The sequence below is a fragment of the Diaphorina citri genome, unplaced genomic scaffold (genome assembly GCF_000475195.1).
Source record: "Diaphorina citri unplaced genomic scaffold, Diaci psyllid genome assembly version 1.1 scaffold34, whole genome shotgun sequence".
NCBI classification, from domain to species: Eukaryota; Metazoa; Arthropoda; class Insecta; order Hemiptera; family Psyllidae; genus Diaphorina; species Diaphorina citri.
In genome coordinates this window covers 202,629-258,893 of record NW_007377471.1, presented here as the reverse complement: position 1 = coordinate 258,893, position 56,265 = coordinate 202,629, and the positions used below count along the sequence as shown (strand labels likewise).

The 56,265-nt window shown below is 37.8% G+C and overlaps 6 protein-coding genes and 3 long non-coding RNA genes across 13 annotated transcripts in view; 2 read left to right on the top strand and 7 right to left on the bottom strand.

Moving 5' to 3' along the window:
- Positions 1 to 5,045, top strand: part of LOC103511780 (60S ribosomal protein L6) — a gene marked incomplete at its 5' end in the record, with an annotated part of 11,021 nt that extends 5,976 nt beyond the window's left edge. The window contains 3 exons of the mRNA XM_026825338.1: positions 1,191 to 1,368; positions 2,257 to 2,352; positions 4,586 to 5,045. Coding sequence (XP_026681139.1) covers positions 1,191 to 1,368; positions 2,257 to 2,352; positions 4,586 to 4,651 — 340 coding nt within the window. The remainder of the gene's footprint in view (positions 1 to 1,190; positions 1,369 to 2,256; positions 2,353 to 4,585) is intronic.
- A 1,930-nt stretch (positions 5,046 to 6,975) lies between these two features.
- Positions 6,976 to 7,712, bottom strand: LOC113468429 (uncharacterized protein C1orf43 homolog). Its single transcript, XM_026825332.1, has 2 exons — positions 7,485 to 7,712; positions 6,976 to 7,161 (listed from the first exon to the last, which is right to left on the bottom strand). Exons 1-2 carry the CDS (start codon positions 7,647 to 7,649, stop codon positions 6,976 to 6,978), a joined length of 351 nt encoding a protein of 116 aa, XP_026681133.1. The 5' UTR covers positions 7,650 to 7,712.
- A 3,266-nt stretch (positions 7,713 to 10,978) lies between these two features.
- LOC103511761 lies at positions 10,979 to 11,952 on the bottom strand. The gene is made up of 2 exons (XM_026825270.1): positions 11,732 to 11,952; positions 10,979 to 11,198 (listed from the first exon to the last, which is right to left on the bottom strand). Exons 1-2 carry the CDS (start codon positions 11,839 to 11,841, stop codon positions 11,009 to 11,011), a joined length of 300 nt encoding a protein of 99 aa, XP_026681071.1. The 5' UTR covers positions 11,842 to 11,952; the 3' UTR covers positions 10,979 to 11,008.
- A 2,660-nt stretch (positions 11,953 to 14,612) lies between these two features.
- LOC113468500 lies at positions 14,613 to 15,582 on the bottom strand. The gene is made up of 2 exons (XR_003392236.1): positions 15,049 to 15,582; positions 14,613 to 14,837 (listed from the first exon to the last, which is right to left on the bottom strand). It is a non-coding gene; the product is annotated as an uncharacterized LOC113468500 (long non-coding RNA).
- A 5,150-nt stretch (positions 15,583 to 20,732) lies between these two features.
- LOC103511750 (endophilin-A-like) lies at positions 20,733 to 23,441 on the bottom strand. Its single transcript, XM_026825328.1, has 5 exons — positions 23,336 to 23,441; positions 22,751 to 22,886; positions 22,244 to 22,412; positions 21,312 to 21,464; positions 20,733 to 20,967 (listed from the first exon to the last, which is right to left on the bottom strand). The coding sequence occupies exons 1-5, from the start codon at positions 23,439 to 23,441 to the stop codon at positions 20,848 to 20,850; spliced, it is 684 nt and encodes a 227-aa protein (XP_026681129.1). The 3' UTR covers positions 20,733 to 20,847.
- LOC103511739 (collagen type IV alpha-3-binding protein) lies at positions 23,432 to 44,084 on the bottom strand. Its single transcript, XM_026825324.1, has 17 exons — positions 43,710 to 44,084; positions 43,042 to 43,158; positions 42,684 to 42,788; positions 41,084 to 41,200; positions 40,708 to 40,834; positions 40,211 to 40,272; positions 39,720 to 39,800; positions 36,863 to 36,916; positions 31,701 to 31,784; positions 31,470 to 31,602; positions 30,582 to 30,784; positions 30,086 to 30,214; positions 27,526 to 27,652; positions 27,287 to 27,457; positions 25,760 to 25,962; positions 25,263 to 25,395; positions 23,432 to 23,699 (listed from the first exon to the last, which is right to left on the bottom strand). The coding sequence occupies exons 1-17, from the start codon at positions 43,983 to 43,985 to the stop codon at positions 23,572 to 23,574; spliced, it is 2,250 nt and encodes a 749-aa protein (XP_026681125.1). The 5' UTR covers positions 43,986 to 44,084; the 3' UTR covers positions 23,432 to 23,571.
- LOC113468495 lies at positions 36,862 to 39,962 on the bottom strand. The gene is made up of 2 exons (XR_003392232.1): positions 38,998 to 39,962; positions 36,862 to 36,916 (listed from the first exon to the last, which is right to left on the bottom strand). It is a non-coding gene; the product is annotated as an uncharacterized LOC113468495 (long non-coding RNA).
- On the bottom strand, positions 40,613 to 42,088 carry LOC113468484. 5 transcript variants are annotated; one of them, XM_026825440.1, is made up of 3 exons: positions 42,055 to 42,088; positions 41,084 to 41,200; positions 40,613 to 40,834 (listed from the first exon to the last, which is right to left on the bottom strand). In XM_026825440.1, exons 1-3 carry the CDS (start codon positions 42,061 to 42,063, stop codon positions 40,628 to 40,630), a joined length of 333 nt encoding a protein of 110 aa, XP_026681241.1. In that variant the 5' UTR covers positions 42,064 to 42,088; the 3' UTR covers positions 40,613 to 40,627. The 5 variants fall into 5 exon arrangements, 1 of the variants encoding a protein (XP_026681241.1); XR_003392221.1 differs by lacking the exon at positions 42,055 to 42,088 and adding an exon at positions 41,960 to 42,039 and having other exon boundaries at positions 40,709 to 40,834; XR_003392226.1 differs by lacking the exon at positions 42,055 to 42,088 and adding an exon at positions 41,709 to 41,723 and having other exon boundaries at positions 40,709 to 40,834; positions 41,084 to 41,226.
- A 28-nt stretch (positions 44,085 to 44,112) lies between the features above and the next one.
- On the top strand, positions 44,113 to 44,712 carry LOC103511600. The gene is made up of 3 exons (XR_541480.2): positions 44,113 to 44,152; positions 44,342 to 44,449; positions 44,686 to 44,712. It is a non-coding gene; the product is annotated as an uncharacterized LOC103511600 (long non-coding RNA).
- Positions 44,713 to 56,265: the final 11,553 nt, after the last annotated feature.

Below are 56,265 nucleotides of genomic sequence, written 5' to 3'. Positions count from 1 at the left end.
CCCTTCCTTCCTCTTCTTTTTTTATGTCAAGCAGCTCATTTTAGAATACCTCATTAAATTGCAAAACCTGTTGGAATTATAATGAATCCAAGATAAATGCTAAAACATTTTCATTTCATTTGCATCTTGAAGGTTTTTTTCTGTGCGAGCTTAAAAGATAGGGTCATTGTTTGTTGTATGAAGGATCTAATGTGACAACACAAAAGATCTAATCAGGTGCTGAGACACCTGGCTTAAAAATAGCTGGTGGCCCTACAAAACCTAACTTGTCAGGCAAATATTTTTCTTATTTAGGCAGCTGGGTGCTTTTGAAACTCCTCTAAAGCAATGACTTGTCACTTATTGTGAAGTTGTTGTATCAAATGTTTCAAACAGTAACTTGACTTTAATCTATGACTGAACTGAACACACTTTGTTGGTTGAGTCACATTTAAAGTTACAACTATGTCTGATTTTGCAATGAATTAGTGGAAACTGGTGGATTAAATGGACCACTGAAGTAAGCAAATTTTTGTGCATTTGGTAATAATTGTAGGCATCAGGGATGTTAGGAGCTTCTTGGCTATTAGTTTGATATACACTGATCTAGCAAAACAAACCCTGATAAGCCTAGGTGGAAAATATATAAATAAAAAACAACAGAAAAAGTTAATTTTAACTTGCTCATTCAGCCCATTAACCCTCAATAAAGTAGTGCTTTATGTAGACTGTAAGCTTAGAACAAGTTGTCCCATCATGCTTTCAGTCTAATAGAGCAACTCTCTTCTAATGTAAATTTGTTCAACTACCAGTATAAAGTGAGTGAGTGCCCTTTGAACTTTCCTTATCCTGAGAGAAAGAGGGAACTGTAACTGTTAAGGTCTTATTGTCCCAAAAGCAAAGAGAGAAGGAAGACAGGATAGGAGAAAGCCAGCCGTTCTGAGAACAAACCCTACCTGTTTAGGGTGAAATCTGCCCCAGCGGGAAGCAAACTCATGTGCTTACAAGGTCTGCGACCTAGCGTGGTAGGGAATTGGTATAGCAAATAAAAAATATAAATACTTACGTACCATCCAAGCTAACTAGGCTGGCATAATCAGATTTATTGCATTATTGCTATACAAATACAAGATAATTAGAAAGTATTTCAATGAGTTTTTTTTTTTAATGAACAAGCCACAATACCTAATCTATCATGTTCTTGGTTCCAGCATGCCTCTGCGTCGTGTCCACCAGAACTATGTGATTGCCACCTCCACACAGCTTGACATTAGCGGCGTCAAAGTACCCGAGGCCGCCAATGATCATTTCTTCCGACGAATCAAGAAGCACAACAAGCAGCCACGCAAGGGAGACAAGCGCAGTCTGTTTGCCAAGAGGAAGAAGCGAGTAAGTGTCCCCTCTTTTGATTTGAAAAATAAATAAATAAATAGTTGGGTAATTTCAAGAAGAAGAGAAATGGAATAGGTATGATGAAAAGAATTGGGATGGGATTAAATTTGAATTGCTCCAAACCAAAATATTGCACCTACAGTGAGAGGATTTTTCAAAGAGTTTTGATAAAGGGAACTGTAACAACTGAGGTCTTATTGTCCCGAAATCGATGATATAAATCTAGTCATTCCGAGAACGTACTTCATCCGTTTAGAAAAAAAAAGTCTGCCCCGGGCGGAAATGAACCCGTGATCTAGCCCTTACAAGGTAGCACTACCCTCTAATTGAACTAGGCTGAATAGTAGTAGCGTTTGCTGCTGGTTCAAAGGAAAGGGACTTATTTTATTAGTCACACTTAGTACCTTCATACCAGTAAATAAGCTCTTTTTCCCCCTCTGGGTCACGAGTTTAGGCTCGCTAGATTTTTGAAACTCCTCTAAAGCAATGACTTGTCACTTATTGTGAAGTTGTTGTATCAAATGTTTCAAACAGTAACTTGACTTTAATCTATGACTGAGCAGAACATTCCTTGTTGGTTGAGTCACATTTAAAGTTAAATTACTTTTACGAATTGAATCCGATATGAATGACAGGATAGAAAAAAGCAGTCGTTCCGAGAACGAACCTTATCTGTTAAGGATTAAGTTCGCCTCGGGTGGGAATCGAACCCACGACCTAGCGCGCTGTCAAGGAAGACGCGCTACCCACCAAGCTGACTAAAGTTAGAAGATTGGCGGTATGACGGTTTATGTGGACGAAATTCGTAATACCCCCATCCTAACACCTGCTTTGCAAAAAAAAAAACCCCTTCTAACAACTGCTCCTTCTGTTCTATGTTTGCAGGCATACAAAGTGTCCAAGGCTAGGAAAGTAATGCAGAAGGACATGGACGAGCAACTGCTCAAAGTAATCAAGGTGCACCCCGAGAAGAAGATCCTGCTGTCCTATCCACCCTGGGGGTGGATAAATACCCGGGTAAATACCCAATTTTTATTTACCCACCCAGTGGGTATTTACCCACGACCCATCACTAGTTACAACTATGTCTGATTTTGCAATGAATTAGTGGAAACTGGTGGATTAAATGGACCACTGAAGTAAGCAAATTTTTGTGCATTTGGTAATAATTGTAGGCATCAGGGATGTTAGGAGCTTCTTGGCTATTAGTTTGATATACACTGATCTAGCAAAATAAACCCTGATAAGCCTAGGTGGAAAATATATAAATAAAAAACAACAGAAAAAGTTAATTTTAACTTGCTCATTCAGCCCATTAACCCTCGATAAAGTAGTGCTTTATGTAGACTGTAAGCTTAGAACAAGTTGTCCCATTATGCTGAACCCTGATAAGCCTAGGTGGAAAATATATAAATAAAAAACAACAGAAAAAGTTAATTTTAACTTGCTCATTCAGCCCATTAACCCTCAATAAAGTAGTGCTTTATGTAGACTGTAAGCTTAGAACAAGTTGTCCCATCATGCTTCATAATGGTTTCCCATTCTATTGTTCCCATAATATTGTAGGTAATTTCGTTCAGGAAAGCCACATCACTATCTCACTTGACGTGATAGTAGTGTAGCTCTCATGAACGAAATTACCTACAATATTATGGGAAAATCTTTAAATTATATCTTTCTGACTTCCCCATGAGGTCAACTGACGTGATAGTAGTGTGTTTCTTCCTTGAGTTCCTTGAGCCAACTGCTACATTAGACTCCTGTGGTCTGTGTCGTAGCATACCCATCCCTCATCAGATGGGCGATGAGAGACACGATACTTTCCCATTTAGGTGCTGGGTCAACACAAGAACTCCAGAAAGTAAGAAATATTTGAAAGTTTGGTCTGAATGTTTTTACTAATTCTCTCCCCTTTTCATTTCTCCCTCGTCAGGATTTCAATCAGAAGAAACTTTCCGTCTCTCCGCTGGACACATCGGCTAACGGCAAAATCTCGCCCGCCTCCTCCCTTCCCCCATCTCTCATGTCACGTGGCGGTAAACTCTGCTCTCCCGACGCCAAGCAGGGCCCCGGGGGGCCCCCCGGTATGATGTCCATTAACGAGCAGATCGAGTCGATGATCTCGCGAAGTACGCCGAACATGTACGAGCAACAGGCGTGGAAACTGAGACGCGCCCTGCAGCAGAAGGAAGAGGAGGCACACCGCAAGCAAAGCTCCCCGGGCGCTGGGGGCAGGTACTATGGGGACCCTGTACCCATCTCCCCGCTAGACTACGTGAAGAACCGCATCGCTGAAGTGATGAGAACCAGCGAGGAGGATAAAGGCTCCGAGGGCCGTGAGGACCCCACGCCCCCGCCCCCGAGACATATGTACTCCCCTGCCTCGGCCCATAGCCCTTACATGATGACTAGTAGCCCCCGGCCCCCTAGCAGGCCCGTGCACCATGGCGGGGCCCATCATGACCCCGCTAAAAAATCTACATGTTTAAAAATTAATAAACGAAACTCTTCTCTTTATTCTCGATTTCAGCGGCGATAGCACTTTAATGGTCCTACCAGATTGGATTAGGTACCTACTGAAGTTAAATAACATTGCCTGTGGTTGGTATTCAGATTTCTCGTCTCCACTCAGGCTGGGCGAGGGTAATGTGAGTTGTGAGGAGTGAGGAGACAGGTAGTTAAACTCTCTTTCAAAAAGAAAAGAAAAAAAAACAACAAGCTGAGCCGAAAAACTGTACTCCTGCACCGACAACTTTTTTTTGAACGTTCAAAAAACTTCAACATCTTGCGTTTTTCTTTTGTTTACAAACGGGTTTGTTTACATTTCGTATAGGAAATATCTCTTTGGCAGTTTGGCCATTTGTTCCCAAGTTGGAAGGAAAGTTTCCGAATTTTACAAGGTACGTTATAGACAAGTTTTTATCCTATTTTATCTCAATAATCCCCTTTTTTTAGTGGAATAAAACTCAAAACCATCTCAATTTAGGTCTCTAGTTTTTCGCCAGTGTGTTACTTTATCCATAGAACCAGAGGATTATCCAAAATCTTCCTACCCGGAGGTGAACTTCATGTCCCAAATTTTGAGGTCTTCAGGGGTTTTTCAAAGTAATAATTCGCTTTCCACCAATAATTGGCTCTTAAATGGTTCTTATAAGTCCGATTTCTTTACTCTTTCTGTGTTTGGGGTGCCTAAAAATTGGTCCTGATTTTGCTACTGTCCTATCTGTCATCAGCTTTCGGTATCCGAAGTTCTCAATACCCTCACCGAATGAAATTCTAAGTGGATATCACATTGGGAACAGAATGGCTTCAAGTCCACTATTCACGCCCAGACAAACCCGGTCAGTGTAACTTCAAATCCCGTCCTGTAGTAACTTTTTTGACAGAATTTTAACCATGAAACACAAGTCGTGAAGTATCTCCATCAGGGGGTTTCTAACATCTTGATGGATGCCTTGGTAACTTTGTGAAGGTCCAAATTGATTCCTTGTAAGATCATCTCTTTTTTTGGTGAAAGCTTGATTATTGGTAGATTTGTCTGTGCGGGTGTAGTGGACTTGAAGTGAGATACCCCTCCTAATTCTTAAACATTATGTTGTCTTGTATTTTTTACCTGTCTGGATTCTATTAAACCCTGACGACCATGATCATTTATACTTGTGTAATTCTGTTAATTTTTAAGAGTTTTCCTTTGTTTCTTTTCTTTTTTTAAGTTCAGATAAAAGAAGAAAAACAGTAAAATAGAAGTTCGTTTTAAATTGAATTTATTTGTAGTAAATTGAACACAGTTCAACAAAATGGACTAGTAAAATAGACAACTAAATAGGTAGGTATCAGAAGACTGAGTAAAAAAAATAACTTGAAAAATAAATCTTAAAAAAATTAACGAAATATGAAGGAGAAAAAAAAAATAAAAAAATAAATAATTTCAAAAAAAAATCGCCTGAATTTTTTTTTAGCTACCCGAACCGTCGAGAAGCATAGTCCCCACCCGAATGCCCACCCCAAGTCGATGACTTTGTCAGTATACTGAAAAGTTCCGAAAGGGGAGGAGCTTAAGTTCGAATCAAGAGTGGGGGAAATTTCTCTTGCGCATGTGTCAGAACTTTCGAGCTGTGTATACGATGCACAAACTTTGAGCTTTGTAGACGATGCTACTTATCAAGTTCAAAGGCAAAGTGCTTTTCACACGATGCTACTTGTTTAGTTCCAAAGGAGAATAGGAAAATTTCCCCCTTAGCATTAGCGTATTTTCCTTTCTTAATGCTAATGTGCATTAGCTTATTCTATTTTTTTTTTTTTTTTTAGTGAGATTATTATTATTTTGTTAGACTTAAACGTGTTTTGTTTTAAAGTTAAGTCTATTCGTTTTGTTTTAAAATAAGGCACTCAAGTCCCTTTGTTTTGATTGGAAGATACTTAAAATTTTCCTCTTAAATAGTACTTTCTTTTCGTTTCCAGCTGCCTTCAACCTGAACCTATGCACTTCCCAGAGCCAGACCCCTGCACCTGCTGTAAACGGGACCACACCTGCTGTAAACGGGACCACACCTGCGGTAAATGGGACGACACCTGCTGCAAACGGGACAACACCCGCGGGAAATGGAATCACATCTAGTGAGTACTGCTAATAAGCGAAATCTCACTCGTATATACGAGGGTCGTTTGATCATTTGCCCGCACCTCGGAATTATACATTACTAGCTGTTGTGCCCGTGCTTCGCCACGGTTTAAAAAAATTTAGTAAGAAAAAAATTCTCCGTCAGTAGGAAGCGGTCGCGCTGCGCGCTCCCGGGGCTTCGCGGTTTGTGCATGAGGTCGCGCTTTGCGCTCCCTTGGCTTCGCCCCTGAAAACAAATATCGTCCCTGAGTCTTGTCTCGAAGAAATGAAAACTCAAAACTGAAAGCGAGAGAAAATATTAAACGTAGGCAAAGTTTTGCTGGCCTCAAAGTGTGTTCCCCAGGTATTTCTTATGGGGGGACTAAAAAACGTCAATATCTCGGGAACGGTTGGGAATTTTAAAGGTATTATAATTTTTTTTGGGTAGATACGACAATTTTACTGGGGGTCTTCGTTTACACTTTTTTGATATCTATTATAGTTTTCTCTAAACAATTCGGACAGACATACATACATAACCCGTCCATATTTCTCTTTTATATAAATATAGATATAAAGAGCCTGTCAAACTCCAAAAAAAAAAGTTATATGTAGGTACTCAATACTACTCAAATTGAGTCAAATCCCTTCAGACCAGCAGCAAACTCTACAAGCCTAGTTAGCTTGAAAGTTAGTGCTAGGTTGCAGCTTTGATTACTGCCCAAGGCGAGGCCCATCTTCTCGTCTGTCCAAATGCAGGTGCTACCTGCAATGAACAAGACCTGCTGCTTGTAAATGATGCGGCGATCCAAGTAGCAGAATATTGGAAGAGGAGTATCTGACATGGTCATTGGTCAAAGCGGACACGGAAAGTAAAGTAAAGTCCCCCTATCTTGTCCTAATCTTTTGGAATTTGGGACTTACTCCATTGTCACTGTTCTCTACATCAAACTTTTTTTTTAAAACACTACAAACTAACACTAGCTCAAGATTTTACCCAGTCTCTACAACATAATACTATACTCACCCAATATTTTTACATCATCCACTGTCTTCATCCGGTAGTAGTATGGAGGCAGATTGGACCCGGGTGGTAAAATATACTTGCTGTCTGTTTCTGGTAACAGTCGGGGTTCACAGAGAATTCTTGGAATGCACTCTATCCTCCGCTCTATTTCTCTACGGTAAGACTGAAAATAATAATTTAGCATAAAGTTGAAACTCTGCTGGGAATTGAACCTGGGACCTGTGGTGTGCAAGTATAGTGTGATACCTAATGGACTAGGGTAATGGCTCTTTTTTTTTTTTCAAGGTTTATAAAGGGAATCATAATAACACAGGTCTCATTGTTCCTAGGAGAAAGCTTGCTGTTCTGAGAACAACTTTTATCTATTAGAGAAAGTCTGCTCTGGATGGAAATCAAACTTGCAACCTAGCAGGAGTGCTAACCTCCAATCTAATCATTGGTATAACTGAAGTGTAGGTGTAGGTGACAGTGTGTGTGTTGCATTACCTTTTTAGCATCATGTCCAATGGGTACATGTGGACCCCTCCGTGACCTCAATGCAAATCTCATAATCTGATTCTTTGCAAAGATGAACAGAATAATGAAAGTGAGTACTCCACCAGCAATGAATATAACCACTGTTGCTCCCGATAACTTTTCTTTCTCTGGCATCTTGAGCAAGTATATGTCTTTGTTTGATTTGGATCTAAGTACAGCTTGATTATTGTAGAGTGATCACTATTATTTTTATGACCAGATCAAAGATTAACCAGAATCATCATGTAGGTATTAATTTAAAAATAAAATCCTTCCTTTCCTCCTTTTTTTTCTTTTCTTTTTTAACAAGACTGAAAGCAATTTGTTCCTTACGTCTTTCAGATCCCCCTAAAGCCCTAAATCCCTTGAAGCTAGATGAATATGGTGCTGACGGTAATGAGGATCCTGAAGAAGATGATGATGGTGGATATGGAAATTATTATTAAAATGTTTCTTGTTTACAAATCCAAAGGAATTAGCTATTAGGCCATTTTCATAGATTTTTAATATAAAAATTACCTTTTATTACCTAATATGTAATGCCATAATGTATAAATAATTATTATAAATTTGTGTTTTCCATTTTAATCGTCCATGAATGTACCATTAAAAAATGTACGTAAGTATTTATTTAAATTTTATAGACAGACTAATTTTTCCACGTTACATTAAGTATTAATTTAGGTTCCATAAAGTCTTTAAAATTCTTCAAAGCCCCAAATCCCTTGGAGAAGGATGAATATGGTGATGATGTTCGTATTTTTGCTTTCTATTTTTAAAATAAAAATTACCTACCTTATAAATGTATAATGCTATAATGTATAAATAATTATAAATCTGTGTTTTTAATTTTAATTGCATTCATTATTGCCTATTTATTTAGCAGCTGTCTAAACTGATTTTTTTTTCTTTCAAATTTTTGTTTTAATCCCTTTTGCACGAAAAATCTGTAAAATATTGTCGGAATCAAGGAGACCTTGTGGTAATATTGGCATTTTTCCCCCCACTACACTATTAAATAGCCAATTTATTCGAGAAAAACTCATCCCTTTCCTTTCCTTTTTTTTATTTTAATAATTAAACAAGGTCTTTTGCAAACATTATGTATTGTATTATGTCGGTAATCCCATAAAATACCTACACGAGACCTTCTTTAGACTGCTGAGGTAAAGGGACTTTTCAGTCTCATTCGAGCAGTATAAACAAGGTATATTCTATTCTGTTCTATCCCTTTCTTTCAGGTGAGAAACCAAAGGGTAAATTCGAGTACACCAACCTGACCAAGGCTGCTATCTGTATTCCAAATAACAACGAGTCTATCAGCTACTGTGAGACTAAATTGAAGGCTCAAGTGGAGACCCACTTCCATCCTGAACTCAAGCTGGCCAATCTTACCGAAGGGAAATGTGTCTATTTATCTGATGGACCCGAAGGTATGTAAAATTAACATAAATGTAGTAATTTACGAGTGTAGCCAGCCTGGTTAGCTTGGTTGGTAGCGCGTCTTCCTTGTAAGCACCAGGCCGCGGGTTCGATTCCCGCCCGGGGCGGACTTCATCCTGAACGGATGTTCGTTCTCGGAACGGCTGGTTTTCTTCTATCCTGTCTTCCTTCTCTCTTAAATTTCGGGACGATAAGACCTTACAAATCTCTCTATCAAACCTTTGCTCTATCTTGTGGCAGCCTCTTGATTGCCTCGTATGTTGGTCCATTCCTTAATGTCATCCATCCATGTCCTTCTCTGCCTTCCACGATCTCGTTTCCCTTCTATTCTTCCTTCGATGATTTTGGGTAGGAGTGTTCCATTTGATCCTCGGGGTATGTGACCAGCAAATTAACTCACTCATATAAATGTCTCATAGATGTAATCAAATGTGTTCTCCTACAAATGTCTCATAGATGTAAAGCGAATTATCTCATTCATACAAATTTTATTTTCACATATCCAGTAACTGGCTCAACTCCAGCAGGTAACGGAACCACCCCACCCGGCAACGGAACCACCCCAGCCGGCAACGGAACTACCCCAGCCGGTACCACTCCAGCAGGCACCACCCCTGCAGGCAACGGTACCACCCCAGCCCCTGGAGGGGCTCCTACAGGACCACTCCGTTGTACCATAACTGGACTGTACACCACCCCGGGGGGAGTTCAAGAGAGAGTGCGTCTCAACTTCTTCAACAATGTCAATGACCCAAAAGGCAAGGACAATGTGATCATGGTGATGGGTTACTATGGTAACGCCAGTCAGTCCAACAACCTGGTTGAGACACCTTTGAAATAGACGAGGTTAAGTGGCAGAGACTGCCTTGGGGCAGGACTTCACTTCGGTTATAAAAGTTTCCCTTTTTGCTTTATCCTTCTTTATTTATTTTTTGGAATAGTAAACTAAGGCGTATCAACTCATACAAAAAAATTGCAGTAATTCTCAATTTCAGCATTTATAAAGAACAATTTGATAAAAGAGACTAAATTTCCAATTTCGACAGTCTAAAAATTAAGCACTGTAAAAACTCCAACTAAAAATATACCCACTTTAAAGTCTTTAAACTGAACATAGACATTTTTGTATTTTTTCTTGTTTGTACTCCAATAAAGTAAACTTATTACCATACCATACAATTTTGCAGTCTATGGTAGTCTAAAAATTAAGCACTGTAAAAACTCCAACTAAAAATATACCCACTTTAAAGTCTTTAAACTGAACATAGACATTTTTGTATTTTCTTTTCTTGTTTGTACTCCAATAAAGTAAACTTATTACCATACCATACAATTTTGCAGTCTATGGCAAAATCATACTTTAACTTTAAGGTAGGGTAGAACATTCAGTACATTATAGTTCACGTAACACTCAGGCAAGTAGAACATTTCTCTTGATATAATTGACGAGGATTGACACGATCGACTTATGCTTTAACACATAGTTAAAACGCCTGATAGAAGTAGAACATTTCTCTTGATATAATTGACGAGGATTGACACGATCGACTTATGCTTTAACACATAGTTAAAACGCCTGATAGAAAAAAGACACCAACTTTATTGGTCTCAAATGACATACTACTGAATGTAGAAACACGTACTACCATCACGTGACGTAACGTGATGGTAGTGTAGCTGTCCTGAACAAAACAATATCTACAATATTATGGGAAAACTTTGAACTGCATTTTTCTGACTCCTCATGACTTCACGTGACGTGATGGTAGTGTGTTTCTACATTTATGGACCACAGAAGAAGTGTAGCTGTCCTGAACAAAACAATATCTACAATATTATGGGAAAACTTTGAACTGCATTTTTCTGACTCCTCATGACTTCACGTGATGGTAGTGTGTTTCTACATTTATGGACCACAGAAGCATGTAATTTGAGACCATTAAACTTGGTAATCTTGGTATCTCAAAATTACCTCAACCCACCCAAAATAATTCAAATGAAACTTACTTTTGATTATGCTATCCATCCCTGAGTGTCCTAGCATTGCTATATTAAACAGGCGTGGTCTCGGTGTTGTCCCTGCTCCCCGATATCACATTGTACACATCCTCGTCCCCCGTAGATTTCCGATCCCTCTTCACATCCAGATGGGTTCGACTCCGGTCGAGGGTTTGTTTTTTGATCGGGGTACGACTCGGACTCGACTTGCGACTAGTAGCGTACGGTTTCAGCAGTTTGGCTCTGGAGGGGGAAAAGATAATGACTATTATTGTTCTTCTTAGTTTTTTTTTTTTAATTAGCTTTGATAGTAACTGTAAAAGTTGTGTCCAAGCGTAGTTGACCGGCTGTTGATCGACATTGATTGATGACTGAACCATCCACACGGCCTCGACAACGTAGATCCACCTCGTCGGTCGATGGCTGGTTGACTATGTGTGGATATACCTTAACAAGGGAAGTTTCATTGTCCCGAAATCGAAGATGGAAGGAGGACAAGATGACAGCCGTTCCGAGAACGAACCTTATGGTAAGGATAAAGTTTGCTCTGGGCAGGAATCAAACCCCCAACCTAGCACTTGAAAACAGATGCACTGCCTTCCATAGTAACTACCTAATATAACAGTTGTTTCATTGCTACGCTACGAAATAATAATGGCTATGAAACACTCATCTTGAAAAAAAAAAAAAGATGGGTTATAAAAAAAAATAACTTTTTCAAAGTACTATGTACGTAAGTAGGTATATTACAATAAGTATAAGTTGGATTTACTTACGCATCCATCAGTTTCAACAGCAGCTTGGAATACATCTGATATTCCTCATCACCAAAGTCATTCGGGTCATATCTAGCATGCTCGTAGAGATCACAGAACTGATGCACCATCCGTTGACCTACACCGTTGACTGGGGTAGCCAGGGTGTTGATGAGGAATGATCGGACAGACACCGATGGGTGACGAATCAGGAGGGGGTCATGACGAGCAATCTCCTTCTCTGAAAAAAAAAAAAAAAAGTTATATGTAGGTACTCAATACTACTCAAATTGAGTCAAATCCCTTCAGACCAGCAGCAAACTCTACAAGCCTAGTTATCTTGAAAGTTAGTGCTAGGTTGCAGCTTTGATTACTGCCCAAGACAAGGCCCATCTTCTCGTCTGCCCAAACGCAGGTGCTACCTGCAATGAACAAGACCTGCTGCTTGTAAATGATGAAGTAGCAGAATATTGGAAGAGGAGTATCTGACACGGTCATTGGTCAAAGCGGACATGGAAAGTAAAGTAAAGTACCCTTATCTTGTCCTAATCTTAGAATACTGTTAAAAAAAAAAAAAAAAAAAAAAAAAAAAAAAAAAAAACAGGCCCTTTACTTAGATAGTAGGCTATTACTGCTAGTGTGGTCAAATTCTCAAAGAATGTTGAGAATAGAACTCTATACCTATTTCAACCTGATTTGAACTCATGCCCTTCTGATTACCAGGCAAGTGTCTTGACCATTATAACACTGTAGTTACAAAAATCAGACTGTCAGGTGGTGAATACAAAAACTTTTGAGTGACCTAGGTACCTAGGAAGAGTGTTTAGAATAGGTTGAGGAGAAATCCTTTTTGAGATTTACATTTTTTGAGGATCGGGAATTATGTACTTTCAAGACAAGACGAGTTGAGCAGTGCTTTTTTTTGCACCTACTTTGAGACTGCCAAACAAAGATATTATCAATCCTATTATCTCAATAAGATAAGCATAACACTGACACATGCAACAATAACTACAGTATTTATGTATTTATGTTCAAGATATTAAAGCATGAACATTTCGAGTTATTTTCATTAATATTTGCTCTGTTATTTAAAACTGACACATGCATCCACAACACCATTTTATTAAGTAAGTAAAGATTCAATCAATCAGTTTAATAAAAATTTAAAATTATCATATTATTTTATTTCTAAACAATTTGATCAATTCTCTAGTTAGTTGAATCAGTTATCATTTAATTTCTAAATAATATTGATCAATAATTTATATTTTGACAGCAGTCACGAGCAGCGAGGGCAGAGGCAGATATACACTTGCTTTGGTAAACCCCGACATTATAGAGGGCGATTAAGGGGGAAAAATGAACAAATCGTTCTTGGAACAAATCGTTCTTTTAAAAGCAGCTTATGAGCTTAAACATAAAACATTAAATCTGACTAGAACATCAGAAGAAACGAAGAGAGGCAAAGAAGGTAAAATTAAAATAATAAAAGATAATGGGCATATTAAAAAAAAAAATAAATAAAAGAATAGCTTACCCCTAAAGGGGATTTAGCTAAAAAGAACCGGACATACGAAATTTTGAAAACATTCTAATCAGAAGATCTCCATGTCAGTAAAAGTCGCATGTTAAATCTGACTAGAACATCAGAAGAAACGAAGAGAGGCAAAGAAGGTAAAATTAAAATAATAAAAGATAATGGGCATATTAAAAAAATAAATAAAAGAATAGCTTACCCCTAAAGGAGATTTAGCTAAAAAGAACCGGACATACGAAATTTTGAAAACATACTAATCAGAAGATCTCCATGCCAGTAAAAGTCACATAACTGCGTGACAGATCTTACATGTAGAATCCACTATCAAGCGTGCCGGAAGGCGCACGAACGTCAAGAGTTCGAAACGACTTCTATTTTTTGTAGACGTCAAAGTAAAAAGATAAACAAGAGTGGAAACTTGGAAAGTAAAATAAACACAAGTAGAAAGTGATGTATAAACACGGGAAATAAAACTTATGGGGGGGAATGAAACGTCATGTAACACTTAAATATAATGAAAGTAAAACTACATATGTAAGGTAACATACTAGATTTCCAAATTTTAAAATGTAAAACCGAAAGTATATTAGAAAAATACAAGCTTTTAAAAAGGAAAAGAAAGATCCACACTCGGGGTAAAAGAAAGAGAAAAGTTTTTTTTTTTATGTTGAATAATAATTATAACACAAATTATTGTCATTGATTTTTAAAATAATTCAAATAAATTTTTATAATCAAATGTGGGAGGGAAAAAATAGATATTTCAAAAGACATGATTATACATATTGTAGAAAACTTGGAGCGAAATTGACAAGCGTACCTACCTACTAACAGATATAGATAGGCGTTCAAGTCTTGTATAAGCTATGTATACAAGACTACGATTTACCAAAAGAAAAACTAGTTGCGCGTCCATCAATTTGTCTCCTAACTATAACAGACATGATTATACATATTGTAGAAAACTTGGAGCGAAATTGACAAGCGTACCTACCTACTAACAGATATAGATAGGCGTTCAAGTCTCGTATAAGCTATGTATACAAGACTACGATTTACCAAAAGAAAAACCAGTTGCGCGTCCATCAATTTGTCTCCTAATTAAAACGCTAAATAGTCCATAAAATATATCTTGGTAAAAGTTCAATGAATTTTATAAAAAGTTTTTTTTTTAAGTTTTAAAAAAGTACTTATTACTTCCGGGCCATACTTTGAGATTGAACTTTATCTGATTGAATTCAACAATCTCAAGTGTAATCTCAAAGTGTGTTCCCGGCCATTACAATCAAGGTAATTCCAACTACTTTTTTTGTAAACCTTTCTTTAACTAAGATACGGAACCTAAATTGAGGAAGTTCAATGTTTTTTTTTTTTTTTTTTTTTTTGAAGTTTTAAAAAAGTACTTATTACTTCCGGGCCATACTTTGAGATTGAACTTTTTCTAATTGAATTCAGCAATCTCAAGTGTAATCTCAAAGTGTGTTCCCGGCCATTACAATCAAGGTAATTCCAACTACTTTATTTGGTAAACCTTTCTTTAACTAAGATACGGAACCTAAATTGAGTTAATCCCAATTAATACAGAACCTGATTACCTAAGTTCCCAATTACTACAGAAAATAAAATGAGTTAATCCCAATTCCTACAAAACCTGATTAAGTTAATCCCAATTCCTACAGAACCCGATTAAGTTAATCCCAAGTCCTACAGAGCCTGATCAAGTTAATCCCGATTCCTACAGATCCTGGTTAAGTTAATCCCAATTCCTAAATTGAGGTAATCCCAATTAATACAGAACCTGATTACCTAAGTTCCCAATTCCTACAGAAAATAAAATGAGTTAATCCCAATTCCTACAGAACCTGATTAAGTTAATCCCAAGTCCTACAGAACCTGATTAAGTTAATCCCGATTCCTACAGATCCTGATTAAGTTAATCCCAATCCCAATTCTTGGATTAATCTCAATCTTGTGTAAATTCAAAAAGGAAAGCCCAGGTTTAAATACACGTATAAAACTAATATGGCCAACATACGAACACAAAAAACACACAAGGAGGGGTATTTTTCTCACACATCGTTTCAAGAGATTTTGTTAACGCGATTTCGATTTATCTCGAAAACTCACTCTTGAAACTGAAAAAATCAAATGTCATTTAACTTGCACAATGTTTTCTCTTCTACTATTATTTTTAATCCTAAAAATTATATATTTCTTGAAGTTAAATGTTTGTACAGACTATAAATACATAAAAATATAAGAAGTTAGTATACCAGATATGGAATCCATCGACCCAAAGTCTTGTTAAGTGGAGTTCATAACGTACCCTTGTCTTGAAACTGAAAAAATCAAATGTCATTTAACTTGCACAATGTTTTCTCTTCTACTATTATTTTTAATCCTAAAAATTATATATTTCGTGAAGGTAAATGTTTGTACAGACTATAAATACATAAAAATATAAGAAGTTAGTATACCAGATATGGAATCCATCGACTCAAAGTCTTGTTAAGTGGAGTTCATAACGTACCCTTAACATAAACGAGTACGTAAAACATAAATTTGATTTAGTTTTAACATCAAGACCTATAAAAACGGAAAACTAAAGATATCATTCGGCGAGTTTCAAAGGGTTTCAAACCCTTGCCAATTCCATAAAATACACAGACAACCTGCCTATTTTACGGATTTTTTTTTTTTTTTAAAGAAGAAAGGAAGGGGCGAACATTCCACCAATGGTATACTCAGAATTATAAATATAAGTAACAATAATAATTAGATATACATGTTTAATATAGAGAAATAATGTAAGATTTGAGGATAACCAAAATTAATCTATTTACGGTTAGGACCACAGTTAAACTTTTTAGCCAATCAGAATGCTTAATTCAAGAGTTAAACTCAGACTGTGGTCCTGGCTATTATAGCTATCGGCGAAAGAATACTTTGAAGATGATGATTTGAGGAGAAATCCTTTTTGAGATTTACATTTTTTGAGGATCGGGAATTATGTACTTTCAAGACAAGACGAGTTGAGCAGTGCTTTTTTTGCACCTACTTTGAGACTGCCAAACAAAAATATTATCAATCCTATTATCACAATAAGATAAGCATAACACTGACACATGCAACAATAACTACAGTATTAATGTATTTATGTTCAAGATATTAAAGCATGAACATTTCCATTAAACAAGGTCTTTTGCAAACATTATGTATTGTATTATGTCGGTAATCCCATAAAATACCTACACGAGACCTTCTTTAGACTGCTGGGGTAAAGGGACTTTTTAGTCTCATTCGAGCAGGAGAATAGGTTGACACAATAACATGGGGTTTACACTTCAACCTGTATCTATTAGGTAGAGGTTACATTTTACCAATGAAATCAATGCCTTTCAAGCAGATAATTATGTAAATAGGTAATGAGTATGTTGGTAGTAATAAAACTCACCTGTACTAACCTATTGACATTCATTGATATTTCCTTCACAAATATCTAAGCAGGTTGATTATTTGTATTTCCCCATGAATTCTCAGCCTCACACATCTGATATCTGATAGGAAGTTGATCACATTTTGTTACAATGCTGGTTGATCCTGGTTAAAATTTCTTGATAATGAATACTTCTGAGGTTACTGATAAGTGATAACTGAGACCCCTGTTTCATCAAGAACATCACTTTTCACAACTTTTGCCTGAAGACTCTCTCCCAGTCCTTGTATGAACTTGTGAAGCCAAAAACGAAGATAGCAAAGCAAAATTCAGAGGAACTTTATTCACACGTTGTTATCACGGTTAAATGAGATAGAAATTATAGTAAATCAATTTATGATAAAGAGAATTTAAATATTTTTCTTTGGATTTTTTTTTTTTGTTGAGCGCAGTGTTGCCACTGTTGCCAAATGAGCTCACAAAAAATCCCACTTAAAATCTTGAAAAAATCCCGTTTTCCAGAAAAACTCCCTCTCGTTCTTCTACCATTTTTACGATAGTAAGTATTTAAAACTGACACATGCATCCACAACACCATTTTATTAAGTAAGTAAAGATTCAATCAATCAGTTTAATAAAAATTTAAAATTATTATATTATATTATTTCTAAACAATTCGATCAATTCTCTAGTCAGTTGAATCAGTTATCATTTAATTTCTAAATAATATTGATTAATAATTTATATTTTGACAGCAGTCACAAGCAGCGAGGGCAGAGGCAGATATACACTTGCTTTGGTAAACCCCGACATTATAGAGGGCGATTAAGGGGGGAAAAATGAACAAATCGTTCTTGGAATTATCATGACGATCGAAAGATAAAGGTAGCGTATGAGCTTAAACATAAAATGATGACGGAAACATTAAACTTATTAACTGATTGACATTAGCAGGGTTTCTACCAATGCAATGACGAGGAAATCTGTCTAATTTTGGGATTTTGTGTTTCTAATTCTGGAATTTTGTGTTTCTAATTTTAGGATATTGTGTTTCTAATTCTCGGATTTTTAGTTTCTAATTTCAGGATTTTGTGTTTTAATTTTGGGATTTTGTTTTTATTTTTTGTAGATAACCAAACAATGCTCCCTACTAACATCTATTTGAACAATAAAATAATCGAATTGAATCTATTTGATAGGTTCTACTGGGCTCATTAGATTCTGGAATAATTTGTACATACAATTGTGTAGGCCTTTAGAGCGGAAACTACGAATACAAATGAAAATTAAAAAGTGTTGGAATTGGTGGGGTTGGATTTTGAGTATTATTAGATAAATGCATTGGATTATTGTTAAATATAAAATGTATATTAATTAATAATATTATTTTTTACGTGTTCAAATATTCATTTAACACATGATCTTGCTGCTTTTCATCTAAATAAATAAATAAATAAAACAAATAGGTAGATATTTATATATTTAGAACCTTTGGTGTTATCATGGTATTGATTCAATGTACACAAATACAAGAAATTAAAAAGGGCGAAAATATTGATAAAGGCAATCTCTACCATTCAACCCAAAAATAATAATAATAATAATAATTATGTTCTTTAAACTTTGGATTGAATGTGTGTGAACCCGGACATGTGTTGGTTTATACAATGTTGTCTGTGTCAGAGTTTGCCCATTCTCCTTGTTGCCGTAGTATGTCCTTAAAGCTATGTATAGTTGTATACATGTGTTACATTCCCGTAGTATCTCCCTTCCGTATGTTAAACATAGCTTGGATGTAAAGATTGTAAAGACGTATTAGACTCAAAGACTGTTCCCACTAGTTCGAAAAAAAATCGTGTCGTGTGTAATGGGAACACTCTCATTAAAATGACATTGCCTACAGGATATTCGGGGAAAATCGTGTGAAACTCACAAGTGGGAACGGGTCTTTAGCTGTATTTTTCTTCCTCAATGCTAAACTGCGTTGGATTTCCTCTGGAATTCCGGCCTTGACAAGGTTTCAATGACCAATGACAGAAGGCGAAAAAAAGATAGCTAGGAATTATTTTGTAGATAACCAAACAATGCTCCCTACTAACATCTATTCGAACAATAAAATAATCGAATTAAATCTATTTGATAGGTTCTACTGGGCTGATTAGAGTCTGGAATAATTTGTACATACAATTGTGTAGGCCTTTAGAGCGGAAACTACGAATACAAATGAAAATTAAAAGGTGTTGGAATTAGTGGGGTTGGATTTTGAGTATTATTAAATAAATGCATTGGATTATTGTTAAATATAAAATGTATATTAATTAATAATAATATTTTTTACGTGTCCAAATATTCATTTAACACATGATCTTGCTGCTTTTCATCTAAAAAAATAATTAAAACAAATAGGTAGATATTTATATATTTAGAACTTTTGGTGGTATCATGGTATTGATTCAATGTACACAAATACAAGAAATTAAAAAGGGCGAAAATATTGATTAAGGCAATCTCTACCATTCAACCCAAAAATAATAATAATAAATATAATCAAATGAAAATTTTGTATTATGTTCTTTAAACTTTGGATTGAATGTGTGTGAACCCGGACACCGGACATGTGTTGGTTTATACAATGTTGTCTGTGTCAGAGTATGCCCATTCTCCTTGTTGCCGTAGTATGTCCTTAAAGCTACGTATACATGTGTTACATTCCCGTAGTATCTCCGTTCCGTATATTAGACATAGCTTAGATGTAAAGACGTATTAGACTCAAAGACCGTTCCCACTAGTTCGAAAAAAAAATCGTGTCGTGTAAAGGGAACACTCTCAATAAAATGACATTGCCTACAGGATATTCGGGGAAAACTCACAAGTGGGAACGGGTCTTTAGCTGTATTTTTTTTCCTCAATGCTAAACTGCGTTGGATTTCCTCTGGAATTCCGGCCTTGACAAGGTTCCAATGACCAATGACAGAAGGCGAAAAAAAGATAGCAAAAATTATATTTAGGATAAAATTCCATACCTCGGCTGGGATTGAACCCACGCCCTCCTGTTTACCAGGCGAGCGCCTTGACCACTTCACCACCGAGGTAGGTAAACTTACTGTACATTGCCTTGACAACATAGATTCACCTCGTCGATCGACGGTGTCAACTATGTGTGAACATAGCCCAAATGTTTTCAGGTAGGGTTATGAGTAGTATGAAAGCTATTTGATTAGTTGAAGAGAAACTATAATTATTATGTGTTAGTAAGAATAGGGATTGGTTAGTTGGTTAGAGTATGCAGGAATTGGTTAGAGATAAAGGAGATTAGAGGGTAGGTAGGCATCATAACCGAAAATGTATTTCACCACAAGAGGAGATCTCGACAAACAGTTCACAGACAAAACATCACATACTGATTTATGAGTACTCCTATAGTTCGATTTTTAGCTAAATACTTTTTAGAGTTCTTTTTTTTTTACTTTTAGGTAGGTAAAAAAATACCATTACCACCTTTAAATTCCAAGAGCCAAAGACGTTTCTCTTTCAAGTGTGGATTTTACCAACATTTTTTCAGTCTTCAGAAGGCCTGTTAAGGTTAAGCTAACAGCCTGTAAGCTCCGTACAATCTAATGCCAGACACTCACGGTCAGACCGCGGTCTGCCAGACAGCGGGGAAAGCTTCAGACGTTCAATTCAATATAATCTTCATTTTGACTCATTTTTGACTTCAGGAATCTTAAATTTGATAATCTTAATTTTCAATACATACAATCTTCATTTTGACTTCAGTAAACTTCAATTAAAAATTCTTCATTTTCAATATGTATAATGTGTTTCGACTGCCATCTTAAGAATTTCGGTGCACTGTTGATGATACTCAAGGAGTCCTTCTGAAAATACGACCAACTGGGAGATCTGTTCAACCTGGGAACATAGATAGAACCGAATAGAATATGGTACTCGTTCAGAAGTCACGTCAAAAGAACATTGCTACAAAAAGGAGCTGTCACAAATGAGTAAATTCTTCATGTATAATCTTCAATTTAATATTCTTCATATTTTCACTATATCTAATGGCCGCTCTTGGAGAGCTCGCAATCACTGTGCCTTGGGCAAATGCTCGAGCAGAATCTGCACATAGTTGTAGTATATGTTGATACTGGGTGACCCAATCTATGGCAGAGGCACCACCACCTGGACGTAGGTCACCGGGAAGTAGCCGGTTCGCCCGTTCAGACTGCCCTCGTACCAATTCTCGTCCACCCTGTTCATCAGAGTGATCGTGTCCCCTTCCTGTAAAACCAAATCCATGGTATTGAGCGACTTTGTTGACCGTACAAAGTGAGGTTTTTTTCAAGAGGTTTGATAGAGGGAACCATAACTGCTAAGGTCTTATCGTCCCAAAAGCAAAGAGGGAAATTAAGCCATCTTGCATCTAAAAGATAAAGTTCTAAAGATAAAGTTAAAGCATCTACAAGATAAATTTCAGGGGTTACGTTATTTTAAATAATATTATTGTTTTTAAGAGGTTTGATAGAGGGAACTGTAACTGCTAAGGTCTTATCGTCCCGAGAGAGAAGGGAAACAGGATAGGAGAAAGCCAGCCGTTCCAAGAACGAACCTTATCTGGTGGTTACCTTAAAGCCTAGTTCTCCGGGGTTCTCGGGTTCGAAGTCATACAGAGCAGTACAGCACGGAGCCTTATTCACCACAGGGGTACGTCCTTGTCGCACAGGAGATGGTAGAGGTGAGGCTGAAAGTCGAATCATTGGAAACAGAGTGAGTATAATTCATTTTTTCACTATTATTATTTTACTAGAGACAATAAGGTTTTTTCCCCTCAAGATACCTACCATACATGGTATCTTAAGGCTAAAAGAAGTTGAGATATCACATTGATCTCAGGTACCTAAAATCAGCTTTGTACAAAACAATAAAGTTATTTTATTACTCTTATTTTGTTTTTCTAATCACTTTATTTAAGGTAATAATAATAAAAAAATACAAAAGTGAAAATTGAACAAATACTCTACCAGAGTACGCTAGATATCCATATTACAACAAAAGAGTTGCTCTTCACATGCACAAAAAAGCATAGGTACGAAACTGAGTTGAGAGTTTTTATGAACATGCAAAAAATCATGAAAGAAAAAGAATAGGGTTAGGTTAAACACAAAAAGGAGATTTCACAATTTGAGCAGTGACCAGTGTTATTATAGGGTTAGGTTTAACACAAAAAAGGAGCTTTCAGAATTTCAGCAGTGACCAGTGTTATTATAGGGTCAGGTTAAACACAAAAAGGAGCTTTCTTTTTTATTGCAGGCTTCTGAATAATTAACTTTTTTGCTTTTCCAACTAAATTTTTCGGAATTTTTTGAAATCGACCAATTTTCTTCTTTTTCTTCCTCTTCGCCTTTTCCCATGTTCAGATGGGGTCGGCGTTTGTCGTGGGCCTCTCAATCAGCTTTAGAGTGCCTTTGAGGCCAACTGGTTTTCACTAGGGTTTAGAGTTCCCTCCAGCGAACATATAATAACGAAAATAATAATAATAAATTCAAGCAATACTTACGTCGTTTTCCAGTAGGTTGAACATGCCCATCTGGGCCAAGTGTAGGGACTCTGCGAACTTCTCTTCCGCCGCCTTCAGCTCATCATCTGTAATTTGAGAACCTGAAGGGGATGGTATCCCCCCCAATACCCCCCCGGGTGGGGGAGGAGGAGTGGGAGGGGACAAATAGGTTAGTCAACGACTGGACGAGAGGGCAGAAGAAGGTGGAGAAATCATAAGATAGAAAAAATAGATAATAAAATATAAAATAATTGAAATGAATAAAATAGAATTACCTATAAAATTCTCGAAGAAAACATACGTGAAAGAATCAATAAATAAATTAAAAGATAATGTCTATTTCTTTATAGAGGTTCTAGGAAGTTCTGTTTTGTATTATCGTCCAAGGAGTACTTGACGTCCGCCATCTGCTTGAGTGACTCTCCCATCTCCAATAGAGCTTGCCCTGGTGAGAATCATAGCGAGAAAAAAAATTAGGCCTCCATTGAAATAAAAGTACATACTAACCTCAGTGGTGCAGTGGTTAGCAAGGTGGACTTCGGACCTCGAGGTTCTAGGAAGTTCTGTTTTGTATTATCGTCCAAGGAGTACTTGACGTCCGCCATCTGCTTGAGTGACTCTCCCATCTCCAATAGTGCTTGCCCTGGTCAGAATCATAGCGAGAAAAAAATTAGGCCTCCATTGAAATAGAAGTACATACTAACCTCAGTGGTGCAGTGGTTAGCAAGGTGGACTTCGGACCTGGAGGTTGGTGGTTCGAGTCCAAGTCAAGTCATAAAATTCAGCGTAGTGCATTAAGCAGGGAACGACACTTGTGACAAGCATTTGTGCTTAACACAATTAAAATTCCTTTAAAAGAAGTACATGGAAATAAATCGCGCAACACTCGATCAATTTAGGCCAAAAAAGTTCTGTTCTGACCCAAAGTCCAAAAGTGTACCAACTTTGATTGAAAATTTTTTCACCATTCGGATAAGGGACATCGAGTGACGTAGGTAAAATTCGCATATCCCATTTGCACACAAAATAATTCTCCTTCTTCTTCCTAACCTTTTTGTTTTCGTCATCAGTACATGATTGGCTCGTTTTTACACTGTTCTACCACATAGGGAGTGACCTTCTGCACTGGACTATGTGATTTTTTGTATATTTCAAGGTACAGGTTTTCATCAGTACTTATTGCATCAGTTTTCGTCATCAGTACATGATTGGCTTGTTTTTACACTGTTCTATCACATAGGAAGTGACTTTCTGCACTGGACTATGTGATTTTATGTATATTTCAAGGTACAGTGTTTCATCAGTACATATTGCATCAGTTTTCGTCATCAGTACATGATGGGTTTGTTTTTACACTGTTCTATCACATAGGAAGTGAAGCGCTTCAGAAACTTGGGATATTCCCGTTTGTAGATCGTGCGAAGTAGAGAGGAAGGGGTCCAGCCTCCTGGATTAACTGGAAAATAAAAACAGGAAGGTTTTCATTAGATACACAGTTTAATTAACGAGCATTAGCTTGATAAAGAATTTTTTAAATGGGTTTGGGTCAGCTCCCATGGCGTAGTGGTCACTGCACTCGCCTTGCACGCGGGAGACCCGGGTTCGATTCCCGGCGGGGTCAAGAAATTTGTATCATGCAAATGATTGATCCCGTGACTGGCTGTTGCGGGGCCCACTCAGCCTCGTGAGGAAAATGAGTAATCATGCAAATGATTGCTCCCGTGACTGGCTGTTGCGGGGCCCACTCAGCCTCGTGAGGAAAATGAGTAGCTATGACATGTAAGCAAATGATTGATTCCGTGACTGGCTGTTGCGGGGCCCACTCAGCCTCGTGAGGAAAATGAGTAGCTATGACATGTAAATGTTGATTGATCCCGTGACTGGCTGTTGCGGGGCCCACTCAGCCTCGTGAGGAAAATGAGTAGCTATGACATGTAAATGCGCTGATCCCGTGACTGGCTGTTGCGGGGCCCACTCAGCCTCGTGAGGAAAATGAGTAGCTATGACATGTAAATGCGCATAGCAAGCATGATAGGTAAACATTGTTTGTTTAGGATTGAGATATGTATTGGGAAAAATCCTACAATGCTGCAGTGAGCACCAAAGTTGTGACATAATAACACAAAGAAATTGCATTTACATTTACATTTACATAAATGGGTTTGGATAGAGGGAACTGTAACTCCCAAGGTCTTATCGTCTCGAAAGCGAAGAGAGAAGGAAGACAGGAGAAAGCCAGCCGTTCCAAGAACAAACTTTATCTGTCCAGGATAAAATCCGTCCCGGGCGGTAATCGAACCCGCGGCCTAGCTATCTTCCAAGCTAGGCTGGTATAAAGGAATTTTAATTATGCTAATAAGAACACTTAAACAGTCGCGCATCGGACAGACCTAGGTGTGACAGACAGTCGGAAGGTGTGAGAGACGGAAAAAGCTTCCTACTAGTGATGTTCGATCTCGAGTAAAAGATCGATATTTTGAATCGATTCGAATCGGAAGGCTAAAAATCGATCCATCAGATCGATCTCACCTAAAGAATCGATCTCAAGAAAATCGATCTTCGATCTTTCACGCGCTTGTGTTTTGTGACTTTTGTGTGATTCGCTCTCTCCCAATGCTCATATTAAAAAAATGCATCTATCTTCAGATGGCAACGGTGGGAAATTCGCTTTTTTGGGGGGGGATTTTTTTTTTTTTCTTGGTTTTTTCAAAAAAAAAAAATCGAAGTCTCGATCTCTCTTCAAATTTCGATTAATCGATTTCGATTCAAGGGCAAAAGATCGATTCAAAAACCGATCGATTTTTTGCAAAAAAAAATCGATCTTCGATTAAATCGGAGATCGATCCCCATCTCTACTCCCTACTTCCGTCTTCAGACCATCTGAGAGAGATTAGATGTCGGAAGCTTTTTCCGCCAAACATGTTCCTATAGTCTGACGGGACCTAGGTTTCGACAGTTTGAGCGCGAATGGCCTACCTTGTTTGAAAAGTATATGTATTTCAGCATAGTTTCGACTTACCTACAGAGCAGTAGGTGATCTTACAGGCAATGTCTTGCCTCGTGATGGTTGTGCCTTGTTTTGGAGGCGTCACTAAAGTTTGGCATAGCATACATACGGTCAGGAAGAGACGAAGGTATTTGCCCTGGTTCGGCTAGAATAGATCAGAACAAAATATGGTTAATATTGTGTTAAACATGAACGCTTGTCCCAAATTTCTTTCTATGCTTCATTAACTACGACAAATTTTATTACTTGACTTGGACTTGAACCACCAACCTCCAGATTCAAAATCCACCGTGCTAACCACTACACGAATACAGAGATCGAAATCATTTCACTTCACTTTCGTCGTCCTTATTCTTGATTGTTCTGGGAATCGAATCAGGAACCTTCAGACTTTACAAACAAAGTTCACTGGGCCTCTATTAACCTTATGCTCGCCACTTAAGCTGAGAACGTCTGACAGAGGTCTATGAGACCTGTCAGACGGTCTGAGTGACTCGCCTTCTACTTACCGGATAAGCATCCAGGTCTGTGGAATTATTGACGACAATCCAAATGTTCTGTGCATCCCTGTCACTCGGATCGGGGACTTGGGTCATATGCGACCAGAACACAGCATCCCGCTGAGTCACCGGCCATATGCTCTTGTGTATCTGCCAGAATATGATTGTATCCTCAGATATGGTTTCCGCCACGGTCATTTTTTCTAGCGTAGCTGTTGGGAAAGAGAAGAAAATTCAAAATCAATTTAAATCATGAATCTTTGTGGTAAAGCTGACAGCTTTTTCACAACTTTGGTGGGTATCACAGCATTACTCAGTGCCTAATTTACTATTAATTTTCACTTGACAAATATATATTTGTCAAGTGAAAACATAGTACATACCTATCATTCTTTATCATGTTACTTGACATAGTAACCCGTTTCCAGACGATTATTAATTTTCATCTACTCACTTCTCCTCACAACGCTGTCTGTGTGCATCCGGAACTCCAAGCACAGAAAACTTCGACCCTGGGACTCAGTGTGATACCTACTCGGCCACCGAGGTCACCACATGACGAGCTTTGAACAGATCCATAGCCATGCCCTTGATTCTATCAAGTTCTATTAGCCCTTAATTTCAATAAGTTCTATTAGCCCTTAATTTCAATAAGTTCTATTAGCAATTAATTTCAATAAGTTCCATTAGTCCTTGATTTCAACACGTTCTATTAGCCCTTGATTTTAATAAATTCCATTAGCCCTTAATTTCAATAAGTTCTATTAGCCCTTAATTTTAATAAGTTCTATTAGCAATTAATTTCAATAAGTTCCATTAGTCCTTGATTTCAACACGTTCTATTAGCCCTTGATTTTAATGAATTCCATTATTAGGGGCAGGGTTGGTCCAGTGGTAACGCGCTTGCTTGCCATGCAGAAGGTCCCGGATTCGAATCCCACCATCGACAAAAATTTGTAGTCGTTTTTCAATTGCAAATATTTCTACGGGTTACTTTCCGGTGTTCTCGTGTTGACCCAGCACCTAATTGTGTCTCTTCTCGCCCATCCGATGAGAGGCATGCTACGGGATGGGCATGCTACAACACAGACCACATGCGTCCAATGTAGCAGTTGTTTCATTGCTACGAAATAAAAACGGCGGTGACATCTTTTTTTTTTCCGGAACTCCAAGCACAGAAAACTTCGACCCCAGGACTCAGTGTGATACCTACTCGGCCACCGAGGTCACCACATGGCAAGCTTTGAGCAGATCCATAACCATGCCCTTGATTCTATCAAGTTCTATTAGCCCTTAATTTCAACAAGTTCTATTAGCCCTTAATTTTAATAAGTTCTATTAGCAATTAATTTTAATAAGTTCCATTAGCCCTTGATTTTAACACGTTCTATTAGCCCTTAATTTTAACAAGTTCTATTAGCAATTGATTTCAATAAGTTCCATTAGTCCTTGATTTCAACACGTTCTATTAGCCCTTGATTTTAATAAATTCCATTAGGCCCTTAATTTCAAAAAGTAAAAGTCATTGGAACTTACTCTCCCAATCATTTCTATACTCGGGTCGGAAGAAATAATGACACATCTCATGTCCCGTCACTCCCTTCACCACATGGCAAGCTTTGAGCGGATCCATTACCATGCCCTTGATTTCTTCTTCGCGGCGATACATCTTCATTTCGCCCTCGTCGGCAAACAGTTGCCACTGACCTTTGCCCAGCCTTCTTCGCGGCGATACATCTTCATTTCGCCCTCCTCGGCAAACAGTTGCCACTGACCTTTGCCCAGGCCCATTCGGGCGTAGCGGATCTGATCCGACACCACCTTCTGAATCTGTTGGGACAAGGGGAAAAGAGATTTAGGACGGATTTCGTCGCCAAGATACGGGTTCGATTTTCGCCCGGGCGGATTTTAAGAAAGAGTAGAATAGAAAATATCTTGTTTATACTACCAGCATAGGACTGAAAAGTCCCTTTACTCTCGCAAGAAAGACATCAAGAAGAGGAATTCGGTTGTTTTTAGCATAATGCTCGTTACAAATACACCTAGATAAATTTTATGACGACTTGGACTCGAACCAACAACCTCCAGATCTAAGATCCAACATCCAACGCATTAACCACTACACCACCGAGGTTGGTCCGGGGCGGATTTTATCCTAAACAGATAAGGTTTCTCGTAACGCCTGGCTTTCTTCTCTCTTTGCTTTTGGGACAATAAGGCCTTAGCAGTTACATCACGTATGAATGAAAGACCCTCATTGGTACTAGTTATTTATAATTTTACATTAAATCGTTCATTTCAGACCGAGAAATTCAGGATATGTGGAGGACATCGGCGCGATTACAGAAAGAAAGATAATAAGGGACAGAGGGGAAAGTGAAGGAGATAGAAAGACGGAAGAATGGAAATGTTGGATCCTCAGGTATCCACCACTGGGCCACCCTAAATATTTCACTCTTAATGATTACTGAATTATCACACTGAGATGCAGTCGATCATATGTATGTAGTTTCAGTTCATATAGGGTTGAATACTAGAGATCATCTGAGATTGAGTAGCGAAAGCGCGGCGGGCAAAGAAGGGAGTAGGTAGTTTTATTTTGAACACAAATGAAAGCCCTAAATGAACTCTTAATTAAATGGGGGATTTTTTTGTCTTCTTTTTTTTTCATTAAGTTTTAATTTCAAAGATTTTTTTTTTTTTTTTTTTGTGACAAACAACAACAACAAAGACAATACTTTTTAGTAGATACTCGTAAGTACTGTACCTAGTAAAAGTAATGAAGCAAAGTTGCATTTTTATAGACATTAGATTTCAACATAAAATACCTAAATAGGTAACAGAACCATCAATCGCTAATGAAGGGGGAAAAAAACCATCGGAAAATTTAATCATTGCATTGAGAACATTGCCATTCTCACAATCAAAACAGGAAAGTTAAAAAGTTAGGTAGAATTTATATAAATTTTATATAGATACGATTTATTTAAAATGTAAATATATATCAACAACACAAAACGAAAACAATAAAGAGTATACATGCACAATATTCTTTTAATAAATTATTAGCTCGCGACGTGGAATATCAATTAAAAATATCGATTTTTTTTTAAATTAATTATGATTAGGTAATTATTTAAATAAAATATCAATTTTTGAATTAATTATGATCAAACGATTTAAATAAAATATCTTTTTTTTTTTCAAGAATTACTAAAGTACACGTCCTATTTTGGACTAAAAAATATAATAATAAAATAAAATATCAATGTTTTGAATTAATTATGATGAAATGATTTAAATAAAATGTATGCTTAGCGTATTGTAGGACACGGGATGTCCACACTGAGGCAATATTGTACAACAGTATGGACACACCCTAAGTTGAAGTAATCAGCAAATATGTATACAATTTTATTTGAAACAATGGTTGGTCTTACAAGGATTTGGCTGCATATGGTATGAAGCCCAGTCGGTACACACGAAAAGATTTGTCTGTAGACAATTCTTCTTCTTTTTTTTTCCTTTTAGGCGCTTTAATTGTGTGTTACAACATGTTGTTCGCGCCGAGACTATTCTTTAAACTTGATGTTACAAGCTTGTCTGAAACTTGCCACACATAAGTACGATCTAATGCCAGACACTCACGGTCAGACTTTCAAATCACCCAAGTGCCAGCCTCCTCAGAAATGAAAATTCATGTAAGTTTCTGTTCAAGTTTTGAACTAAATACCTGGTTCTATTAACTTCAAATACCAAATGCCTTCTTGGTTTTTGAGGGAAATTTTTTACATGGTTCAAGACAGATAGGTTGATTCCTTGTTGGGTACTTCTGAACTTCCTTGTTTTTCCTTTGGCCTTTTTACACGCTTAAAAGTTTATCCTTGGCTAGGTACCATTACCTATCAATTTTTACTCTCTATTACTACAAGTTAGTAGTTTCTTTCATTATTTTGCCTAGTGTGCGCTGTAATAGATCTGTACATTCTAGGAGGGACCTACCGAAGGACCTAGGAGTGTTGTACTATTTGTTTTCCCAAGTTGTAGGTAAGTACTTCAAGGAGTTCTAGGAGATCGGAGTCTTGGGTGGATACTGGATACCTATACCTGCCTCGGTGGCGTAGTGGTCAAGACGCTCGCCTGGTAAAAGTAATGCTTAATAATAAAATAATAAAAGTATGTAGGTAGTAGATAATATACTTAAAGTACATTGATTCAATTTTTAAATAGTTCATGCAGCTTGTCCTTGATTTGTTTTTCTGACATAAAAAATACGTCAATGGTTGAATCTTTGTCAATTGTATATGTATTTCAGCATAGTTTCGACTTACCTACAGAGCAGTAGGTGATCTTACAGGCAATGTCTTGCCTCGTGATTGTTGTGCCTTGTTTTGGAGGCGTCACTAGAGTTTGGCATAGCATACATACGGTCAGGAAGAGACGAAGGTATTTGCCCTGGTTCGGCTGGAATAGATCAGAACAAAATATGGTTGATATTGTGTTAAACATGAACGCTTGTCCCAAATTTCTTTCCATGCTTCATTAATTACGACAAATTTTATTACTTGACTTGGACTTGAACCACCAACCTCCAGATTAAAAATCCACCGTGCTAACCACTACACCAATACCGAGATCGAAATCATTTCACTTCACTTTCTTCGTCCTTGTTCTTCTTAATTCTTCTGGGAATCGAATTAGGAACCTTCAGACTTTACAAACAAAGTTCACTGGGCCTCTATTAACCTTATGATCGCCACTTAAGCTGAGAACGTCTGACAGAGCTCTATGAGACCTGTCAGATGGTCTGAGTGACTCGCCTTCTACTTACCGGATAAGCATCCAGGTCTGTGGAATTATTGACGACAATCCAAATGTTCTGTGCATCCCTGTCACTGGGATCCGGGACTTGGGTCATATGCGACCAGAACACCGCATCACGCTGGGTCACCGGCCATATGCTCTTGTGTATCTGCCAGAATATGATTGTATCCTCGGATATGGTTTCCGCCACGGTCATTTTTTCTAGCGTAGCTGTTGGGAAAGAGAAGAAAATTCAAAATCAAGCTGACAGCTTTTTCACAACTTAGGTGGGTATCACAGCATTACTCAGTGCCTAATTTACTATTAATTTTCATCTACTCACTTGTCCTCACAACGCTGTCTGTGTGCACCCGGAACTCCAAGCACAGAAAACTTCGACCCTGGGACTCAGTGTGATACCTACTCGGCCACGGAGGTCACCACATGACGAGCTTTGAGCAGATCCATAACCATGCCCTTGATTCTATCAAGTTCTATTAGCCCTTAATTTCAATAAGTTCTATTAGCTCTTAATTTCAACAAGTTCTATTAGCTCAAGCACAGAAAACTTCGACCCTGGGACTCAGTGTGATACCTACTCGGCCACGGAGGTCACCACATGACGAGCTTTGAGCAGATCCATAGCCATGCCCTTGATTCTATCAAGTTCTATTAGCCCTTAATTTCAATAAGTTCTATTAGCTCTTAATTTCAATAAGTTCTATTAGCAGTTAATTTCAATGAGTTCCATTGGTCCTTGATTTTAACACGTTCTATTAGCCCTTGATTTTAATAAATTCTATTAGCCCTTAATTTCAATAAGTTCTATTAGCAATTAATTTCAATAATTCCATTAGTCCTTGATTTTAACACGTTCTATTAGCCCTTGATTTTAATAAATTGAGTTTCGACTTACCTACAGAGCAGTAGGTGATCTTACAGGCAATGTCTTGCCTCGTGATGGTTGTGCCTTGTTTTGGAGGCGTCACTAGAGTTTGGCATAGCATACATACGGTTAGGAAGAGACGAAGGTATTTGCCCTGATTCGGCTGGAATAGATCAGAACAAAATACGGTTAATTTATAACCAATCGTAAACGCGATAACTATTCAAATCAGTAGAAAACTAATGTGAGCATTGAAATCACACTAGTGACTAGTGTGAGGTTGTTATCAGCACATGCGGGTCTCCGGAGTTTGTTGTTGATATTGGGATACAAACACCGTGCGAGCTACGGAACAGAATGTGTAGAATCAAGCTAGTGTGAGCCTCTGAGAGGTGACGTGTTCAATAGAAAACCTGTGAAGCTGTATCACAAATACTGACGAGAATCTGTACGTAGATGTGGCCTTTAGGTGTGTCCAAACATAGTCGACCGGCCGTCGATCGATATATCGACGAGGTTAAACTATGTTGTCGAGGCAGTGTGAACGGCTCAGTCGACATCGATCGACGGACGGTCGACTATGTGTGGACACAGCTTAAAGCCCGTCGCAAGTTGGAAACGCAGTCGCGCGACTTTCAGTAGCGCATAGTCGCCTAAAAAACCTGTGAAAATGCCAGGCCAGGAAAAATGCCAATGCCAGACATTTTCATAGATTTGCTTTTTCAGGCGACTACGCTTCCAATGAGCGACAGACCTTACAGTTTCCGATAAATCAAAAGCGACAATAATAATGTTCAACTTTTGGTTTCTAGACTCTGGTCCTGCGCAGAAGCACAAAATGGGATTAAAAAAAAAGAGTGTCACTGCTCATGAACTAACCACTAAGATAAAAGAACAGTAGGATACTATACTCGTACTTGAGAAATATCTTGAAATAACCACAAGAACATGAACTAAATCTCGACTATGACTAACATATGATCACATGATACTCGAGAACACAAATAGTAAGCAAATAATATCACAAGGAATATGATATCATTATGAAGGGTAACCCGGATGACTCACAAGTTATAGTCTGTGTCCCAAGAAGATAGAATTCCATCATAATATTAAATAATAACATAATATACATAGATAGAAGATTATAACATCACCTATGAATGAGAGACCCTCATTGGTACTAGTTTCTATTTACATATAATTTTACATTAAATCATGCATTTCAGATCGAGAATTTCAGGATATGTGGAGGACATCGGCGCGATTACAGAAAGAAAGATAAGGGACAGAGGGGAAAGTGAAGGAGATAGAAAGACGGAAGAAAGGAAATGTTGGATCCTCAGGTATCCACCACTGGGCCACCCTAAATATTTCACTCTTAATGATAACTGAATTATCACACTAAGATGCAGTCGATCATATGTATGTAGTTTCAGTTCATATAGGGTTGAATACATTATATCCAGAGATCATCTGAGATTGAGTAGCGAAAGCGCGGCGGGCAAAGAAGAGAGTAGGTAGTTTTATTTTGACATGAACGCTTGTCCCAAATTTCTTTCCATGCTTCATTAACTATGATAAATTTTATTGCTTGACTTGGACTTGAACCACCAACCTCCAGATTAAAAATCCACCATGCTAACCACTGCACCAATACAGAGATCGAAATCATTTCACTTCACTTTTGTCGTCCTTATTCTTTTTTATAACCAATCGTAAACGCGATAACTATTCAAATCAGTAGAAAACTAATGTGAGCATTGAAATCACACTAGTGACTAGTGTGAGGTTCTTATCAGCACATGCGGGTCCCCGGAGTTTGTTGATATTGGGATACAAACACCGTGCGAGCTACGGAACAGAATGTGTAGAATCAAGCTAGTGAGCCTCTGATAGATGACGTGTTCAATAGAAAACCTGTGAAGCTGTATCAAAAATACTGACGAGAATCTGTACGTAGATGTGGCCTTTAGGTGTGTCCAAACATAGTCGACCGGCCGTCGATCGATATATCGACGAGGTTAAACTATGTTGTCGAGGCAGTGTGAACGGCTCAGTCGACATCGATCGACGGACGGTCGACTATGTGTGGACACAGCTTAAAGCCTGTCGCAAGTTGGAAACGCAGTCGCGCGACTTTCAGTAACGCATAGTCGCCTAAAAAACCTGTGAAAATGCCAGGCCAGGAAAAATGCCAATGCCAGACATTTTCATATAGATTTGCTTTTTCAGGCGACTACGCTTCCAATGAGCTTTAGCTGTGTTCAAACATAGTCGACCGGCCGTCGATCGATATATTGACGAGGTTAAACTATGTTGTCGAGGCAGTGTGAACGGCTCAGTCGACATCGATCGACGGATGACGGTCGACTATGTGTGGACACAGCTTAAAGCCCGTCGCAAGTTGGAAACGCAGTCGCGCGACTTTCAGTAGAGCATAGTCGCCTAAAAAACCTGTGAAAATGCCAGGCCAGGAAAAATGCCAATGCCAGACATTTTCAGAGAATTACTTTTTCAGGCGACTACGCTTCCAATGAGCGACAGACCTTACAATTCCCGATAAATCAAAAGCGACAACAATAATGTTCAACTTTTGGTTTCTAGACTCTGGTCCTGCGCAGAAGCACAAAATGGGATTTAAAAAAAAGAGTGTCACTGCTCATGAACTAACCACTAAGATAAAAGAACAGTAGGATACTTGAGAAATATCTTGAAAAAACCACAATAACATGAACTAAATCTCGACTATGACTAACATATGATCACATGATACTCGAGAACACAAATTGTAAGCAAATAATATCACAAGGAACATGATATCATAAGAAGGGTAGGCTGGATGACTCACAAGTTAGTCTGTGTCCCAAGAAGATAGAGTTCCATCATAATATTAAATAATAACATAATATACTATATAGATAGAAGATTATAACATCACGTATGAATGAGAGACCCTCATTGGCACTAGTTTCTATTTATAATTTTACATTAAATCATGCATTTCAGATCGAGAGTTTCAGGATATCGGCGCGATTACAGAAAGAAAGATAAGGGACAGAGGGGAAAGTGAAGGAGATAGAAAGACGGAAGAAAGGAAATGTTGGATCCTCAGGTATCCACCACTAGGCCACCCTAAATATTTCACTCTTAATGATAACTGAATTATCACACTGAGATGCAGTCGATCATATGTATGTAGTTTCAGTTCATATAGGATTGAATACATTATATCCAGAGATCATCTGAGATTGAGTAGCGAAAGCACGGCGGGCAAAGAAGGGAGTAGGTAGTTTTATTTTGAACACAAATGAAAGCCCTAAATGAACTCTGAATTAAATTGGGGATTTTTTTGTCTTCTTTTTTTTCATCTAGTTTTCTAAAATAGAGGTCTAGAACTGAACAGAAATCAGAAACGGTTGTGTAAATACATTTTACTTAATTGTAAATTCAGTCAAAATGGTACTCTCGAGATTTGACCAAAAAATGGGATGAAATTATAAATGATGTCAAAATGTTTTCACAATATCCTGTCCCACTTGGAGATTTTTAAGAATATGTATTAAATTTTCTGAAGGTAAGAAGGAATTGTTGAGTCATAAGCTGAGTTTATTGACTTGCTGAATTCGTCACTGATTAAATTAATAAGCAGTGGCGACTTCTTCATGGGAGCTAGGGAACATCGCTTCCGTTCCTCTCTACATTTTCCCCCTCCCTCCTATAGGAGTGTCTTACCAATTACCGAAGATAGCAAGAATGATTTAATTTCAAAACGAAATCTTCTATTTAAAAATGAAAGGGGGGCGTTCTTATATTTCTCAAGAAATCGACATTTTTCTCAAAAAGGTCAAACCACCTGGAACAAACCTAGATTCCAAAACCGCCAGCAGGTTTGGAACCTGGAAATGGAACAATGTTCCATATTTTCCTTTCGGACCAATGTTCCATTTCCCTATTTCCACCAGTACCAACATGAAATTTCCGAACGGAAAATACGCCTTTAGAAATCACGACACACCACTGTTAAGGACTGGGTCACTACTTAGTAAGTACTGTTACAACGACAATCCAACCACCCACCACTGCCTCATTAATTATCGTACGTGTATCACTGTATCAACCATTATTCTCAGATATTATAATTATCACTTGTACCGTACATGAAATTGAAATTTCCGAACGGAAAATACGCCTTTAGAAATCACGACACACCACTGTTAAGGACTGGGTCACTACTTAGTAAGTACTGTTACAACAACAATCCAACCACCCACCACTGCCTTATCGTACGTGTATCAACCATTATTCTCAGATATTATAATATTATCACTTGTACCGTACATGAAATTACCCATATTGTAGTACATACCTAATTTAAATCTCGACTATGACTAACATATGATCACATGATACTCGAGAACACAAATAGTAAGCAAATAATATCACAAGGAATATGATATCATAAGAAGGGTAGGCTGGATGACTCACAAGTTAGTCTGTGTCCCAAGAAGATAGAATTCCATCATAATATTAAATACTAACATAATATACATATAGATAGAACATTATAACATCACGTATGAATGAAAGACCCTCATTGGTACTAGTTATTTATAATTTTACATTAAATCGTTCATTTCAGACCGAGAAATTCAGGATGTGTGGAGGACATCGGCGCGAAAGAAAGATGATAATAATAAGGGACAGAGGGGAAAGTGAAGGAGATAGAAAGACGGAAGAAAGGCAATGTTGGATCCTCAGGTATCCACCACTGGGCCACCCTAAATATTTCACTCTTAATGATAACTGAATTATCACACTGAGATGCAGTCGATCATATGTAAGTAGTTTCAGTTCATATAGGAAAGCGCAGCGGGCAAAGAAGGGAGTAGGTAGTTTTATTTTGAACACGAATGAAAGCCCTAAATGAACTTTGAATTAAATTGGGGATTTTTTCTCTTTTTTTTCGTCTTCTTTTTTTTCATCTAGTTTTCTAAAATAGAGATCTACATAGAACGGAACAGAAATCAGAAACGGTTGTGTAAATACATTTTACTTCATTGTAAATTCAGTCAAAATGGTACTCTCGAGATTTGACAAAAAAAATGGGATGAAATTATAAATGATGTCAAAATGTTTTCACAATATCCTGTCCCACCTGTGGAAATATTTACGAATAATAAATTTTCTGAAGGTAAGAAGGAAGTGTTGAGTCATAAGCTGAGATTATTGACTTTCTGAATTCGTGACTGATTAAATTAATAAGCAGTGGCGACTTCTTCATGGGAGCTAGGGAACATCGCTTCCATTCCTCTCTACATTTTTCCCCCTCCCTCCTATAGGAGTGTCTTACCAATTATCGAAGATAGCAAGAATGATTTAATTTCAAAATGAAATCTTTAGTTCTGAGACCCAGATTCAACCGCATCGTAGAACTCGTCCTCTGCTAGAATGCTGGTCCCGTTGGAATTTTCTTCCTGAAAATGAACGAGGACAAATTTGGTCGATTAGATTAATTTATTATTTACTCTTTATTGTTTATAATTACATACCCTACTTGCGACAATCTCTACCATTCAATCCTACTTGCGACAAAAGAACAAAAAGAATGGGACAAAAAGAAAGTTTCATGAGAAGAATGAAGATCTAAGAATGAATTACCATAGACCTGAGTTGTTTTGCAAACTTGAGCTATTTTGCAAAAGTTTTAGATGAGGAGGATTCAGCTCAAGGTTGATTGAGCTTGTGAAAGAATCGTTAGAATCGAAATAAAAAATAAAGTAAATAAACACATCATGAAAATTTGAGGGTTCGTAGATTCATATAGACTTATTTCCACCTTTTGGAGCTGTTTTCCCCTACACCTAAGCCTCAGAGTGCAAACCTAGTTAGCTTGGTTGGTTGCGCGTCTGCCTTGTAAGCTCTAGGCCGCGGGTTCGATTCCCGTTCGGGGCGGATTTTATCCTGAAGAGATGAGGTTCGGAACGGCTGGCTTTCTCCTATCCTGTCTTTCTTCTCTCTTCGATTTCGGGACGATAAAACCCTATGAGTTCCCTCTATCAAATCTATTAAAAAAAAGCCTTAGAGTGGACTTTTTGTGTACGGCGTTAAGCTGAAAATCTGAATGTCAGTCCTAACATTATAATATCGTTTTTTTTTTTTTTTTTTTTTAAAGGGTTGCATGGCGGGAAGATGAGGGATGGAAAGAAATCAACAGGTAAGACTTTTTTTTTAAGAGGTTTGACAGAGGGAACTGTAACTGCTATGGTCTTATCGTCCCGAAATCGAAGAGAGAAGGAAGCCAGGATAGGAGAAAGCCAGCCGTTCCGAGAACGAACATTATCCCATCAGGATAAAATCCGCCCCGGGCGGGAATCGAACCCGCGGCCTAGCGCTTACAAGGCAGAGACACTACCAACTAAGCTAACTAGGCTGGCTATAATATCGTTTATATGAACTAGGTTAGGGCATTTCTAATCGGGGGTTCAATAGGTTCATTCTTGATTGATAACTCTCATTAATCATTTAGGTCAGGTGTATTTTAATCGAACGATTTTCTTATCTGTTCTGAATTCAAACGATTAGTTTGGTGTGATTAAAATATGACTTCCGATCGTACTATTTTATAGCATAAGGTCTAAACTAGACTATACTACTACGCTCGGCGTTATTTAGCTAAATTTCCATTAGGAATGAGATAGACCAGACTATATACTGCTACACTCGAGGTTATTTAGCTGAATTCCCATTGGGATTGAGCTATTCATTTTATGAAGGTATAGTCGAGTGAATATGTAAAGATTTAACAACAGATGATCCCGGGTTCAGGATAAATAAAAGAAGCAGGGATCAGAGATAATAGAAGAGGAGAATTAGATCAATGAAAGGTAATTTCTGAATGTAGGTATGGGTCAAATCTCGTAAAACTAACTTATTTGCTCTTTGATACCATTTTTACTGAGGCAGAGCAATCCTAAATTTAAATGGACGCGGCACATAAGGGATCAGGAAGAAACCGCCTTAACATAATAATAAATTTTTACTGAGCCAAAGAACTTGAAACTTGTAACAAATGTAACACGTATCTCGGATGACAAAGGGGCAAACTTGTAACAAATGTAACACGTATGTATCTCGTATGACAAAGGGACACCTATTCTTTCACATTTTATTGGATGTTTTTGTAATGAAAGCATGTATTTTTAATTCTGTATGATAAACTCAGCACACAACAAAAACTCATACAATAGAGAGTATCAGAGTAACTCTTCATGAAAGAACTAATGTAAATCATCTTCTCCCCTATTCTTTCTTCCTGTGTTGTTGTTCTTTATTGCTTCACTAGCTTCTCGTCTCCATGTTCTTCGTCTTCTTCTTCTCGTTCTTCTTATTCTTCCTGTCTTGAAAAAAATATGAGAACAGGAACAAATATTCATATATGTATGTACTTCGCTTGCACAAGAAATCAGAAACATCTGAAGAACCTTGCGACAAAGTCATTGCCAAATGAAAGAGGAAAATGAAGATATGTAGATGGAATAGAGGAAACTATAGATACCTTGGCTACTTGAGTAGAATTTTTAATCATTTCACTATGTCAAGATAGGTCGGAATCCAAAAGAGCCCGCGGAAAACAAAGCACACAACAATGTATATTTTGCTAGCTTCAAAATTGCGAAATATTCTGACTTGACACAAGATTCGAAATTGGCAAAATCCGCAAAATATGGCGGGGAAACTGATTTGATACGGTTATGTAAATACGGACGGTGTGTGTAAATATGGAAGAGGGGCACAAATTTATTTACTGAACAAAGATTACAAAGCAGTAGGAATAAAAAAATATAAAAATGAACTTTAGAAAAAAAAAGTAGGTAACAAAAACACTACTTGATACTTCTATGAACACAGTTACAAAGTAATCACAAGAGCACCTAAAAGTAATCAATCAATTACAAAGATATTGAACACGCGAACAAACGCGTATGAAAAACCGAGAGAAAATTGATCCAAAAATTGATCAAAAAATCAAAAATTTTACGGTAGAAAAGATACTTTCATTAGACGCGTATGAAAAACAATGATAAACCGAGAGAAATTGATCCAAAACTAGACCAAAAAAATCACAAATTTTACCATAAAAAAAGGTACTTTTACAGGAAAAGGTACCTAATTTCACGATCAAAAATTCTAAGAAACAACTATCGGCGATCTTATAACCAATCGTAAACGCGATAACTATTCAAATCAGTAGAAAACTAATGTGAGCATTGAAATCACACTGACTAGTGTGAGGTTGTTATCAGCACATGCGGGTCCCCGGAGTTTATTGTTGATATTGGGATACAAACACCGTGCGAGCTACGGAACAGAATGTGTAGAATCAAGCTAATGTGAGCCTCTGAGAGGTGACGTGTTCAATAGAAAACCTGTGAAGCTGTATCAAAAATACTGACGAGAATCTGAACGTAGATGTGACCTTTAGGCGTGTCCAAACATAGTCGACCGGCCGTCTGTCCATCGACGAGGTGAATCTATGTTGTCGAGGCAGTGTGAACGGCTCAGTCGACATCGATCGACGGACGGTCGACTATGTGTGGACACAACTTAAAGCCCGTCGCAAGTTGGAAACGCAGTTGCGCGACTTTCAGTAGCGCATAGTAGCCTAAAAAACCTGTGAAAATGCCAGGCCAGGAAAAATGCCAATGCCAGACATTTTCAGAGATTTGCTTTTTCAGGCGACTACGCTTCCAATGAGCGACAGACCTTACAGTTCCCGATAAATCAAAAGCGACAACAATAATGTTCAACTTTTGGTTTCTAGACTCTGGTCCTGCGCAGAAGCACAAAATGGGATTAAAAAAAAAGAGTGTCACTGCTCATGAACTAACCACTAAGATAAAAGAACAGTAGGATACTTGAGAAATATCTTGAAATAACCACAATGGACCAGGCTCCTATAGTGAATTAGCTTAGTCAATAGGTAGGTATGAAGGTATCCAATATCAAAAGTGCATGTTCTTTCAATACTGTATAAGCAATTTATCAACAAGTATAACTTGCAGCATTATAGGTCAATAGACTTTTTTTAGGGACATTTCTGTCTCGGGAAGATGATAGGGACCAGGCTCCTATAGTGAATTAGCTTAGTCAATAAGTAGGTATCCAATATTAAAAGTGCATGTTCTTTAAATACTGTATTGAAATAAGCAATTTATCAACAAGTTAGTATAACTTGTAGCATTATAGAATTCTGAGGCATCATTACCTTTCCGTAATTGACCAATTTCTTCATCATCTAGCAGAACTTCAGTGCATTCAGAGGACTGAATATAGTGCTCATCAGGTTTATTACTGTTGGTCAAATTGTTTTCACTTCCATAGCCTGATTCAACCTGAAAGAAGAAATTATTATAAAAATTGTTAAATGAAAATGTACTAAAATAAATAGACCAAGTACGGAAAACTATTCAATTAAAACAGTCTTTATTTTCTGACTGGATTACTCTTGTTTTCACAATGTTTTGTTTGGTAAGTACTTACTGAAATACTTTTTTCTTCATTCAATGTAGGTAAGTACTAGGAAGAATTTTGGATTGGATTAGATTGCAGAAAATAAAAATAAACAAGAAGAAAATACTTACTTTAAATCCTTCTAGAACATCAACCCAGTTCTGTTTGTCTTCTTCAGTTTCTGCACGTAAACACCAGACGCAATCATTCACTGATATGTCAAATCTACACAGATCTAGTTCATGTGCCTGAAATCAGTGTGTATTTGGGTTACCTTAACCATTTTAAAATATGTACTTATTAAACTTGGCCTGGCGCGCGCACAGCTGTGCGCCTAGATATATGTCAAATATCTATTTTTTTACAAACATATCAAATAGTTAGTCACACAATCTTTTAAATTTTAAGTGGAGTACACAGATCTAGTTCATGTGCCTGAAATCAGTGTGTATTTGGGTTACCTTAACCATTTTAAAATATGTACTTACTAACATAGGTCAAACGTCTATTTTTTTACAAACATATCAAATAGTTGGTCACACAACCTTTTAACTTTTAAGTGGAAGTTGAACTATCACTAGAGGTTTGACTAGGATAGTTAAGATTGAAATTTGAATAAACAAACACCTTCTCTGATTAATGATTACATAATCAAACAAAACTAAACATTATGGGGTTGTGAACTGTCTAAACACTTACCTACTCAAGGTCACAGATCTAGTTCATGTGCCTGAAATCAGTGTGTATTTGGGTTACCTTAACCATTTTAAAATATGTACTTATTAAACTTGGCCTGGCACACTGCTGTGCGCCTAGATATATGTCAAATATCTATTTTTTTACAAACATATCAAATAGTTAGTCATACAATCTTTTAACTTTTAAGTGGAGGTTTGACTAGGATAGGTAAGATTGAAATTTAAATAAACAAACACCTTCTCTGATTAATGATTACATAATCAAACAAAACTAAACATTAGGGGGTTGTAAACTGACTAAACACTTACTCAAGGTAGGTAAGAGCAGAGACAAATAAAAGTGATCGAGGAACACACAATACAATAGGTACTCTATGAGACTATCAAGCAAATAACATACCTACCTGATGCATCTTTTTTTTTTTTTATGTGTGTGTGTCATTGCATACCCCGGACAAGATTGCCTGAACTGAAACCGAGCTTGAAAAAGATGCACATTAGAGGTACACCTACTTGACTTGAATAACTCATGAAATTCGTTGTTTTATAGGAAGTTTTGTTTGTTAAGAAATTGCATGGCTGGCTCATTTCTAAATGAATATCCTTTAATTTTCGCATGTTATGTGTTAAATTACCATTTATGTGCAAATGTAAGTATGTACCTAATATTTTATGTTGCCTTATTTATTGTACCTTTTTTAATTTAAACTATTTTATACAATTCTTATGTGTATGATCAAATTTTATTCAATAAATTCTATGTTTTTTACTATTTATTTGTTTGCTCTTCTTCTTTAACTGTCTTATTCCTACCCCAAAAATTGGGCTCTTAGGCAATCAATGTTGCTGAATCATATGTATGATCAAATTTTATTCAATAAATTCTATGTTTTTTACTATTTATTTGTTTGCTCTTCTTCTTTAACTGTCTTATTCCTACCCCAGTAGTGTAAATTGCGTAGGTATACCTTGGCAATACATTGGGTTCTTTTGATATTAGTGCGAATTAGGTTCCTTGGCAATCAATGTTTGCTGAATTGTCTATTCTGCCTACAGTGCATTCAGAGGACTGAATATAGTGCTCATCAGGTTTATTACTGTTGGTCAAATTGTTTTCACTTCCATAGCCTGATTCAACCTGAAAGAAGAAATTATTATAAAAATTGTTAAATGAAAATGTACTAAAATAAATAGACCAAGTACGGAAAACTATTCAATAAAAAAAGACTTTATTTTCTGACTGTATTACTCTTGTTTTCACAATGTTTTATTTGCTAAGTACCTACTTACTGAAATACTTTTTTCTTCATTCAATGTAGGTAAGTACTAGGAAGAATTTTGGATTGGATCAGATTGCAGAAAATAAAAATAAACAAGAAGAAAATACTTACTTTAAATCCTTCTAGAACATCAACCCAGTTCTGTTTGTCTTCTTCAGTTTCTGCACGTAAACACCAGACGCAATCATTCACTGATATGTCAAATCTACACAGATCTAGTTCATGTGCCTGAAATCAGTGTGTATTTGGGTTACCTTAACCATTTTAAAATATGTACTTACTAACATAGGTCAAATGTCTTTTTTTTTTATTATTACCTATTTTTTTTTTTACCAACATATCAAATATTTAGTCACACAAATCTTTTAACTTTTAAGTGTAAGTTGAACTATCACTAGAGGTTTGACTAGGATAGGTAAGATTGAAATTTAAATAAACAAACACCTTCTCTGATTAATGATTACATAATCAAACAAAACTAAACATTATGGGGTTGTAAACTGTCTAAACACTTACTCAAGGAAGGTAAGAGCAGAGACAAATAAAAGTGATCAAGGAACACACAATGCAATACTCTATGAGACTATCAAGCAAATAACATACTTACCTAATGCATCTTTTTTTTTATGTGTGTGTGTCATTGCATAATGTTTTCTACTTACTTCTCAGAAATATTATTCAAAAACAAACATGATTCTAGCTTGTGATAGTGTCAACAGAATATAATTAATATTCAAATGAATCTGAACATCATCATCAATGATGTCATCGATATTTACCTTGATCGTAGCTCTGCTCAGACTGATGGCACCTCGACACCCATGAGCAGCTTCTGTGTCTGATTTATAATATGAGAGAGTACCATTAGTCAGCACAATCCATCGGTTCTGCCAACCATGAATGTAGTTTGTCCACTTGGAGAGGTAGCCTTGTAGAATGGGTACCCGAGAAGAATCAGGACTAGGAGATGACTGTTCCTCACTACTTGCACTGTCATTCAAAGGTGCCTGACTCACACTTGTACTGATGACTCGATTTTGTGCTTGATCTGTCATACCAAGGGCTTTCTGAGTGCGTGAATAACATTGAAACACGTAAGAATGATGCTGAATAGAGTGGAAAAGGGTCACACTTTATGAGGAAACTGATATTACTGATAAAATTTTGTGATAAGATAAGAACTCTATTGAGGCTGCTTTTGCTGCAGGTTACAGAGCAATTGGTGAGTATACCTATGTAAATTTTCTATTCATTTGCTGCCAATCCATTATAGGGGTTTACTAATGGTGGATACAAGCAATTTACCTGTTGTAAAGAGATTTGCTGAACAAAATTATGTATATGGTACCTATTTATTATTAGTTTGAAATTATAATCTTTTCTGTTTTCAATTTTTTTTTCTACTTTCTAGATACTGCCCAGGAGTATGGAAATGAAGCTTCCATTGGGAGAGCCCTGAAAGTTCTTCTGCCCAAATTCAACTTGAAGAGGGAGGATATTTTCATTACCTCCAAATTATGTGAGTAAATGCTTTCATGTAGTGTTACATTTGATGCAGGCATTTATGATGATATACCTTGGTAAAAAATGGAAAAAGATTGAAGTTTATTGATTAAAGCTCCCTTAATTTTTTGCATTTACTCCAAGCAACAAATATTACCTACTAGTGGTCAAACAAACTTCTTCTATATAACATTCTGTCAGCTTTTTGACAATCCCTTGTTGTAAAAAATATTGATTGAACTCTCTTCTCAGCTCCTCAATACAATGGAAATGCTGAACTCCTGAACCGCAGTCAACCATCGTGAGAACTTGTGCTTATCCTTTAAGAGCAGGGAGAACCCTTTGAAACTGCCAGCTAGCTAGGCTGGTTAGGGTTAGCTGTTCTCTTCCCTGTTTATAGTCCCACAGGCATACGCCAGTCTACTCTCTGTTTAACGTCCCCTAGGCTCCCCTAGCGAGACCTATTAGACCTACATAGGTCTGTCTGACTATCTAAGCGGCGGGTATAATACAAGAAGTAATCTTGAACCAAGTATGAACATCATAAGTCATAGAAAATTGACGTATTTAACTCCAGTTGAAATACCTACTCAAAACTCAATTTTCGTCTTTCGGCACCTCCCGAGTAAAACCCTTCAAATGATGAAGGTCTTAAAAAATGTGACCCCAAACTAATTCAAACTCGTGACCTCCTGACAGAGAGTCAAGGTCGTCACCACTAGACCCTCAGAACTGTTCGCCAAAAAGGTAAGTGGGATTGGCACACCCCTCGTAATAATCCACTGATTTTGCCATAGTGAGACTTGGCCATGGCATTGGAATAGTGGGCATGTATGTGGGCATCATCCACTAAGTGTTTATATAGTTTTCTTATATCGCGCCGTACATCAGTGTAGTGAAATGAAACCGACTTGGTTTGTAAAGTGATTACCGAATTTCCGATTTTTTAAATTTTTTTCGAGTTGCGAAATTGACGAAAATATGAAGGTAAGTGTGCTGTATTTGTGTACTTCATGTGTGTTTGTTTATTGGGTACCTATTTTATTATTTTCTATTGCGAAAAAATAGGTTAGCCTTTTTTCTGTCTAAAACTATAAAATTCTCGTATAAAATAGGTATTAATATCCTCAAGCCCTCCGTGCTAAAAGATCCCTTATATGTACTTTTTTGTGAGAGAAGGTGAATCGAAACTTTGATCTTTTGAAGAAATATTTACCTATGATGTTTGCTTTATAATTATTTTTCGAAGGATTACGTAGGTACATTTAAGCTTATCCGGAAATAGAGCCATTCGTTAAATGTTATACCCCGGACGGGATTCGAAACAAGCACCTCCTGATCACGAATCACCTCTTGACTACTTGAGGATTAAGCTATAGAGATCCCGGATTAAACTGACTTTCACGATAATCCATGGTGGTAATTCTCAGCCTTAGAACGAAATCCAAAACCACCTAAGAGGGTTGAAGGTGTTTGACCTATTATGCAGGCCTCCCACTCGGGACAGTAACCAACTTTGCAGAAACCTGGAAACCGATCAAAATGACAGTCATGGTATGAAATTATTAAACCAAATGGCCTTGAATTTGCCATTTACAGTACTGCCTCCTCCTCCTCCTCCTCCTCCTCTCTCTCTCTCTCTCTCTCTCTCTCTCTCACTTTCACTCACATTTATCTCACTCATTCCCTCCCCTTTTCTCACTATCTATCCTTCCTCTTCCTCTCTTTGACTCTCTGTCTCTTTCTCTCTCTCTTTCTCTCACTTTCACTCACATTTATCTCGCTCATTCCCTCCCCTCTTTCCCACTATCTTTCTTTCCCTCTTCCTCTGCCTCTCTTTGGTTCTCTGTCTCTTTCTCCCTCCCAAATCACGCCCTCTGTCTCTCCATGCCTTCCTCTTTCTCTCTCCCACTCACGTCAATCTCATTTCTCTGTTTAATTAGTCTGTAGGATGGAAAATTACCGCCCTTGTTTCTCTCTCTCTCTCTCTCTCTCTTTCTCACCTCCTATCTTCTGTTTTAATCGTTTTTTGTCTGTGCGGGTAAACTGGCAACAACCTATATTACATTTCTCTATATGCATGTATCGTAACAACTTTCATATACGAGTAATACACTGCACTATACATACAGCAACAAAACTCAATACATATATATGTACATTACTCTGCATACAGCAACAACCTATATTACATGTTACATCTCACTAGAATACACCACCTACTCATTTTACCCTTCGCCTGTACAAATTGTAACAACTACCTACAAAACAAAATAGATACCCAGGTAGGTACCTAACAAAATAGATACCTATGTAGGTAATTAGGTAGTTGTTACAATTCCTATGTTGGTACATGCCTCAGAAAATAGGTGCCTATGTATGTAGGTAGCTAGGTAGTTTTTACAATTCCTATGTGACGTGTTTTTTCGACCTTCGTATTTTCCTACTTTGGAAGCTTCTGGTTGATTTGTTATTCGTGGGTGTACTAAGTGTACATACATTTGTTGTAATCAAACTTATTCAGGTATTGAAAGGAAAAGTGTTCAGTATTTGAATATTGCATCGTTCTCGGACGAAAAACGCCGACCCCGTCTGAACACGGGAAATGACGAGGAGGAGGAGGAGGAGAAGGAAGAAGAAAAAGAATAGGTTAGGTCTAAATGAGGGATTTTAGTTACTTCTAAAAGTTCTAAACCATTTGATAAGGCCAGTCCTTAGGTGATTCATAATTTTTTATCCAAGAACAGTAAATGTCTTTCTTACTTTGATGTCACCTATGGCTTTGATCTTGACACTGACCATATTTGTACACAACTGGGAACCAGTTCAGGCTATTTTCAGATCAATGCGACTACAGGCTGGTTTCATCTTGATTCCTTTGTTCGACCCACCAAGTCAGTAGAAAATAAAAGTAGGTACCGAATAGCGACCCCCTAAACCTCTTTTTTCCAACTCCTCTCTTGGGCATTATCTTCACATTTACACTGACTATTAAATCCACAAGTCGTTTCTATGTTTTTCTACACCTACGCTTGAATTTGTAATATGTGTACGGACATCAATTTTACATCCTATTGTTAGGATATCTATATCTTTCGCTAACGACTAGAGCAGAATATTGATAATGAGTATAATTTTATGTAGATAGGTAGGTATATTTTATCTACGTGCTCCTGTCTATTTCCTAAATTGTTTACATAATTTCCTAGAACAGTGTTGACTCAGAGGTCCCCATGACATAGAATTTGTAGAGATCAACATATATTATGTATAATGTATATCTTATAGTTATACATAACAAGATGCATGAAGTGGAATCTGACTTTACCATATAAATCCTAGCCAGTGGCGTGTGGTCAGTCTAAGGGTGGGTTTTACCAACCTTCTTTTTAGCCCCCCAACAGTCTCTAAGGGGTGATGGTCTCTAGCCATGTTTAACTGGCTCCTCCTGAACCGCAGTCAACCATCGTGAGGACTTGTGCTTATTCTTTAAGAGCGGGGAGAACCCTTTGCCATGTTAAATTGGCTGGCTCGTCCTGAACCGCAGTCAACCATTGTGAGGACTTGTACTTGGTCTTTTAAAAGCAGAGAGAACCCTTTGAGGAGCTGCCAGCTAGCTAGGCTGGTTAGGGTTAGCTGTTCTCCTCCCTGTTTATAGTCCCACAGCCAGACGCTAGTCTACTCTCTGTTTAACGTCCTCTAGCCAGACCTATTAGACCTACATAGGTCTGTCTGACTATCTAAGCGGCGGGTATAATACAAGAGTTAATCTTGAACCAAGTATGAACATCATAAGTCATAGAAAATTGACGTATTTAACTCCAGTTGAAATACCTACTCAAAACTCAATTTTCGTCTTTCGGCACCTCCCGAGTAAAACCCTTCAAATGATGAAGGTCTTAAAAAATGTGACCCCAAACTAATTCAAACTCGTGACCTCCTGACAGAGAGTCAAGGTCGTCACCACTAGACCCTCACAACTGTTCGCCAAAAAGGTAAGTGGGACGATGAAGGTCTTAAAAAATGTGACCCCAAACTAATTCAAACTCGTGACCTCCTGACAGAGAGTCAAGGTCGTCACCACTAGACCCTCAGAACTGTTCGCCAAAAAGGTAAGTGGGATTGGCACACCCCTCGTAATAATCCACTGATTTTGCCATAGTGAGACTTGGCCATGGCATTGGAATAGTGGGCATGTATGTGGGCATCATCCACTAAGTGTTTATATAGTTTTCTTATATCGCGCCGTACATCAGTGTAGTGAAATGAAACCGACTTGGTTTGTAAAGTGATTACCGAATTTCCGATTTTTTAAATTTTTTTCGAGTTGCGAAATTGACGAAAATATGAAGGTAAGTGTGCTGTATTTGTGTACTTCATGTGTGTTTGTTTATTGGGTACCTATTTTATTATTTTCTATTGCGAAAAAATAGGTTAGCCTTTTTTCTGTCTAAAACTATAAAATTCTCGTATAAAATAGGTATTAATATCCTCAAGCCCTCCGTGCTAAAAGATCCCTTATATGTACTTTTTTGTGAGAGAAGGTGAGACTACTTGCTTTTAATCGATATATTGATATCGATTACCCATATGTGTACCTGTAATTAACATTAATCTTGCTATGAAGGTGCGTCAACTGATGGTAGAGGAAAATTTTCCGGACTAAAAATAAGACACGGTTCTTTTGCTGTTTTGCATACCATGTAAGAGTATCTTCTATTCATTTTGAGTAGTCTCCATGGTCTGGGAGTCTTTTTTTGAAGAAATATTTACCTATGATGTTTGCTTTATAATTATTTTTCGAAGGATTACGTAGGTACATTTAAGCTTATCCGGAAATAGAACAATTCGATAAATGTTCTGCCCCGGACGGGATTCGAAACAAGCACTTCCTGATCACGAATCACTTACTACTTGAGGATTAAGCTATACAGATCCCGGATTAAACTGACTTCCACGATAATCCATGGTGGTAATTTTCAGCCTTAGAATGAAACCCAAAACCACCTAAGAGGGTCGAAGGTGTTTGACCTATTATGCAGGCCTCCCACTCGGGACAGTAACCAACTTTGCAGAAACCTGGAAACCGATCAAAATGACAGTCATGGTATGAAATTATTAAACCAAATGGCCTTGAATCTGCCATTTATATGCGGGCAACGACCAGGGTATCTTTACATATGTTTTCTATCTTTACATATTATGTATGGGAGGATTACTCTCCTATCCTGTCTTCCTTCTCTCTTTGATTTCGAGACGATAAGACCTTAGCAGTTACAGTTCCCTCTATCAAACCTCTTGGGAAAAAAATCACTAACTGAACAGATTGGAAAGAGATTTAGGTAGTTACTGGCTACTATCGTACTATGTATTATTATGGTCAAATTCCCAAACAATGTTGAGGAAAAAATCACTAACTGAACAGATTGAAAAGAGATTTAGGTAGTTACTGCCTACTATATCGTACTATGTATTATTATGGTCAAATTTCCAAACAATGTTGAGGATAAAATTCCATACCTCGGCCGGAATTGAACCCACGCCCTTCTAATTGCCACAGACGAGCATCTTACCATTACATCTTTTAAGCATTAAAATCGTTGAAAATTATTGCACTCGATACTGTTTACAATTGTGGCGACTAAGGAGGGGTTCAGTTTATGTAGCTTTTTATGAAATTAAATTGTAAACTCAATTAATAATTAATAAATTATTAACGATTTTAAGCATTAAAATCGTTGAAAATTATTGCACTCGATACTTTTACATAATAAAAGGTGGACTCATGTAAACCCAGCTCTTAAATGGGAAGTATTGTCTCTTCTCGCCCATTTTATGAGGATATGTCCCTCATGAATTGGGCGGCATGTCCGCATGTCCTTCATAAAATGGGCGAGAAGAGACAATACTTCCCAATTAGGTGTTGTGGACATGCTACGACACAGACCACACGGATCTAATGTAGCAGTTTTATTGCTCCGAAATAAAAACGGCGATAAACAAAATACAGTGCCTGGGAAATGCATGGGAGTTTGGAGCCATACCACGTGCTGTTCTGACTGTTCTCTATGTATGAATTATACGTTTATGTGTTTTTTTTATGAGGTATCATCAATGTGTATGAAAAGCGATTCTATCCGTAAAGTCAGTGTATAATTACTATTGATGTGATGACTACTTGCTTTTAATCGATATATTGATATCGATTACCCATATGTGTACCTGTAATTAACATTAATCTTGCTATGAAGGTGCGTCAACTGATGGTAGAGGAAAATTTTCCGGACTAAAAATAAGACACGGTTCTTTTGCTGTATTGCATACCATGTAAGAGTATCTTCTATTCATTTTGAGTAGTCTCCATGGTCTGGGAGTCTTCCACATTAAGTAAATACTAGCACACTAACAGGCAAAAAGGCCGGGTTAGATTCCTATGGGGAGTTAAAAGAATATGGCCAAGTGCTTGGACCGTAAAAGAGAGGTTCAGGAAAATGGGCTACCTACTTGCCAATCACCCAAAGGTGACCAAAAAAGGTATAATTGGACAACATTAAGCAGAAAGCTATAGAGATCCCGGATTAAACTGACTTTCACGATAATCCATGGTGGTAATTCTCAGCCTTAGAACGAAATCCAAAACCACCTAAGAGGGTTGAAGGTGTTTGACCTATTATGCAGGCCTCCCACTCGGGACAGTAACCAACTTTGCAGAAACCTGGAAACCGATCAAAATGACAGTCATGGTATGAAATTATTAAACCAAATGGCCTTGAATTTGCCATTTATATGCGGGCAACGACCAGGGTATCTTTACATATGTATGGGAGGATTAGGTAGTTTATGGGATTGAGGGTTGGGTGACGGTGGCCTTAGGTCAAATGACCTAACTCGAAATCGAATAGAGAAGGAAGACAGGATAGAAAGCCAGCCATGCCGAGAGCGAACCTTATCCGTTCAGGATAAAATCCACTCCGGGCGGGAATCAAACCCGCGACTTAGCGCTTACAAGGCAGATGCGCTACCGACCAAGGTAACTAGGCTGTCGATGGGTATCTTTATTTATAACAATACCAATATTGATTAGATATCAAAATATAGGGTGCTTCGAAATGACCGGGGCCACCTGGTATACACTATACACAGGGGTCTAGCAACCACATCAGGGGGAAAATATAGGGTGCTTCGAAATGACCGGGGCCACCTGGTATACACAGAGGTCTAGCAACCACATGAGGGGTCCATATATTGCTAAGAATCTTTTTATCACCCATTAGGGGTTTTCCCTCTCGGGGACTGCAAAAAAAATGATGTAATGTTTTGGAACTCAACCAATATTTCTAAATTGATGGTAATTAAAATTTTCAAACTACAAGATAAGATCATTTAGGTTAATCTTAGTTCTGTGATTGACTTGTTTGTACCTTGTCAAATTGAATGACGTGTTTTTTCGACCTTCGTATTTTCCTACTTTGGAAGCTTCTGGTTGATTTGTTATTCGTGGGTGTACTAAGTGTACATACATTATTTGTTGTAATCGAACTTATTCAGGTATTGAAAGGAAAAGTGTTCAGTATTTGAATATTGTATCGTTCTCGGACGAAAAACGCCGACCCCGTCTGAACACGGGAAAAGGTGATGAGGAGGAGGAAGAAGAAGAGGACCTTCCATTTGGGATTTTAGCTACTTCTAAAAGTTCTAAACCATTTGATAAGGCCAGTCCTTAGGTGATTCATAATTTTTTATCCAAGAACAGTAATTCAGGTATTGAAAGGAAAAGTGTTCAGTATTTGAATATTGCATCGTTCTCGGACGAAAAACGCCGACCCCGTCTGAACACGGGAAAAGGTGAGGAGGAGGAGAAGGAGGAGGAAGAAGAGGACCTTCTATTTGGGATTTTAGCTATTTCTAAAAGTTCTAAACCATTTGATAAGGCCAGTCCTTAGGTGATTCATAATTTTTTATCCAAGAACAGTCCAATGTCTTTCTTACTTTGATGTCACCTATGGCTTTGATCTTGACACTGACCATATTTGTACACAACTGGGAACCAGTTCAGGCTATTTTCAGATCAATGCGACTACAGGGTGGTTCCAATTTGATTCCTTTGTTTGACCCACCAAGTCAGTAGAAAATAAAAGTAGGTACCGAATAGCGACCCCTTAAATCTCTTTTTTCCAACTCCTCTCTTGGGCATTATCTTTACATTTGATGCAATGTTGCCAGCAATCGTCCCGTGTGTTCCTGCTTGCCCGGCCATTGGGGTAACCCGCTCACCTACTGTCAGAGAGGCGAATGCCAAGGTAATCTCTAGGACTTGCTACCAACCTGGAGGGGCTGGGTTCGAATCCCGGTCGGGGCGGAAATTTTTTGGTCATTTTTTTCACTCCCGGATGTACCAAATAGTACCATTTTGTGATGCCTTGAAAAGGAGAGGCATTAAAAGCCCTTAGCAATTGAGGGACTGCCTCTCACTAGCTAAAAAAAGTAATTCAAATCTCAGTAGCATAAAGTCCAATATAACCTTCGCTTTAGACCAAAATAATAATAATAAAAACATATCTTTATAACCTTGACCTTGGTGACACACCCAGCCAAATATGTGGAACAAGGAAGGAATCGTAAAATAAATTTGGAACAATTGGTTTTATCCGAATTAGGAACATTACGAAGTTTGAAGATCTTGAAATGAATCTACGATAGAAGACAAAGTGTGCGTGGGAGTTGTTCCAATGTTTGTTATTTGAATAAACAAATTGTTCTTTGATCTTCAGACTCTTAAAAATACGTAGGATTACCTAAATATATTAGACGTACCTATCAGAACAACAAAATAATTTTCTACGTTAACCTAGTTAGCTTGATTGGTGGCGCGTCTGCCTTGTAAGCGCTAGGCCGCGGGTTCGATTCCCGCCCGGGGCGGATTTTTGGATAATGTTCGTTCTCGGAACGGCTGGCTTTCTCCTATCCTGTCTTCCTTCTCTCTTCGATTTCGGGACGATAAGACTTTAGCCGTTACAGTTCCTTCTACGATCAAACCTCCTTTTTTTTTAAAAAAAAAAAGAGGTTTGACAGAGGGAACTGTAACTGCTATGGTCCTATCGTACCGAAATCGAAGAGGGAAGGAAGACAGGACAGGAGAAAGCCAGCCGTTCCGAGAACGAACATCATCCCATCAGGACAAAATCCACCCCGGGCGGGAATCGAACCCGCGGCCTAGCGCTTACAAGGCAGACGCGCCACCAATCAAGCTAACTAGGTTAACGTAGAAAATTATTTTGTTGTTCTGATAGGTACGTCTAATATATTTAGGTAATCCTACGTATTTTTAAGAGTCTGAAGATCAAAGAACAATTTGTTTATTCAAATAACAAACATTGGAACAACTCCCACGCACACTTTGTCTTCTATCGTAGATTCATTTCAAGATCTTCAAACTTCGTAATGTTCCTAATTCGGATAAAACCAATTGTTCCAAATTTATTTTACGATTCCTTCCTTGTTCCACATATTTGGCTGGGTGTGTCACCAAGGTCAAGGTTATAAAGATATGTTTTTATTATTATTATTTTGGTCTAAAGCGAAGGTTATATTGGACTTTATGCTACTGAGATTTGAATTACTTTTTTTAGCTAGTGAGAGGCAGTCCCTCAATTGCTAAGGGCTTTTAATGCCTCTCCTTTTCAAGGCATCACAAAATGGTACTATTTGGTACATCCGGGAGTGAAAAAAATGACCAAAAAATTTCCGCCCCGACCGGGATTCGAACCCAGCCCCTCCAGGTTGGTAGCAAGTCCTAGAGATTACCTTGGCATTCGCCTCTCTGACAGTAGGTGAGCGGGTTACCCCAATGGCCGGGCAAGCAGGAACACACGGGACGATTGCTGGCAACATTGCATTGAGTGTTGCTACCACATGGGTTAGGAGAACACGGGTCTCCTCCCATGTAATAGGTCATACCTGGAACAGAGTTCAGAATACCTAACACTCAAATATTTCAATATTACGGAAGCCTAGTTAGCTTAGTTGGTAGTGCGTCTGCCTTGTAAGCGCTAGGCCACGGGTTCGATTCCCGCCCGGGGCGGATTTTATCCTGATGGGATAATGTTCGTTCTCGGAACGGCTGGCTTTCTCCTATCCTGTCTTCCTTCTCTCTCCGATTTCGGGACGATAAGACCCTAGAGTTACAGTTCCCTCTGTCAAACCTCTTAAAAAAAAAAAAAAAAAAAAAAAATAGAGAAGTGGTCAATGTAATCAAATTAAAATGTTCCTTCTGATATTATGTTGTTTCATAGGTACCACCTCCCTCCCAAATAAATGAGGAGGTTCAACAGACCTAAAGCACCGTTCAAACCGGTGGAAAATTGGTATAATACGTCGGTGAAACCGTCATAATAAATTGGTATATTGGTAATACCGGTATAATTTATTGGCTTGAGATGTAAAGGCAGTGTTTTCCGCCCGCCAGTACACTCGACCGTAAAACACCAGCCTTACTCACTTTACACCGCTTTTTCACTAGATCTTAGCCTTTTGCGTACAGAATCAATTTCACCAGAATCGCTCTTACGGTAGGATTCATGTCCCACATGAAACTCAAGCGTTGTTGTTACAGTCAGACGTAAACAAAACATTTTTTTCAAATACGGTAGGATTCATGTGAGACATGAAACCTCCGAAAAGCGATTTGTGGTAGGCTTCATGTCACACATGAAATTGTTCCCTCGCTTTTAATTTATTTTCTTTTTTTTCCTAGTTGAGATAGAAACATCTGGTTTTTTTTGTCTTCTTCGGAAATCTTCGGACTATAATTCCGAATGCTTTGGAATCATAATAAACAAACACCGGCTTTTCAGTCTGCATTTGAATGTGAAGAGAGAGAGAGAGAGAGAGAGAGAGAGAGAGAGGATAAAGTCTAATATAAGAGGGAAGGAGTAGAGACATTAGCACCAAAAGTGGGAAATAACCTAGGAAAAGTTAAGGAAAAAGACGAAAAATGGGGGGGGGGAAGAAGAAAATGACACTACCAAAAAGGCAAAAATCTGGTCAATCACCCGCCCGTTGCTGGCTTTTCCGAGCCCCAGGAACAAACTCGACTTTGGTAAAATTATGAAATGACATCAAACCCTCCCAACCTAACATTGCTACATTTAAGTTCAATGACTGCGAAAGTTCCTAAATAGTTGCACATGCACACCAAAAGTCGATCTAAAAAATAATGTGTGTGCAGGCCAGTGTGGAGTGAATTCAGAATGTAATGTGAGGAATCACATACCGGTGTGCTCGTGTCCACCTGGCTATACTGGAGACCCGCTCACCCAATGTAGACGCTTTGATCCACGTAAGTTAGAAATAAGTTTAGGTAGGTAGGTATTTATTTTTTATTTACGATACCAATTCTCTCACTAGCACATTAAACAAAGAGCTGAATCCTCCTCGTCTAAAACTTCAGCTGAATAACTGAAGTTTATGTCGAGAGAGAAGGTTGCTCCACGATTAATTCATTATGCTAAAAGGTATGCCATATATTGGACTCGAACATCAACCTCCGTTTACGAAGTCCACTAACCTTGGTTGGCCAGCCTAGTTAGCTTAGTTGGTAGTGCGTCTGCCTTGTAAGCGCTAGGCCGCGGGTTCGATTCCCGCCCGGGGCGGATTTTATCCTGATGGGATAATGTTCGTTCTCGGAAACGGCTGGCTTTCTCCTATCCTGTCTTCCTTCTCTCCTCGATTTCGGGACGATAAGACCATAGCAGTTAAAGTTCCCTCTGTCAAACCTCTTAAAAAAAAAAAAAAAAAAAAAAAAAAAAAAAAAAAAAAAAAAAAACAAAAAAA

What these genes read in the sequence shown, in the direction of transcription:
- LOC113468429 (XM_026825332.1), bottom strand. Translation starts at nt 7,649, where the DNA reads ATGCCAGAGAAAGAAAAGTTATCGGGAGCAACAGTGGTTATATTCATT. An exon ending in TTGGACATGATGCTAAAAAG is followed by an intron (nt 7,162 to 7,484) that starts GTAATGCAACAC and finishes TATTATTTTCAG; the next exon opens with TCTTACCGTAGAGAAATAGA.
- LOC103511761 (XM_026825270.1), bottom strand. Translation starts at nt 11,841, where the DNA reads ATGGTGCATCAGTTCTGTGATCTCTACGAGCATGCTAGATATGACCCG. An exon ending in CTGTTGAAACTGATGGATGC is followed by an intron (nt 11,199 to 11,731) that starts GTAAGTAAATCC and finishes TTCCCCCTCCAG; the next exon opens with AGCCAAACTGCTGAAACCGT.
- LOC103511750 (XM_026825328.1), bottom strand. Translation starts at nt 23,441, where the DNA reads ATGACGAAAACTGATGCAATAAGTACTGATGAAAACCTGTACCTTGAA. An exon ending in CTAACCACTGCACCACTGAG is followed by an intron (nt 22,413 to 22,750) that starts GTTAGTATGTAC and finishes TCGTTGACTAAC; the next exon opens with CTATTTGTCCCCTCCCACTC. An exon ending in TCAACCTACTGGAAAACGAC is followed by an intron (nt 21,465 to 22,243) that starts GTAAGTATTGCT and finishes GTGAAAAAATGA; the next exon opens with ATTATACTCACTCTGTTTCC.
- LOC113468484 (XM_026825440.1), bottom strand. An exon ending in ATGTTCTAGAAGGATTTAAA is followed by an intron (nt 40,835 to 41,083) that starts GTAAGTATTTTC and finishes TTCTTCTTTCAG; the next exon opens with GTTGAATCAGGCTATGGAAG.
- LOC103511739 (XM_026825324.1), bottom strand. Translation starts at nt 43,985, where the DNA reads ATGACAGATCAAGCACAAAATCGAGTCATCAGTACAAGTGTGAGTCAG. An exon ending in ATGTTCTAGAAGGATTTAAA is followed by an intron (nt 40,835 to 41,083) that starts GTAAGTATTTTC and finishes TTCTTCTTTCAG; the next exon opens with GTTGAATCAGGCTATGGAAG. An exon ending in ACAACCTCACACTAGTCAGT is followed by an intron (nt 36,917 to 39,719) that starts GTGATTTCAATG and finishes GTTCATTTTCAG; the next exon opens with GAAGAAAATTCCAACGGGAC.